Raw genomic sequence first — 60,948 nt, forward strand, 5'->3', positions numbered from 1 at the left:
TTCATTTAGGCCAAAAGGGTAATTTTAGCAATAGTGTAACATATTGGCTTCTTACCCAGGAAAGTTGGTGAGACAAAAGAACATGGGTAAGTTGGAGTGAAATTTACCTAGGTAAGTTTCAACTAAAAGAACATGGGTAAATAAACTTTCCTGGGTAAATTTTACACAGGAAACACTTACTTGGGTAAGTGAATTTACCCAGGTAAGTTTGATAGTGCTAAACGAACGAGGCCTAAGAGTTACTTTTGATGGGTAGAAATGTCATTTTATTATTTACCTGAGAATCGTAAAAATCAAAAGAACATGGGTAAGTGCACTTACCCAGGTAAATGTTTCCTGGGTAACTGTTACAAACGAACGGGGCCTTAAGGTGACTTCATCTGGGATTTGTTCCAGAAACACCAAAAGGAATCAGGAAATTAGATTTTTTTTGGTGCATCAGAAGTTTATATGGCCATAGGTCCTGCAACTAGGGCTGCTGACCTTATCAATTTGTCCAAATTCATGTGTATTAGTATTCAATTTACCACAATAATGAGGACATCAACTATGGAATCACACCTTGTTCCAATTATATAGGAATGCTACATTTATCATATTTTGCCATTCTGTTCTGTTCAGTGACAAAGGTTCAAAGTATTGTTACGTATCAGCCTGTATCGACTGATACGTATTGTTCCGGGACCCTTCCGATACGCCCCTACAGTGGGTGTATCGGGAGTTTGACTGGTTCAGGGGATGGAGGGGTCCTAGACCGGCTCCATTGAACCAGTTTTGAAAAAAAAATAAAAAAAGGTAAAAAAACAAGTATTGAAACACCCGATACGCCCCTACCGACGTATTGATATTTTGAACCTCAAAGTGTCATAACCCTACTTAAGTCATTTCTTATTACTTCCACTCAAAGTCCTTTTTAATTCACTCCCAGCTCTTCTAGTCCCTTCAACTTGCAATAGATCACTTTTTTCCAACAGGTGTTGTAGTCTTGTAGATGGCCTTCAATGCACGAGACCAAACCATTTCAATCTGCTTTTTCTCCTTTTGTCACCTATTGGAGCCTCTCCTAGGTACCTTCATCTGATTTCATTTCTAACCCTGCCATTTCTAGTTTTTCCACTCATTGAAGCATTTGTATTTCTGCCATACTGATTTCTTGGAGATACTGTTTCTTAATTGCCCAACACTCTCTGTACAATATAGGTCTTATATGATGATTATACATTAAATTATTTATCACCTGATAGCCATCATGTTTGTCCCAAAATAAGAGGTTGAACCTAGGGTACCTTTGTCATTTTCTAGTGTCTTTGGGGTTGAGTATCTTATGTTTAAAATTTGAAAGGCATAGGATAAGTTGTTAATGAGCCAGAGTGGTTTACAGTGGCAACTCTATCTATAGCTGTGTTCTCTTAATTTAGGTAGGTATGGATGACTTAAGAGTATTCTTTGAACAATGCAAATCTCTCTCTCTCTCTCTCTCTCTCTCTCTCTCCACCCAACCTAGTAGCCTCTAAAAATCCAATAATCTTTCCTGTTATATCGAAGGCATTGATCCATTCTAGAAATCCCTCCAGAGTCATCCAAGGAAGCTTTCCATTTCTCTCCCCCTTCAGGCAATGGCGAAACTAAGGTTTGATTCTGACAGTCCCCTTAGTTTAGGTATACCAACATTCTTTTTTTTTTTTTATAAGTATAGGCATACCAACATTCCCCTGAAAGAGTTTTCTCAAACTTGATTTCTAAGCCTAATTTCTGGGATTCTCAAGGTTTTTCACCCACCAAGGGGAACTTTATTGTCATTTTGTGATAAACTTCCTCAGAGTTCTATAAACTCAATTGCCCCATATAGCTCAACATTCTAAGATATCCCACCTCATCGATAATTTCACCTCTTAACCTTTTTTTTTTTTTCCTTTTTCCTAGAATGGCTATATGGAACCATTTCCTCCCTTCTTTCAGAGCTTCATGGGCATTACCTTCTGATATCATGGATTTATTCAAATCTAACATACTCCTTATCCAAAAACCAAAATTTGATAAATTATGCGAAGATGTACAAGAGCAGCTGTTTTCTGGAGTGTTTGGATTGAGACAATGCAAGAGTTATCAACATGAAACAGGATGTAAATACCACCACTGATCTTATAGCTTAAAGAGTAGTCCACTAGATTTCTATCAGAGAAATAAATGAATTTAAGAGTGTATCAATAGATTCCATCTTTTGGGACTGGCTGGTGGTAGAAGGCCATGCTCATCATATACATTATATCATCCAATACCAGTCTGCACTGGAAAAGGGAGGGATTAAATTTAACTTTGATGGTTGTGCCTTGGGTAACCCCAGATCATTTGAGGTGGGGTGGGGCAGAGTTATTAGATGTCATGGTGGGACAATTCTCATGAACTTCTCCAGACCAATTGGAGAAGGCAATTTCTCCAACTTGTTAAGAGCAAAATTGATTGTACTATTACAAGGTTTGAAGTTTGGCTTCTCTTCAGGTTGGATGCATTGATGATTGAAGGGAACTACAAGGTGGTGAAAGACTAAATGTTGTCAGCTGAGGAAGGTCCTTGGCCTCTTAGATTTAACCTTGGAGAAGCAAAAGCTTCTGCCCCCTTGAGTAGCTCGTTCAAGTGAGCCCCCAGATCAGCTAATACTTTAACAGACTCTTTCTTGAAGGGGAGTTGGGAGATGAAACTTTGGATGGAGGCTCCAGGCCCAAGGGTAGACCAGCAAACCTGATTGTCTCTCTTGTAATTTTTTTTGTTGGTCCAGATTTAAGCTTCCTTTTGTTTCCTCTCTTTCAGCCATCCCACCACCAATTAGTTTTTTGGGTGATAATGGTATGGAGAGTGTAAACTATCAATTTCAGGATGGGAGGCTTCGTGGAGAAAGTGGAGGGAGGTTTCGTGGAGAAAGTAAAAATGGAGGTCAGCTCTGAGGATAGAGGCCAAAGAGTTCCTCTTCGAAGAGATACGGATCAAAGGAAGGATGGGTTTGAAAGTAAGAGAACAGAAGAGAGCCACGATCCTTGTGGAAGGCTCAGAAATGATTGAATGGGTGAAAGAGTTTGTCTCTGATGCAGCTGCTAAAGGGAAGCAGAAATATCGGAAAGAAAATTTCTCAGGATCGGGTAGGAGGTATGTGCTGGAGAACAAGAAGAATGCAAAAGGTGCATTTATTTCTTTAGCTGAATATTTCTCTAAAGGAAGGAAACAAATGATATGTCTTCCTCAAGGGAAGAATGATCAAGGGTGGAGAAGGATTGCTGGGACACTAACAGATTTTCTAAATAGAAGGAGAATGGAGAATAAAGAGAATATGAAAGTTGATGAAAGGGGACAACGACCAGAAACCGGAAGCCAGTTTTTTGTGTAAAAAAGAGGATACAGACAAATAGTTTGTTGCCATGGCAAATAGTAGGAGGGACCCTTCATTGGTAGCAGAGGGGACAAAAGGAAAATGGGATAGAATGCTAGTGGTTGAAGCTGGAGGGGTGGTGACAGACTGGTGGAAAATTGCAGAAATGTTGAAGAGCAAGATGGAGCTAGGAAGCACCTTTATTGTGACCCCGTTCGATCCTGCTAAGGCAGTGTTGGACCCTCTTGAAAACCAGGTAAATGTTAGAGCCCTAAGTATCCAAGATGATCTGGGAACCTTCTCGGTTTTTAAATGGTCGTTTTCATCAAATTCAAAAGTGTTCTCAGTGGAAGATAATGTAATTGTTCGAGTGCTTGGGTTGCCATTCCATCTCTGGAATCAAAAAACAGCAAACTCAATTGCTTTGTTGTGTGGAGCTCACCTTGATGGTGTTTTCTGGGGAGACCTGCGAAGTGCAGCCATTCTACTAGGTGGTGTAAAACCAGAAGATATACCGAGGAAGGTGAATGTAGCTGTGGAGGGTTTGTTCTTCCCAGTGTGGTTACTGTCCTCCATTGAAGCTACCCTGTGGAGAGAAGCAAGGCAGGAGGAAGACGAAGTGGTGGAGGAGCTGCAGCTACGTGGCAGTCTGAAAGTGGCTGTAAAAAAGAAACAAGGAGTTTTCACAAGAATGGAAGCACAGCCTTTAGGCAGGCCAAAAGACTCAGATCAGGAATTAGAAGTGTTAGACGTGTTACACAAGGCAACGGTGGGAAAACCAAAGTTTCTTTTGCTCAGGCAGTTGCTTGTGGACCTAAGCAATTTACTCCAGTGGAGAGGAATGGTCCGAGTGCAATACGGGAGGAGGGAGGTGATTCATTGGGTCGGGCAGAGGTATTGGTAGCCTCAGGAATATGCACGGGGGTCCAACCAGCAGGCCCATCTCTAAATTGTAATTCTGGGCCCAGTAGGCCCGAAAAGTTAAGTGGGCTATGCTTAAAAGACCCAAGAGTGAGGGGGGCGCATGACAACTTAAAGGAGCACGTGACAAGGTTGGCTCCTTAGGTAGACAGTAAAATCCGTATACCATCGTCTTCCTCAAGCCCTTTCTCTCGTTCGAACAGTTCAGCAAAGGTCTCTAGCTCGTTACAATGGAGACCCTCGAAGAAGATGCCACATAAGGAACAGGAACGCCGTAACCCCAAAAGTGTGAAGAGCAGTGAGGTTTTCGACTCTGATTCGAAAAGATTGACAAACGATGAAGAACTTTCTGATTCCGATTCAGGTTTGGAAGAAACCATTAACTTGGGAAGTATCGACCTCCAAAAACCAAGAGATATACTGGAAGAGGGTAGCCTAAACACTGAACTGTTATTCCTAGAGGAAGAGACGGATTCGCAAGATTCTGGTAATATCAAAACACAAAGAAGAGTGAGCTTAGCAGTGGAGAACAGATCTTTCCCAAACTGGGTATGCTATACAAAAGACAGGTGGAGTTGGGAACACTTAAAGAGGTAAGGCAGAGTGCATCCCAGCCAATAAACGAGTCCATTCCATATGTGCAGCCTAGTTAGGACATCAGGCCAAAGAGACATGAATCAGACTTGGAGCCTTACCTAAGGATTCACGTAGAGGAAAAGAGAAGTGAAGTTTCTATGATTGTAGAGGGTGAGGAAGTATTGGTTGTACCTAGTCCGCTTCCACGGCTGAGTCCGAAAAAGGGGAAGGGCCTAGTCCTGACTTCAAGAATTTATACCTAGCAGCCGGTCCACATGCAACCATCTATGTTAATTCCAGGTAAGCCTGTCTATTTGGTTTTAGATACTAACTTGGGTTCTCTGCCTGTAACAGATGTCCTGGAATCCCAACCAGACCAACCAACTGGTAGCAGGGAAGTGGCAATTGATAATGATGGAGTCCGATCAGAGAAGGGAGTTGGGTCCAACTTCCAAGAAAACCCAACCTGCTCAAAGCTTGATAGATTCCTATTTAATGAGGGTTGGGAGAGCCACCGGAGAGGTTTGGTGGCTAAGGCCCTACTTAGGATAACCTCTGATCACTACCCTATAGAAGTAGGACAAGAACCTCTTGGTAATGGACCTAGACCATTCAGGTTTGAAAATATGTGGTTGACACACCCGGACTTCTTGCCTAAGGTTAAGGAATGGTGGATTAAAGAGATGAGAGAAGTGAAATGGGATGGGGTTAGATTCCACAAAAAATTAAAAAGGTTGAGAGGCAAAATAAAAGAATGGAATAAGGATCAATTTGGAAGAGTGGAGGAGGTAAAAGCTAGATTATTGGTTCAGATTGAGGAGTTAGATGCAAAAGAATCCCAAGGGATGATGGATGAGCAAGATAGATAAATGAGGAGGAATCTGAAAAAGAAGTTAGAGGAGACTTTGTTGAAGGAGGAGATCTCTTGGAGACAAAAATCCAGACATAAGTGGATCAAGGAAGGGGATGGGAATACCAAATTCTTTCATGCTTTGGCTAATGGGAGAAGGAGGAAAAATTTGATACTAAAGCTTGAAGTTGATGGTGTGGAGATAACCTCTCAAGAGGAGATTGCCAGTAGGATTGTGGATCACTTCAAATCCATCTTTCAAAGACCCTTAGAGAATCGGTTAATAGTAGGGGAGGAGAATTGGCCAACTTTGAACTAAACAGATAAGGGATGGTTAGAAAGAATGATTGAGGAAGAGGAAATTAAACAAGTTGTTTTTTCTATGGATAGGGCTAAGGCATTGGGTCCTGACGGATTTACGATGGCATTTTATCAGGACTGTTGGGACATAGTCAAAGAAGACTTAATTGGAGTATTTAGAGAATTTGAGGATAAACATTTTGTGAATCCTGGAATCAATGCCACCTTTATAGCATTAATTCCCAAAAAGAATGATGCCAGACACCCCAAAGATTTTCGGTCAATTAGCCTGGTGACAAGTGCTCTCTAGAAGGATTAAAACAGTTCTCCCCTCTCTCGTTAGCCAAGCACAAGGAGCCTTTATATAGGATAGACAAATTACAGATCAGATCCTTATTGTAAACGAGAGTGTGGAAGAGATAAGGAGATCGAGCAGGAAAGGATTTGTTTGCAAACTGAACTTGGAGAAAGCCTATGACTTAGTGGATTGGAGTTTCCTGCTGGAGATGTCAAGAAGACGTGGATTTGGGGATAAATGGTGTAATTGGATAAGATGATGCTTAAACTCTTGCCGTTATTCAGTGTTGGTGAATGGGGTGGTTAAGGACTTTTTTCCAGTCAATAGAGGCTTAAGACAAGGGGATCCACTCTCCCCTTCCCTCTTTACACTTGTTGCTGATGTCTTTAGTAGGATGATCTCCAAAGCAGATGAGGAGGGCCAAATAAAGGGATGGAGAATAGGGAGCAGAGGCATTCCAGTAGCTCACCTTCAGTTTGCTGATGATATTGTTATTTTCTGTGAAGGGAATGAGTTGAGCAAAGTGGAGAACCTTAAGATTTTAATAAGTACTTTTGAGAGGATCTCCAACTTGAAGGTAAATTTTGATAAAAGTAGTGTGGCTGGAGTAAACTTGGAGAATAGGGAGATGGAATCCATTGCAGAATGCTTAGGTTGCAATATTTCTTCTTGGCCTTTGACATACTTAGGGCTACCCTTAGGAGCCAATCCTAAAGAAAGTAGTTTTTGGGCTCCTATTGTGGAAAAATTTGATAAGTGCTTGGCGGCTTGGAAAAAGAATTACATTTCAATTGGGGGTAGGCTGACTTTAATTAAGGCTACACTTGCCAACCTTCCAACCTACTTCCTTTCAGTGTTCAAGATTCCTCCAAGGGAGGTTAAGAAACTGGAGAAGAGAATGAGGGACTTTCTATGGGAACCTGGAGAGGTGAAAAAGGATCACTTGATCAGATGGGAGATAGTTAACAAACCAAAGAAAGAAGGGAGTTTAGGGATAGGGAACATAGTGTTGAAGAATGTAGCCCTTCTAGGGAAGTGGCTATGGAGATGACCCCGAGAGAGAGAGAGATTATGGCATGAGGTGGTGGCAAGCTTCATGGTTGTGTAGGAAATGGTTGGGATTCCGGGATATCTCGCCGAGCTACCCTTACCACTCCTTGGAAGGCTATACATGGTATTCTCCCTCGCTTCCTCAGATTCATCAGGTATGATGCTTGTTCTGGTAATGCTATTCTGTTCTGGGAGGATATTTGGGTGGGTACTCAACCCCTCAAAGATTGTTTCCCCTCGCTCTATTCCCTTTCCCTTCACAAACATGAGCCAATTGCAACTTTTCTCCCGAGGCTGTTAAACCCCTTATCTTTAAATTAGGACTTTGGGTTTTGTAGAGGGTTAAGGGATGGTGAGTCGAGTTGTGTTATTGAGCTAATTCATTTACTAGAATCCGTTTGCTTGGACCCCACTTCTTCTGATCAAAGGGTTTGGACTCCTCTTCCAAAAGATACTTTTACTTGCTCTTCTTTTCTAAAATCCCTCAGTTCTAACCCCATTTCCCAAGGATTCCCTGTTAAAGAAGTTTGGGCGCGACCTATTCCCCCAAAAATTGTTGTATTCTGCTGGGAATTCTTCTATGGGAAAATCAATACTTTGGAAAACTTATAGAAAAAGAGACCCTCACTTTGTCTTTCCCCAAATTGGTGTTCCTTGTGTAAGGCCGAGAGAGAGGACTGTTTCCATTTGCTGATCTCCTATTCCTTTGCTACAGCTATATGGAGGTGGAGCCTTTGTTTATTTGGAGGTAGGTGGTCTATGCCTTATGATTTAAGCTTGTTATTCAACCCATTTGTCTTTGTTTGACACACTAGAAGAGGTAAGGTCATGTGGAAATGTGTCAAGGTAGCCACTCTGTGGACTCTTTGGGAGGAAAGGAATGCAATAATTTTCTTAGAGAAGGAAAGAGGGTTAGATGAAATGAATGATTGTATCCTAACAATAGCAATCCATTGGCTGAAAACTGTGGATATCTTTGATGACTTGTGGAGGAATTCGCTAGTAATAGCTAACACTTCAACAAAGAATGATAGAATTCTGTCAGAATGGGTTCCGCCTTTGGAAGGTGTCATCAAGCTGAACTTTGATGGAAGCAGCCAAGGTCCCTATTCTCAGGACCGGTGAGAGTGGGGGATTCCACAAGGGCAGAAATCCTTGCTGCAGTACAAGGAATTCAGATCGCCAACCAACTTGGGGTGGAGCATCTCCTAGTTGAAGGGGATTCTCAGGTGGTAACAAGGTGGCTCCTAAACTTGGATACCACCATTTGGGGCTACAAAGATCTCATAAAAAAAGTAAAGTGGTTAACCATCAATATGAGAGTTGAGGTAAAATGGGTTAGTAGGTCTGCTAATTCTTTGGCTGGAGCTTTAGCCAAACAGGGGGTTTCTAGGGAAGATCTTTTTTGTGCTTCTTTGTAAGTTGTTATTAATTTGGAAATCTGTACTTAACTAGCCCGGAGAGGTTGCAATTCGTGCCTTTCCTTGGGGACTTTGTACTATTGTCTATTGCTGATTAATAAAATTATTTCAATTATCAAAAAAAAAAAAAAAAAAACTATGAGATCAATTTCATTACTCTATTTAGATTATCAACTTACAAAGATCTCATAATCATCTAAGCCTCGTCCCAACTACAATCAGGTTGGTTACATGAATTCTGTTTCACCATTCCGTTCTCTTCAATATCATATCCATCATTAAATTATGGGTGCTTAAATCATTTCTTATTACTTCCACCCTAGTCCTTTTAGGTCTGTACCTAGCTATGTTAGTCCCTTGACTCCCTTCAACATGTAACAGATCATTTTTTTTCTTACAGGTGTTGTAGATGGTCTCAACTGTTAATAGTTTACCCTTTCATTTTACTCTATGATCGATGTGTTAAATAAATAGATTGGTGTGCAGAGGAGACTTGGTGGGTTTGCTGAAAGGTTTTAGGGTGTATAGAGAGGAGGTAGTAGTTTTCTACCTGCAATTTGCTGATAAGAGTATCATTTTTTGTGAAGAGGATGGAGTGAAGCCTGAAGGGCTTTCAAAGGCTAAAGGTGATTATCAACTATTTGAAAGAACTTCAGACCTTAAAGTCAATTGGAATGAAAGTAGGTTTGTTGAAAGGTTTTAGGGTGTTAAATAGATTGGTCTGCAAAGCAGATTAGGTGGCTTTGCTGAAAGGTATTTGGGTGGATAGAGAGGAGGTTATTGCTTCCCACCTGCAATTGCAGACGATAGTATCATTTTTTATGAAGAAGATGGAGTAAAGGGTATTCGAGGGCTAAAGGTGATTATCAATTATTTAAAAGAATTTTCAGAGACTAGGCCGTGAAATTTCTCTTCTTCCCATGAGTTACCTTGGCTTGCTCATGGTCCCAGTGGAATTCTAATATCCAGTTTGTAATGGATATGGTAGGAAATTTTTAGTTTGGAGAAAGAATTGCATTTCTTCGAGAATGAGATCACATTGATTAAATCTTTTTTTTTTTCAATTTATCTAATCTATTTCTTTTTGATGACTAGGGTTGCCATAAGGTGGTGAAAAGATTAAAAAAAAAAACAAAAAGATACTATTTGGGAGTCAGGTGAACCAAAGATACTATTTGCATGTTTAAATAACAAGGCTGGAGGATTAGGATGCTGATAAGAAAAAAAAAGGGGGGGGGGGGGGGGGGGGGTGGAGGATTAGGATAGGGAAGTTGAGTGATAAAATTTTGTATTATAGGGAAAGTTGTTATAGAGATATCCCTTGGAAGAGGACAAGCTGTGCCATTTTGCCGACAAACATTGACGGAATCAGGGGTAATGGGTGGGATGCAGGTGTGAGTAGGGGTGGCTATGTTATCTTTTTCTAAGAAATATATTCGTTCTCTTTCATCCTTCTTGATATCTATCGGATATGATCTTGTAAGTGGCTCTTATTTAAGGTTCTGAGAAGAATTTTGATGGGGTAAATTCCTTTTAGCATCTCCTTTTCCTAATTTTTATGTTCTATTTTAGTTTAAATTAGGTCCAATCCAGTTGTTTCCTGTATTACTTAGTCAGATGAAGGTTTTAATTAGAGATTTGGGTTTTAGAGAGGCTTAAGAGATAACAGAATGCAAGATATTAACAATATTTTGGATTATCATCTAGTGTTTTTCTTCTCCCATTAGGTAGGGACAAAAAAGGTATGATCTGTTGATTCACGTAAGACTTTTTTCTTGTGCATCTTTTCTCTCCTCTCTTGCCACTCCATTGCATTTGGAACATCTTGTTTGAACTTGGATTCAGTCCTCACAAAATGTGCTCACGCCGTACTCAGTCACTTGCAACCATGTATTGGGAATATCTCCAGTACTTTGTTTTTATTCATGGGAGGTATTCTCAATGCACATCTGCAAGTGGCTGTGAGTACGGTGTGAGCACCGTTTTGTGAGGAGTGAGGACTGAATCAGATCTCATCTTGTTCAAGCTCTATGGCTATGTTCTACCTATAAGATTAGAGCTTTCTGTTGATAGTGGCATAACAAAATTATGACCAATGACGACTGCAAATGCAGATGGCTCCATGTAAGGAAAGTCCATTTATCAAACTTTCACTTCTTGCTCCTATGTTACTAAGATTTGGGAGTTTTTTTCACTCTGATTTTCAATGGTAGGCTCTAGCTCATACTCAGACGGTTTTTCATCTCAACATGCTTCTCTCCTACAACAGAAAGCGGAAAGATCATGTGGAGATGCACTAGAGCAGCTGTTCTTGCCTCTTGGAATGCTTTGGGAGGAAAAGGATGCTGTAGTTTTCAAAGAAAAGAACCAGCCTGAAACCTTAACAAGTATTGTGCATGTGAAAGTGGCACTAGGATTTTAGCAAAAGAGGTTTTGCAGATTTCTCAATCAATGATGTTATGGGGACTAGGCTTGAGGTTTCTAGAACTTATCAAAGGAAAGCTTTCATTAATAAAAAATGAGTACAAGGAAAGTAAGGGAGAGGTAAACTCTCTTAACCCTCCCCCAGGGAAAACAAAAAACAATTTACAACATAGCCTAGAACTTTTGTTCCTTTCCCACTCCTTGCTTAGCAAGGGTATCCACAAAGGAGTTGGCACTTCTCTTAGGCCTGTCTACCCCCTGAAATAAGTCAAAATCCCAAAAGCACACATATTTTGGGTATTGGCAGATACAGGCCAATACGGGACGGAATTTTGAACCTTGACTATATGGTCCTATTTACTCAAAAAAGGCATGTGCATAGAGTTCCTAATGTATGTTGGTGGGTTTTGAGAAAGAATTGAGTTGTACGTGTAGAGATTCACACAATCAAGTATTCACAAAGTGAATGGTATGGAAAAGGAGCACTAGTTACATGAGAAATTGGTGAAGAGACAAGTAAAGTTTCTGTTTGAAAGATGTCTATACCAGCATTTGAATCAAAACCATATTATTTAGGAATCAGTTAACCAAGCTTATTCAAGAGAAGATCCTAAAAATGAACCGATAACAAGAAAACATATACAGAGCACGAAAAAAGCATATACATGCATCGATAGCAAGAAAAAATATCGATAGCACAAAATGTACAGAGCATGAAAATGGAAAAATGAATGTATAATGTGTCTTATAGTGACCCAACTCTAACTAGCAAGAGTATTTGCTAGTGCATTAGCCGACCTGACCCAGGTGAATGAGCTATTCACTTCAGCTGAGAGGGGTTTAGCTTCTCTAATATGACGCTGCCTCCACCAAGGCCCTTCCTTCTCTCTTCTCATCCCACTAATTACCAATTGTGAATCTCCTGTTTCAAACCTCTGTAACTTCAATGCAAACATTGCCTCAATCTCTGGAGTAAGGCTAGTATCTAATCCATGGTAACAGTCCCATGGGAAACTGGACCTGTGTACCTGTGGAGGATCTTTCCTAATGCATTTTGTTCATAAAACTTAAGGATTAATCTTTCATGGAGCTGAGTGTCAGGCAATCAAGAAACAAAACATCCATCAAATAGGCATAATGGAGATAAGGATGTTGAGATGGACGACTATTAATACCAGAAAGGTTAAAATTAGAAATGAATATATATTGAAAGAACTTGGGCTCATACTAATTAGTGTCAAGATAAGACAAAGTAGATTGAGATGGTTTGGTCATGTAAAATAAAAACCAACTAGTGCAACACTGAGAATAAGTTATCAGGTGCTAGTTGAAAAATCTAATAGGAAAAGAAGGCTAAAAAAGAACATCGACCAGGTAATGAAAAAAATTACAACTCGTTTTATACCTTAAATTAAGAAGATGTAATGGCAATGACATATCAACACATATTTATTGGTGGTCCATGTATTGGCGACACAAATACTATATGGTATATGATATGATAGTCACTGCTGGAAAAACTGGTTTAAATCAAATGGATAACCATATTGTCAAGAATTTCTTTTTCTATCATTGAAGAAGCATTTAATTGTCTAATTTTCAACTCTGGTTCTAGAGAAACACGTTAAAATCCCAATGTTATACTGACATCAGCAATACAAAACTAGATAGTCAGAGAAAATAATAACCAGATACTTAGAGAAGCATAATGATTACCAATCAAGATCTGGAAAATCAAACCTATGGCCTATATCAATTAATATATTTTAGGGTATGCCAGTTAGCTCTATAATCTATCGATACCAATCTCAGCCAATTAGTATCCCATCACCATAACTGTTAACTTTCTTGTCAGATGAAGCACTATGAACCATTGTCTTATTCGTCCTCAGACTCCACTTCGGTGTCTGATGTATCCTCGTCATATAATTCATCACCCGTCTCAACCTCTTCCTCATCTGATTCTTGTTGTTCCATCCCATTCTCTCCATCATTAATCATGCCATCTTTTTCTGGTAACAGTGCCACGCCTTTACCTCGATAAAGAACACCCGTCTTCATGACGTAGTAATACTTTTCTCTGATTTGGGCAAGGGGATGGGGATCCACCAACTTCCCTCGCCGGTACCCTTCCTTGAGTGCCACAGTTGTCGTTTTACATTTCAAAGAGAGGTAGAAAATCCCTGGGTACCTCGTAAAAATCCTAGTAAACTTGTGAGGCAGATTCAATTCTTCTCTCAAGCTCCTCAAATAGTTTCTCTTAGTCTTCTTGTGGATGGTTAAGCTCAAGAACTCGTGTAAAACCCCAACAACCCGCTTCTCCATTAGGTCACTATTGGGATCGATCTGAGTAGAGTCCTCATAGGGGGATATGTAAGGCAGTTTGTGAAAATCCTCCATCCAAGCCTTAACCTTCTTCTGTGCACCATAACCCCTTGGAAAATTCATCGGGAACGTCAGTGCTGCTCTTCCCCTCTTAAATTGCTGGTACCCATCACCGAGTTCGGAATTCTCGTTGCTTTTCTGCAATGCAGAGACGGCGAATTCTTCCCTCCATTGAGCAAGGCTCAAACACGAAAGCCCGCTCTGCGACTTAACAACCCGAAAATGATCTGGGTATTTGGGAATTAGTATATTACCAAAATTGTCAGGTAAACCCAGATCCCATTTCAAATGATAGAGCGATTGGAAGGGGATCGCTTTGCATTTCAACATCATTAGAACTCGACAGAGCCGTTCAACGGTATCAGCCTCTCGGGCTTGGTGTATACCTTGTTCTTGGGAGTCCAAGAGAAGGGCGGTATCGGTGAGGCGAAAACAAGGAAGGTTAGCATAACGAGAGTGAGGGAATTCATGGAAGAGAGTCGGGTACCTGCGTATGAAGCGGAGGACAGGAATGGTGAGGCCAAGATGCTTTTGCCAGTCGGAGATCGTCTTGGAGGTAATGAAGCCGGTGGGCGATCGTTTGATGGCGTCTTTGAGTAGACAAACAGCTTTGAGATCGGTCTCTGTATCGATGATGTAGTCGAGGCCTCTGTTCTTCACCCATTTCAGTCTCACCTTCACTAGTCCTCGCCATTGGAGGTGCTGGTAAAGCTTGGTGGTCTGGCGTGGAGTGTGAAGTTTCAGCAGAAGGAAGAGAGCAGTTGGGTTCATGTGGGCACGCTCTGCGGTCGCCACCAGATGCGTGTTTTGATGCTATTTTCGTTCGTTTCCCTTTTCTTCCTTGTTTGAGTTTTTCCTTCGCTGATGATTTTGGGCGCATTCCATCGGAAATGGGTTCGCTACTCGGGTCGTTTTTATTGTTTTGGATATGTATTGGAAATTTTAGATATGGATATGGATATATTTTATAAATATATGGATATGAATAAAAAACATGAAAGCACTTTGATAGACTAAGAAAATGAATATTTATTTCATAAATATATTAGTAATAATAAACTTCATAAATAATGTATAAATACATAAGAATTGTATATTTTAACAGTATATATGAAAGAAATATATTATAATTAATATAACAGAATGCATAGATATTATACAATTTTATTGATATGCATTAATTAAGATTCCAAGACATGTATTATATAGATTTCTATAAATTAATACATGCACAAAGCCATTATTATCTTATTTTATATTAAAGTCCAAGGCATATATGTAACTATTATATTTCAATTATTATATCATTTTTTTCTATTTTATTACTTATAATTTTTAAGATTAACAAAAATGTCAACTGAAAATTAATTCTCAAAATTTTGGTAAATAATATTTTTATTTTTGTAAACAATAAATATGTTATTAAAATTTAAATCAAAATATTAATTGATAATTTATAAAAATAAATAATCCTAACTTAAAATATATCAAATCTATTTAAAATTTGAAGATACATATTATATGAAAATTCATAGACTTTAATTACTACAATAATTATCATTATTAATACTTTTATTTTTTATAAATGTATAAAATAAAAAAATAATTTTTTAATATAACTATAGATTAGTGGTTTGATAGATTCAATTTATATTACATTTTTAAATATTATTTTTTGTAAATAATAAATACATGGTTATTTAATGCAAATTAAAATATTGATTAATAATTTATAAAAAATTGAGATATATATCATGTACAAACTTATAAATTTTAAGTATTAAAATAACTATTCTATTATTAATATTTTTAAATTTCTTTAAATTAAAAAATCAACTTTTTGATATAAATGTGGATTTGATAGATTATTTGTTTCATTGGTTTATAAAATATTAATTTTAAATATTATTATTTTTAATTTATAATTGGAGTTGTTGAAGATAAATGTGTATGTTGGTTGTTGGAATTTTATGTAGATATTATATTATAAAACTTAATTCATTTCATTTATTGACATCAAATAAAAGTTGGTTTGGTGATTAAAGATGCAATGGCGTATCATACTGAAACCATATTACAATATAATAGTGTAGGTCGCAGCATCCCTCATGGGAAATGGAATTGCAAGATGGATTGGATTTAATCGGATTCTATTTCCAATCACATAATGGGCTTCTCATAACCGTTTAACCATAACGCTTGAAACTACGTTAAAAATAGTGTTGGACTAAGATACCGAAAAAACTTGTAAGAAATGAATTGGTATCATATAGGGCCTTTAAAAATATGATTTGTTTATTAATCGAGTACAAGAGATGTTCCCAATATGGGACTGGATGAATGTCCCTACCAATGTGTTGTGGTCAGCATATCTGAACTCATACTCATGAATTTGGTGATAAAGTCTGCCCTGAACTTTTGTATTCTATCACTTTGCCACATTTCTAGCATGTCATCAATTAACTTCATGGAATACAGTTTGGAACATTTTTAAAACTCCAATTAAACTATTATTTTGGGGGCGTTCTTTTTCTGGATTTGAAGAGGGGAGAAAGTTGGTCAATGGGATTTTGATTCCCATTGACCAAGAATCTTATGTTCTTTTTTTCAGATTTATGTGGGGATTAGGGAAAGTTTATTTTCCTGGGTATCACTTACCCGCCCGTCTCTTAGGTGGATAAATAACTTTTCCACCTTGGGGGAAAGTTGCCAATACTTGAATGGGACAAAAATATCCCTTATAATAATGGATTTTTATGACTAAAATAGTCTTTGCCTTATTTAAATGGAAAATAAAAGAATATGGGTAAATGCACTTAGATAAGTCTTTCTTGAGAAGCACTTACCTGAATAAGTGCATTTACCCAAATAAATAACTTACCGAAAAGTGAATGAGGCCTTTATATTATTTAATGAGATTATTTTAGCCTTTTAACTTCATTTTTTCAAAATCCTATTTTTCATTGGTTTCTCTCAACTTTCTTTCAACAAAGTTTGTGTTAGAGACACTTTGAGAATGATTTGTTCATCAACGCATTGAGAAGGATTAATGTTTTAGAATGGGTATTTTCATCATTTTAATATTAGTTGCCATAAGTCCATAAAATTTGAAATGCACGATTTAATAATTTTACTATCACCGTCAACCCCCATTAGTGGAATGGGTAGAGGGCGAAATGCTGGAATCTATAAGTTTGAGGGGTCTTTGTTGCAAAAAGAAAGTCTTGGGGGCTAAGTGTACCACCCCTAATAATTTACACTATATTTTTGGATTTGATTAAAATATAGCAGAATACATAGGTTATTATTTATAAAAATGTCTAAAAAATAAATATCTCACGGGTCCGTTTGGTTTTGCAGTTGGAATTGAAATCAGAATCGGAATTAGAATAGTATATTCCCATAGTCTATTTGGGTTAGACAGGAATGGAGATGGGAATTGAAATCAGCAAGAATGAGATTTTATTCCCAAGGCAGGGGCAGGGAATGCCATTCCTTCAAATGAGGGAATGCCACTCCAACAGGAATGTGAATGAGATCTCGATTCTGCCCAACCAAATAGTTGGAATCGAAATACTATTCCGATTCTAATTCCAAATCCCTATTCCTGCAAACCAAACGGGGCCTAAAATGATTTGGACCGTGGATGTTTGTCTCCAGTTATGAACTATAAATTCATAAATCACACACACACACACACATTGCAATAGGTTTGCCATTCATGTGTAAGTATATTATTTAATTTCTATAAACTATGTATATTAGGCCCTGTTTGGGTCACAGGAATAGGGGTTTGTAATCGGAATTGGAATGGGCTATTCCGATTCCAACTGTTTGGTTGGGTGGAATCGGAATCCCATTCCCATTCTTGCTGGAATGGCCATTCCCTGCCCCTTCTTTGAGAATGAAATCTCATTCTTGCTTATTCCAATTCTCATTCCCATTTCTGTCTGAACCAAACTGATTATAGGAATAGACCATTCTGATTCCGATTCTAAAAGATTTTGATTCCAATTCCGACTGCAAATCAAACGGACCCTTAATTTATAATTGTGGGTTCATCTATGTTTTGCATTAGACAAGCAGTAGCATGTTTCTCTTAGTTTATGCTTTATTTGTAGCCCATTTAATTGTAGAATTTGTTTTTTCCTATCATATATGTTTTTTAAGTATATTAAAATACATCTCTTACAATTGCCATTCCAAATAAATAAAAATAAAAATTGAATATTTTCCGAAAATGGTAACGGTTATTTGCAAAACCACGATAGGATTATACACATTGATGATTAGGGGTGCAACTTGAATTAGCCTAAATTAATATTTTACACTGTTTCAGATTTGGGCCTTGGATCTGGGCCCATTCAAATTTTGACAAAGCCCAATCCTAATCTGCTCAAATTGCACCCGTATTGATGATCTATACGATCGAGATTCGAGAGGGTTACTATTGGATGGTCACTTTGGATTTGCTACAGAAGTAGAAGCAGGTCAAAAGGATGTTGGGGATTTATTTTTTCAAACAAAAAGGACATGGGTTGAAGTACTGATATGATTTAAGGGCCCATTATCTAAGTAATGGATACAGCATTGAACATAGTGGAAGGTGGAATAGAATAGGATTAATGTAGCCCACCCCCAATAGTTGGGACAAGGCTTAGTTGAGTGACTCCCAATTCCATCAAGAACTACAATCACTTGTGGGTTCTATCTATCTGCCTGTCTATTGCATAAACTACCCTTTATTCAAGCATGATGTGTCTATACATCACATTTCTTCCTTACCTTTGAAGCCAAAGATTTCTTTGGGATAAGCATCCATAAAAAGGGGGTTGGAGTCAATTTGTCTCAGTTTAGATGAGTGGGTTAGTTGAGGGGGATCCCTAGATGTCAGAGAGGAAGTTGACATAGAGCAACACATACTCAAAATCATGATTCATGAAATTGGCTTTATTATGAGAAGAAAACAACAAGTTTAAGACCCTCAGACTATTCAAATCCGAATTCTGGTCATTCAGATTTAGTCAATCCAAATAAAAAAACAAAGGGTGCTGAATTTTTGGATACATAATCAGAGTATTATTGGCATTACAGAAATAATGTATTTATCAACCAATAGAACATAGATTTTTTCCTTTACGCAAACCAAAATCTATTCAGGCTCAGCTCAATTAAATAATAAAGAAGGTAGATTTTGATTTTGTTTCTTTCTGGGCTCTCCATAAACAATTGAAAGGTCCAAGCTTAGGCCTCTTCTACTTGCATTATAAGGTTAATGTATTCTTTATATTTTAATGTTTTACTCCAACACCTACTAACAGATGCATAGAAAATCAAAAGAGCAAGTAGAGAAACTAGAGATATAATTTCACTAGGTCCAAAGTTCTTCATTATAAAGTGCATATTCCAAATGTCTCAGTTGCCCTAAACCTTTTGATTTATTAGGGCATTGGAGTTACTAATTCAGATACATTATTTTGGAGCCAACTTTGAAATTATTTGTACATGATCAACCACTAGTGTAGTCAGGACAAGCCCACCCCAGCTTAGACGTAACAATGGAAACAAAATAATTTTTCTTCATTAGATTGTTTAATTAAGTCAATTGCTCTAAGTCTAACTATGTTTTTCTTGGCAGACTTATCTATAAATTTGGGGCTCTTTGCAGTTACGTGTATAAACATGTATTATATTATTTAAATACATTTATATATGTGTGCTTTATGTTGGGTTTAATTTATATTTTTATTTTAGTTTTTAATTTTTACTTATAAAAATGCTAAAAATTGAGATTTGAGGCAAAAAAAGATTTTTTTTTGACAAAAGTAGCGGGATAAGGTGTGTTTGGTGCCTTCGAATGTATAAATATCGATAATTGTGTTATCTTGAAGATTTGTGTATACACATACCATATAAGAGTCCGAATATGCTCCTCAAATTTGAGTGCACCTCACACTAACTTTATAGCATGTCCTGGCCATACATCCGGAATATCTCCTACAGGGCAGGATGTAACTGTAAGATTGGTGTGAGGCGCACACTGTGAGGAGCAATTCAACATATATAACATGAATTAGTAACAAAGTCGAATGGATCAACAGTTAAACCACTTAGTTCAGATGGGTTTTGATCAGAGTTTAAATATTTTGGTCAAATTCCAGATTTTAAGAAAATCGGACCTAGAATTGTAACTCATGTGACGATTGACCGCCCAGAGGTTGAAAGCACTGCATCATTATTGGTATGAGAATCCAATGGTGGAATGAATGAGAGCTGGTAGGTAAAATCCATCAAAGGATGGTAGACCCTGGATAGTGGATACATATCAGCCACTATTTCCAATTTTCTTTTTTTTTTTTGTGTGTGTGATTTATTTATCAAGGGTAAAGGTCATAAAGGGTTGACTGGCAAAACAGTATCTGGGGACTCTGATCTGACGGGCTTGTTTGTCTTATGGCGAGAATAGAAATGAAATCAACGAATAAATTAAGTAATAAATGAAATTTTAAGCATTTTATTATTGGGAAGTTGGTAAAAGCAATGGGTCCAGCAGTAATCTTCAGTTAGAGGGGGGAGAAGAATCGCATTGCCCTCACGTTTGATGCTCTGATGTTGTAGTTGTTGCTGTTCTTCTTCAACTCTCACTGTTGTTTGTTGTTTCTATTTGCAGAGATAAGACAAGCTTTCTATTTCTGGCGATTTTCTTTTGGCAGATTCATTCGATTGAAGCTTGAGAAGCTCGATCCGAGTCTCTTGGGCTTCTTTTCTCCCACTTTCTGCTCCTGGGTTCGACCAAAAGTTGCATGAGATAATTTATAGATGAAGTCCTCGTTCTGAGATGGAGCCGTCTCAGACTTCTTCGAATGCTGAAAGAGGCGTTCGAATTCAAGCTCCATTGGTAAGTTCTATCTTTTTATATGAGGTCCTTCGACTTTTATTTTTTTCAATCCATGTGCTTTTTGTATACCCAGATCGAATTATCGATGAATTTCCCGTGTTTGATTGAAGCTCTGGAATCTGATGAACGCGCGTTGTCCCTTGTTGGTTTTACTTGATTAGAACTAAATTTCTACTTGATTGAAACTAAGTTTTTTTTTTTTTTCGTGGTTTTGAGTTCAATCATGGAGATAAAGTAGCATTGCTGCATTTCGCTGTGGTAGCCTTGTAACTTCGGATTTAGAGAATAGGGTATGTGATCTAGTTCAAGTTCAGAGATGGGTAAGTTGAATATTAGATCTGTTGGTTCCTGAATATTCAAGTCTCTAGCTCTGGAGAAGAAATAAAGCGGCCATCTCATTTAATTGTGGAATGATGGGGCTAGTGTGGGGGTAGATCATTTCAACTTTCGTTTTGCTCAGAGGCCACTACGTTTTAAATTCTTTATTTTATTAGGTAGGAGATCGGTTTTTAGGTAAAGGTTCGATCTTCCAAAGTGTTTTAATCACAAGGAGAGTGCTAACCAGCTTGGAGAATTGTTATCCTGCTCTTGTGCTTTTGACATAGATCTTCTTTATACGTTTCTAGCCGCTTCTTGTCTTATCCTTTTGTACATTGGGTTTTAGAGTTCCATTCACATGAGTTTGTTTCTTGGTACGAACCTTGGAGTGTTTAGTCAAGTAATTTCATGCATCGAATTTTTACCTTTCTAAAAAAAAAACAAGAAAGAAAGAAAGAAACATGTATCTTTATTGAGAGAAGCCTCTAGTTGTCATCCCTCGGATTTTTCAGAGGTTCTTGTAACAATTTAGTATTAACAATCAGATTCCAATTTCTGGTTGAGGATGAAAAGCAACTACTCTACTAGTTCTCGTTGTTTACCACTTTTGTCTCTTGTTTCCCTTCATCTTTGTTCTATCTCTTGTTCTTAGTTTCTTGGAGAATGTAAATACTTTAACTATCTAACATAGCATTTTTATTTTTAATTTTTTTATATACTTTCACATTTATACAGTTTGCTATCTTTTCCGTATGGTTTTCACCATCTAGGGTCATCGTCCAATGTTACTCTCAGCCATTTGGGGTCTTGGGAAGGGTGGATTGGATATGTACCTAACCTTTTTGCATTTTCTCACATGAAGCGACCACTCTTAGACTCAAACCTATACTCTCACAGTCGTAACCCAATTACACCAAGATGGCCCCTAGCCCTTTATGATCTAATAAATATATTGTTTATTTTAAATTATTTAGTTGAAGTTAGCTACTAAATTCACTTGATAAGGAAATCAGGTCATTGAATCTGATTAATCCTTCATTTTGCACTGGGTGTAACCTAGTTTGGTCAATCCCCAGTTTATACTACTCGTTGTACAGCTTTCAGCCACAAATGTCACTGTAACCTGTGAAGTTGAGATATTTTTCTTTGTTAATTCTTCTTATAATTGACTGATCCAAAAAAAAATTTCTTCTTATAATTGACATGGAGTTTGGACAAGAAGTTGATGGAATTGCTATTACCTTTTTTGACTAATTTAGAATAACTATTTTATTTTTTTTATTTTATTTTCTGTTGATGCCATAAAAAGGGCTATGCCAAAAAGTAACTAGTTGTTTCATTGATGATAGTGCCTCAACTAGCAAAATGGAAAACAGTTTTGAAGTTCTTGAAGGCAGTTAAAAGGCCCATAAAGCAGTAAAACCTTGACTCTATACAACCACCTGAATAGGATCCTTCTTGTCACTGGAAACCCAACCTTTCCTATATTTCAAGTAACAGTTAGGCATGCAAAACTTGCACAGAAAACAAAATATAGCTGTACTAACACAATGTTTCATTGAAGGCTGATGTCTCTAACTGCAAACTGCTATTGACATTTAGGCTGATGACCATCTGCATAAAATTAATTTTATGTTACTTGTAATGCTTAGTTCTTATACTTGCATGCTTCTTAGAGTCCACATAAATCTATTTATCTAATGCATTTGATGGGCTTTCTAGAATTTTGGGTAATGCTATACATGAGATTGTATTCATAACTTGTTTCAAATACTACATATCAAGTTTCATAAACTTGAAACTTGAAAGAAATTCTTTATTTCAATCATCTTTAAAGAGTTTTTCAAAAGCTATTTGCATTTTTTGTCAATGGTCCCATAATATTGGTGTTAGCAAAAGTGATGCCTTTTGAATTTTGGCTAGAAAAAGTTGATTGTAAACCATACATTTTTCTTCTGGCTAAGCCATGTCTTTAGGAGCATGTTGTTGATTTTGAACCAAAATTTTCCATAAAATTTGACTGCAATTCAGACCTTTATTGCCTTTTCACCTTCTATTGATCAACTCACCATTTGGTGGACATAAAAATTTTGTTTCTCCATGGTGATCTTCATGTAGATGTCACATCACACCCTATGGTTGCTTAAAAATGTACATATAACTATTTCAATGTCAATCATGTCCGCATAAGGCTCACCATTTCAACAAACTTTGCTTTGGGAATCTCATAAATTTTAAGGCATCAATAATGGTAGCCCTGCTCTCTATTCCACTTGTAGACTGTATGCAATCCTTTATAAATTGTTGTTGTTGATAATCCGAAAAAAAAAGGTTTCTGCTTCTACTCCTGTTGTTTTTGTTGTTGGTGGTGGTGCTCCTGCTGTTTTTGTGGATTATTATTATTTCATTTTTTTGGTAGATAATTGTTATTATTTCATTACACCTAAATCTTCTATCTGCACCCTAACATGAAATTGTTTAATACAGGTAGGATCTGTATCATGCTACTGCAGGGTAGATGCAGGCTTAAAAACTGTTGTTGGGGCAAGGAAATTTGTTCCAGGATCAAAGCTTTGCATACAACCTGATATCAACCCTCATGCACACAAGAGTAAAAACTCCCGCAGGGAGAGGACCAGGATCCAGCCCCCCCTTATACCCGGCCTTCCTGATGATCTTGCCATTGCTTGCCTTATCCGGGTTCCTAGGTTTGAGCATAGAAAGCTCCGACTAGTCTGCAAGAGATGGTATCGGCTTCTTGCTGGTAATTTCTTTTACTCACTAAGAAAGAATCTGGGAATGGCAGAGGAATGGATCTATGTCATCAAAAGAGATCGTGATGGAAGGATCTCATGGCATGCTTTTGACCCTATCTATCAGCTCTGGCAGCCACTTCCTCCTGTTCCTGTTGAGTATTCTGCAGCCCTTGGGTTTGGTTGTGCTGTTTTAAGTGGTTGCCACCTCTATTTATTTGGGGGCAAAGATCCACTCAGAGGATCCATGAGACGGGTCATCTTCTACAGTGCCAGGACAAATAAATGGCACCGTGCACCAGATATGTTGCGGAAACGCCATTTCTTCGGTTCTTGTGTAATTAATAACTGCCTCTATGTGGCTGGTGGTGAGTGCGAAGGGATCCAAAGGACTCTTAGATCAGCTGAGGTTTACGATCCCAACAAGAACAGATGGAGTTTTATTGCAGACATGAGCACAGCCATGGTGCCCTTCATTGGAGTTGTTTATAATGGAAAGTGGTTCCTGAAAGGGCTTGGGTCGCATCGTCAGGTGATGAGTGAAGCCTATATCCCCGAAACCAACAGCTGGACCCCAATTCATGATGGAATGGTTTCAGGATGGCGTAACCCCAGTATCTCTCTGAACGGGAAGCTCTATGCCTTGGATTGTAAGGATGGGTGCAAACTGAGAGTCTACGATGAAGCCTCAGATTCATGGAACAAGTTTATGGACAGCAAACTCCACCTGGGGAGCTCACAGGCCCTGGAAGCTGCAGCAATCGTTCCCCTCAATGGAAAGCTTTGCATCATTCGTAACAATATGAGTATCAGTATGGTTAATGTTTCTAGCACAGATAAAAATGTGGAGAGTAACCCTCATCTTTGGGAGACTATTGGATCAAAAGGTCACTTTAGGACCCTAGTCACAAACATATTGTCCAGCATTGCAGGTCGAGGTGGTTTAAAGAGTCACATTGTGCACTGTCAAGTACTCCAGGCATAATTGCAGAGGGTTTTTAAAGATTCCAAACTTGTGTCCGCCCAACTCAGAAGTACCTGCGGATCCATTTGTCTTGATGAGTTTCTGACAAGCAAGGAATGTCTTCATTGGTTGGGTTGGGTTCTCAGTCTCCTCAATGGAGCAGCATGCTGTCTTTGTTCTTCACATGTGCTTTCTGCTGGTTCAATCAACAGTCATCTGAAGGATGACAGTGGGAAAAGACATACTCAGTTTAACATCATGTTAATTGACCAGTTTATGTGCAAGTTCAGAAGGCAAACAGTGAATGCAGCGGCTGGATGTAAAAAGCAGAAGTGGACACACTGGTATGGAGGAATCTTGATTTTATACACCAATTTGCGTGTTCCAAACTGGAAGTTTGGAGTAGTATCGACTTTAAGTTTGTAAACAGGAACTGTTGAAAAAACCAAGTTTAGCAGACTTGGTCGCGGGGTTGTAGAAGCCATTTTGAACATCTAGGAGGAGAGAGAGTATTACAGCAAGCAAGGCCTTTGCACCTTGTTTAGTCTTGTCAGGTAGCTTTGCTCTGTGCGTGTGTGTATGTTTTCTGTCGTCAATTATTCCATGAAAAGAGAAAAATATGTAGTCCTAGTCCCTAGAGCTGATTTGTGAATATGTATGGAATCACTGTGTCAAATCACCACACTGTTGTTGTTTGAAATGTATAGTTCCCTTTCGTTTCCAGTCTTGACAGATGTGGAGGACACAGCCCTGGTTCTTTGGCTTTTCGTGCTTCTGTATTGTTTCTTGAGGTAAGATCTACAATTGTTTTCTTTGTTGATGATGGTGGTGGTGGTGGTGTTTAGACCTGTTCATGGGCCGGGTAGTCCGATGGGCCAGCCCGACCCCCAGACGGGCTTGGGCAATGCATAGCTGAAACGTGCTATGCACAGATGCAAAGCTGCCACGTGGTATTGAGTTGGCGGGCAGAATGATAAATTTATCCCATATCGGAGTACGTGGTTTATACAAGCTTACAAGTTACAACACACTGAGGCTGCCATGTGCGCATAACGTGTCCATCATAAGATGAACTGAAAGATTGGGTTACTGGTCCTATAAATAGGCGAGCACCTTGTAAGTAAAGCTCTCTTTCTCTCTCTCTCATTTGAATTGGTGTTTTCTCCTCATTGAACAGTCCTCACACACACACACCTCACAGTCACATCCCACTGTGTATTGGGAACATCTCCCATGAATAATAATATATAAGTAGGAGAGCTGTGAGGAGCAGATCCGGACTCCTCTCATTCTCCATTCCTAACTCTCCCCACATCTCAGCACACCTTCTCATCCTTGTTTCTAGTTCAACTGACTTGAGCGTTGAAGGTCCACCTTGGAGCAGCACTCTAGGGCTTTGGATGTCTTTTGTGATTGCGAATCGCTAAGCCGAGGACTGCACTAGTATTCATTCCTATTCCGAATATTTTCAGTATTTATCCTTGCTGCAGATTTTGGCAACAACAGTTTCTGCTAAATAATAGGCCTGTTGGATCTTGGATGGATCTCAAGTTAACCTAACAAGCAGACTACTAGTGCGATGGCTGTTTGTACCTCTCCTAGAGTGGGGTTTCCTTGGCCCGAAACACTAAGAAGGTATACTTTTCCTTTTGTTTGGACTGCCCACCAGAGTAAAATCAGCCTTGTCCAATCCTGCATTCTGCAGCAAAAACGGTCCTTGCAGTGCCCGGTAAACAAAGCGTTGACTGCTTGTTTTATTTGGAGTATGTTAGGGAAACCAAAAAAAAAAAAAAGAAATACTTGCAGCAAGAGCAATAAGGTGCTTTGTCTAATAAAACATCTCTGGATTTGGATTTCATGTATGCTTCAATCAATTAGGGTGTAAGTGGCTGAAGTCTTTATCTTCTGTTGAAGGTTGCTTTATTTCAGATTCCGCTTCAAAAAAGCTGAAAATGCTTCTGTCCTGGTTACAGAGCTGAAAATTCCAGTTATTATATTCTGTATGAGAATGAATCAACGTATTTTGCCAGCAATATTGAGGTCATATCCAAATACTCTATTTGATGTGTGTGTGAGAGTGAGAGAGAAAGGGAGGATGCACATTGAAGAAAAGCCTCTTTACTCTTCAAAAAGCTGAAAATGCTTAATGTCCTTGGTTAACCAGTACTGGAAGTTCCAGTAATTATACTCTGCTCTGAACATCAAGTAATGCATCATCTTTGCTGGATCTCTGAGACAGCAAGTCTGGATAGTATATGTATCTATCTCAACACATTTTCTCTGGAGTTCCACTTAAAAAAAAAAAAAAAAATTCCTCTGGTGGCAATGCGTATCATTGCCAAGGGAGTGTTTTTTTTTTTTTTTAAGCCTTTTTTGTGATTTAGTCATTTAGAGGACCATCGCTGGCAATGCGTATCATTGCCACGTGTCAACTCTGCTCGGGCCACAGACAACTTTGCATCCCTAATTCCTAAAAACAAAAAAAACACTTTGCATCCTTATAAAGTAGAAGATGCCAATGAGTGTCGGTCCAAAAATTCCAAATCGTTGGGAATCCAAAGTACAAAAGACACTAGTGAGAAACAGCAATTTTCATATTTAGAGTTGTTAAATGGACATCATAGTCTGGATCAACTGCCAACAAAATACATGGCGGGTCCCAGTTCCATGTCCGATCATGTTGAAAGAGTGTTGGAACGTATTTTGTTGGAAAACCTTGGGCTGTCAAGTGGGATAAGGCTGTTTTGACTTAGTCTGAGGTTGGTTACTTTGTGCACAAAAATGGCAGTGTAGGCCAGTATCAGTCCACAACTCCCAAGACCCCCTCATAGCTGGGACTAACATTGGATAGTGACCTTTTTTTTTTAACTAAAAATTACCCACTCGAATTTCAAATTTCTAATATCATGTACACTATTAATCATTCATTATGATTCCATTACATATAAGTGGTCATATATAAACGAAAATGTCAAAGATATCTAATCTTGTACATAGCCAAGTAGTTTAACTTTAACCTGCCTTGAAATATTACATTTCTTCTTCCTCTTGAGCAATGACCTTCTCTAATGCTGTTTGTAACAGCTTGAAAGCAAATTCGGTGTTGTGTATAGGATACTTCCAAATAGGAGCCTCGCTTATATCTGATACTTGTTATTTTTTTTTTATCTAAAATACAAATTGTTGTACCCCGGTTGTATCCTTGTTCCTGGATCTCCGCCAAGAAAACCAATAGGGCCTTTTTCAATATTATGCCAAGAGGGGCTCCAACAGAGGTTTTGAATCGGGTGTATGAAGGTTCATGGTGTATGTGACTACCAGTCCAAGAAGCGCGCAAGATGCAGGGACCAAGCCCAATCCATACCTTGTAACAGAAAAGCAGCCCATGATTGAATGGCAACCCTTCAGAATTGAGGCAGTATCTGCATAAAAAGGGTAGGATGGTAAGTAGAAATTTCAAGCCACATATCTGTCAATCCTTTTGTTGAAACATCACGGTGGAATGAAGAATGTAACCGACTCCATATTGTTGTGACAAGGCTTTGTTGGCATTGTTGAATTGAGTTTCAATCACAGTAAAAGGGTACTTAAAACTGCTATTGGCTGGTAGAGTGGTAGATATACTGTTGTTTACATCATTACTTGCTGTATGAAAAAACAAACCCAAATTCTGTGCTTTACACTCCCAGCTTCTTATTCCTATCCTCTTTCAGATGATAGGCTACAATCTATTTGGGGGATGGAAGTGAAAATGCAGAGTGGAGGTAGATCCAAAATGGATTTAGCCCCTGAGGCAAAAAATCTGCTGCCTTTGGATTGCACTCCATTAATTTTTAAAGAGTAAAAACATTGATATTTCATATTTGGGAATGGGTGGCTCTCAAATCCTTTCCAACCCTCTATTAACTTTTTTTTTTTTTTTATGTGTTAGGAATTATATATAACGTGCAAATTATGGAGACAAAGTCTAAATCCTCTGTGATGTGATGCAATGCTAGAATGAGTGTAATCATCATGTACCCAAAGTTGTTAAATTTAGGTTCTCAGGATCATGGAAAAATTCATGAGAAATTATAAAATAGCACAAACTTTTGGATTCATCATCATCATCATCATCGATGACAACTATTTTCTTTTCTTCTTTTCTAAACCTGTCAACATGATGTATTTCTATGACTGTTATAACACATTTAGAGTATAATACCAATTTTTTTTTTTAATCTTAGTATGGTATGCACACATCTTATTAATTATATGTAAGTATATAATATATGTACTATATACGTATTTACTAACATTGGGGGATCATGAGAAGAGTCATATGGAGGAAGATGATATGATCCTAACAGGTTCCTTTTGAGATCATTTGGAAAAGTGCTAGAAAACCCCTCTGAGGCTAGGATCTATGTGCAAATGATGGACTGAATGTTGCCACTTGCAGTCTCAACATAAAGTTCTTATTTTCTTTTTCTTTCTTTCCGCATGTCCCACACCACTTTATCAATAATAGAGGTCAAATCTCCTGTCCACCAGAACTCTGCCCACGCCTACCCACAATACACCATCCCCATGAATTGGAAACATCTCCCCCTGCATAATACTATACAGATGATGAGGTATTCTCCATATGTGACTGCGATAAACATGGACAAAATTCTTGTGGGGAGAAGATCCGGACTCAAATTATGTTGCCCCTAGTACCAAGACTTGGACTTTTGTATTGACAAAAATATATTTTAGATGTCCTTTGGGGCCACCAACTCCTGCAACATCTCCCCAAATACTGATGCTTAAGATTTACTTGAGCTGTACTCAACCCAAAAGGCATTAGTCCAACTATTTGGGGCCAAAAATTGATGTTAAGATATAAAAACCAAGAGACTAATGTAGTGTAAAAGTTTCTGTTTGGAATCTGCAAGAATCTGGGTGAATGAAATCACTCGGTTTGCTCAAGATTTGCTTGATTGGTGTAGATTTGTTTGAACATGCTGACAATAGACTTTTCTATTTCTTTTTACGAAAATGAAAAGTAGTTACTTTTTAATCCAAATACTTTTACTTGGACTCTATTTTTTATCCATTGTAAACCCAATAGTAAGAAAAAATTGGGAAGGAGAACCACATTGAGCACTGATTCATCTATATGTAATTTTTTGAAGGGCAAATTTCTTAAACTACCCCTATTGTTTAGCTAATTATCAAGTTATACCCTTACTGTTTATAAATTGTCTTGGAACACCTTTATTGTTTTTGACAATTGTCACTACCATTAAATCATAACGATTTTATTGAAATTTTGTTTATGCCCTTTTGTTAAGTTGGACCAGAATTTGCTCGAAAAGAAAATTAATGTATTAACCCTCAATGGTTAACGATTAGGCGAGTGGGCAATCCTATTAGCTTCATTCATGAATGCTAAACCCTTCGTTGTTCGTTCCAAGCACTCCATTACCGCTGCAACTTTCAGCCAGTGACTGTAAACTTTTGTCTATAGGTAAGATAGAATAAAACGATGTTTAACATGACATATACGATTTTTATGGTTTTTAAACCTCAAACCTGTAGAAGAAAAGTCGTTGTTTTTAAACCCTAACCCTTTTATCTTACATGGTTGTCTTACTATCAATATTTTGTGTTGAGTTCAGATTTTTAGACATTTTACTGTGAAAGTTATGCTTCTGGGGACCATTTACAGAGATTTGAGGTCCAAAGTCAATCTTGGTCAAGGATTTACAGAGATGGGAGGTTCAATAGTGCCTTGAATGGTTGTGTCATGTTAGGGACCCATGTGGGCGTGTTATGTGTCGTGTTAGGGACCCATGTGGGCATGCAAGCGGGCGAGGCAAGTGGGCGAGGCAAGCGGGCTGTAGGGGTGGGCATGCAAGATGGCAAGGCGGGTGGGCGGGGGGCTGGGTGTGCAAGCAGGCGAGGCGGAAGGGCTAGGGGCTAGCCGTGTGAGTATGCGAACAGGTAGAGGGCTGGGTGTGTGAAGGGAGATTTTTAGGAATTTCTTCAAACAAATGGCATAAAAAATCTGTATTTTTTCACAATTGTTGTGAAATGCTCCATTCACAATGAAATGATGCGTTTACATCATCCCTAAGGCTGTGGTTGGAATCAATGCAAAATGTCATCGGTATAAAAATACACCAATAACGTTTTACACTGAACCGTGAAAGTGACTGTTGCTTTTTGAAAAATGCAATGGGTGGAAGAGTGTACAGTTTTACATCGATAAAATCGATGTAGTTTTTACATCGATTATCGATGTAAAACTTTATGCTTGATGAGGTTTTACATTGATTAGTGACGTAAAACTCCAATCCATCCAAACGCACACAAAAGTGAACTAGAGTGGAGTTTTATGTTGATCATAATTACGTACTCCTTCCAAACGCCTACATTGCTTCCAAATGCAGCCTAAGCTTCCACCACTGCATCACTCTTTCATCTGTTGATGGTTTTATCTACTCACAGTCGGTTGACAGAGCTCGCCTTCCACCAGATCAGTTGTACTTGAAGCTATGCCGGTTATTACCAATGACACCAGAACCGTCTCGTGGCTGTAATATAACACTGGTGATGATTGTGACTCCAAACAAACTGAAGACGATACCTTGCTCCACTCATAGAGAATGATCATATTACCCAAACAAACCGAAGACAATACCTTCGTCATTGTCGTGTTGATATCTGTGGGATGCAGTGGCTCAAAGAGGATGATCGTGACCAAAGCGAAATGGGTCAAACCAAAAAGGTGCATTTTAGACTAGTGAAGGGTAATCCAGGAATTTTTTGACAATATACCCATCACATGATGTCACATGTCAACGGCCCATGACGGGGAAGTTTGTGACAATTGTCAGAAACAATAAGGATGCCCCAAGACAATTTATAAACAGTAAGGGCACATCTTGACAATTAGCTAAAGAGTAGGGGTAGTTTAAGAAATTTGCCCTTTTTTTGAAATATATTTGTTGAGAAAAGAGAGACTTGACAGATTACTCACCTTGATTGGATTCAAGAATGTACAAAGCAAGCCCGCATGAGATTTTGTCCAAGAAGCTCAATGACCCATAAACAAATGCACAACCATTTAAATCTTCTCCAACTAAAACACTTTGCATGCTCACTCCTGTCACCTGTATAATCCAATAAAAGTTAGTAGAAGATTTAAAGATGAAAGGTCAAATATTGCAGAAAAATCATGAAATTCAAGAGAGAACAAGTACTATTTTGATTATGTGGTTTTTTATGTCCAGAAAACATGTTAACCTTAGTAGTACTAAAATAACTTGGCTATCTCAAGATCACTAACTGGCTCCTTTTCCATTATACCAATGGCTTGTTCCAGATTTGCTCCTTTAAATTATAGTCTAGTTGGATACAACTAGTCACTTGATTATGGTAATGCATATGATATGGCTGCTGTAATCTGGGGTCTGGAGTCACAATGTGACTGGTTTCCACCTTCAAGATCACCCAAACTAAAACCTGGTACATATGATGATTCTAACCATGATCTATTTGTAGACTGTTTCTGGTTGTTGACCATTTCTTTTCCTAACCATTCCATTACAAATGCACCAGTTCCCATATATTATTCTTTGCCATTTGGATCTACAAATTGATTTCTGGATGTGATCCCCTGGTAATAAGTGAAATGAAAGTCATCATTTAAGATAGCTGTGCTAAGCAATCAAAATAAACAAGAAGAGAATAAGTGCATTTTTGGTATTCTTTGCAAGTGATGTCAGATCCAGAATATAGTGGTCTGATCTGTATCTACTAACATTACATAGCACAAGGATAACACTAGAGAGCCTTTTGGGCTCAGATGTAATTTTATTGTTTCTCCTTTTTCTTTTCTTGGGGGCTCAAGTTGTAATTGGAAGATAAGAAAGTTTGTCTTCCTTTTTGTAATTATTCTTATGTCGAATTAATGAAATTATCATTTATAAAAAAAATAACACTAGAGAGCCTTGGAATTACCAACATACCGTCATTAATGCATTGGCAACACCAATAGCCACTGATAAAAGGTACATAAGATTTTGCATGGTACTGGGAAGAAAAAGGATCCCCGCACCAGAAAATATCCAAAGAACACCTCCAGCAGTAAAGAAGGCCTTGAGACGTTGGCCAGTCCAAGTAATCTCCTGCAATGTGGACATATAATGGTTTAGTATCAAAAAAGAAAATGATGAACTAAAAAGGTATGCATTCTGCTACCAATGAATTCTAAAAATACATTCAATTAGACCATTGATAATTGAGTAACCTGTAAAATGACAGATACCACAATGCTGCATATGTAGATGATAGCAGGTACCTGTCCACATTAGTTAGAAATCAAAATCATCCCACCAATGTGTCCAAATGAAACAGATATGAAATGAATGTGATGAGATCTCATAAGGTTTTTGCATTTACCAATGCCTTAGATGATTGAGCCATTTGCAGATCATTAATGACGTAAAATGCAAGGAATGCCTGGTCAAAGAAACAGTTTTAATGTGAAAACAACAAGGCTGCAAAAACAATTCTTGCAAATATTATCCATAAAGAATCTTGAAGACCTCTTTTAATAATTATTATAGTAATTTGAGAGAAACACCATTAAGAACTGAAAGAAAATTTCACCATGGCCATATCAGAAGATTCATTTCAAACAAAGGAAAGAAAAAACAGTTGTGACCTGTGAAACATTCGTTACTAGTCGAGTGAGTACATAAACAATAGCAACTTGATAGTATAATACTTTCTTGAACCAATGTGCCCATGATATTCTATGGTTACTTGTTCCGTGTATTCCTTGCTTCAATCTTCACATGAAATGAAAGGTAATTGTTTGGTCAAATATTATTAGAATGTGAAACTATTTGAAGAAATGACATGGATTAATAGCTTATGTAGGAGAATTTAAAAACATAAAAAATAATAATAGCCAACACACCTTGGCTCTTTGGTTCCAATAAGGAATATGCTCACGAAACAGCATCCAATGAAAATTGACAAATATGCAATCCAGCGGTACTGTTCATTTAAAGGGAATTTAAAAGTCAAACCAAAGAGAAGATGCATGAGAATTATCAATAAACTTTCATGAGCCCTGTTAAATTCCTATCCTTGCTGGAGGTGTTCATTATAAAGTGAATAATCTTATTTAATCAAGATACCTGATTTTCAATATCAATAGGTGTTCTTGGTTTGCTAACATTAAACACTGTCAGAGCAACTGCATATAGGCTGAGGTTGGCCACCTTAAACAATTAGAACAAAAAATAAAAGATCATAACCTTCACAATAATGTGAACAGATATAACAGTGACTGAGACAAAATGTCAAGAAAGACACTAACCATTGTAAAGGCATTACGACAACTAGCTAGCACAACTCTGGTTGTTGGATTCAGTGTGATGCAATTCACCATAGACCTTCAACATAGGCCCATTTTCCATAAGTTTTTCTTGGGAAAAAGAAGATGACTAAAGGAAATAAAAGATGATGAAATCACATAAACTTGAAAATTCAAGCCAGGAAAGGTTGTTACATGTGTGAAACTTGGGTAGCCGCCCAACCCACATTGAAAATTGCAGCAAAAGTACTATAACTAATTGTCAGAATTGCAGATGAATTTGTCCTAAAGATTTTACATGGAAGGCAAATGCCAAAAACAGAAGAGAAAGAAACTGCAACCAGAACTGATCCAGCACCATGCCATATTTTGAAATGTCCAAACCTGTCGATCTAGTATGCAAAACAAAGGAAGACATTTATTTTCAGCATATACTTTTAATACAAACATAGCAATTCTAATGCACCAAATATTTATTTTAAGTAGCTATTGAAAGTGAAATTTACAATAAGATACATCCATCTTTTCTTTATGAAAAAGAATGGGCTTGACTGTAAGCCTGTGAAATCCAATTACTTAAGGTCCATTTAAAACTCAATTAAGTGGGTTGGGACCATGTCTGTGAAAGAAAGCTAATGGGCCACCTAAAATATCTATTTAGGCCACTAAAGTAGTGTCCACACTTGGATCTCCCTCTCTTTAAGTGGAATCCAGGTATCATTTACTTATAGAGGGGTGCTTACATAACCACTGCAATCCCTATTTAATCTCCTTAAAGTGAGTCATGAAAGGATATTAAACCTTTTGAAATAAAACTAGATTTCAGATAGAAATAAAAAGATTAAAAAAAAACATAGACAGAATAGATGCAGTGGAAAATACCAGCTCTCCAGCAAATATTGTTGTAAATCCATCAGCAATTTGACCAGAAAGCATAACGGTAGCTGTATTTCTGCACATGAAAGTGACCAACAGAAGGATTATAATGAATTTCCATGTAAGGACTATAAATAGTGCTAAGAATTCCATATAATAGTTCAAAGGATGTCTGTTAGGAGACCTCTGGAAGTGTATATCAAGGACAAACGGAAACATGGTTCTTGAGGATTTATAGGGTTTCAATAAGTATGGCATTCAGTTGCCAGGAATAAGTATTGGAGTCAATTGAGATGATGGGTTTCTGGAGCCAACCATGCCAACCTAAAAATATCAATAGATATCTATTAGCATTATCCTTCTTACTGATTTCTAAACACTAGGTCAGAGAAAGTACAAAGCTCAGATTGGCCTCAATCTTGTATCTCCAATCTCAATTTCCCTTGTTTATACCCAATTTCTGGTACAGAGATGAAAAATGAAAAACTATTGCTTCTTTTTTGAAAGGTAATTAAGAGCTTCTTGCACTTCTATTTCTCCTTAAGCAACATTTTCGTGTTCACTGAGGTTCCTGACTTAACTTGGTCCTTTGAAACCAAAAGTCTTTTCCAAGCATTCTTCTTGGTTACAGGTGATTGTCTTGAAGGCAGTGCATGAAAAGATTTATGCCTTCATCTTTCTTCTATAGAGGCATACATCTTCAAAGTTCAGCCAGCATGCTTGTATACTATGCTTGGATCATTTCATCATTCATTGTGTGTTTAGCTCTTTTGGAGGTCCTTGAATTAATTCACAGTTCTATGCTTACACAGAGATTGTGTTATTTCTTGTTAAGCAAAAAAAAAAAAAGGCAAAACTCTCTAAGGATACTTGCTTATTATCATCCTCTGGGTGTTATTTCTTGTTAAGCAAAAAAAGGCAAAACTCTCTAAGAATACTTGCTTGTTATCATCCTCTGGGACATTCAAGAGGAGAGGAATCCGAAGATATTTCACTATATACCTTCTGTTGCCCTTAAAATTATCTTCTTGTTTATGCCCCTTGGTGTATATTGTGGAATTTTCAACTGTGATGGTTGATAAGATTTCTAGATATTATCCTGGTACTGCTAGGTCCTGCCTCTCCTTTTTTATGGGTCATTCTTGGTCCCCTAAAAAACCAAAAAGTTCTAGACTCAATTTTGATGGGTCATCTTCAGTATCTGAAAAAGGAGGCCAGTTTTTAAAATTCAAATTGTACTTATAATACTCCCTCCCATTGCTATTATCATCCGATTTGTTATTTTATATTGCCCTTTGAACTTTGAAAAATCTAACAATAACATGCATTTTTTTAATCAATGAGAAGCCCTACATCATCCTTCTGTTAAGGAATTTTAGCTAAATCTGACATCTTATTCTTTTAAGGGGCTTCTAACTTCTCATGCACCTCCAACACTAAAAGAAGGAAAACTCAGTAATATGTGTTATAGGGCCCTTAGTGGCATGATAGAGTGAATCTCATGGATTTATTAGAAAACTGATTTGGGCACATGCTAATTTTCATAAATTGGACACAGCAATACATTAGGGGTGCTTTTTTCTTTCAAAATTGTGCTTTTTTACTAATAATTAGTTGTCTTCCAAAAAAATGGAATCTGCCCAAATAAGTCCCCTTTATTTTATTGGCTTTCTTTTTGTAAAGTTCCCTTTTTTAATCTGTTTTTCCCTGCCTACATGAGCAACTTTTGACATAATAACATATTTATCCAAATTGAAAACGGATATAAACCACTTCGAGTGTCTTTGCACAAACCAGGCCCAGTAAGATCTTCAAAATTTACGTAAAGAATATACTTAATTGATCAATCCATAGAAGTTGCACAGATCCTATAGGTGATTCAGGTTTCAGACATCAGACAAGCACAAGTGTTATTAAGAAAACAACATACCTTGGGGTCAGGCCAATATCTGTCAAGAACACTAAGAGATACGTAAACCAACAGGCAGATGTGATGTCATTAAGCATGTGGCCAACACCATAGTAAAACACAGATGCTCTCCCAAGGGGCTTACTCCATGATTCCTCATCACCCATACCAAAAACCATAACGATAGGATGGTTTATACTATAACTAATTATCCCTTGTCGTGGAAACTCCTGCATAGAAACAGATTGCAGTTTAAGGAAAGGTAGAACATATTCTCCATGAATCCCAAAAGACAAGCAGATAACATAATATGGAGAAGAGAAGCATTGCCACACATACAGAGAAGTTTAGAAAGCCAGTTTTCACAAAGTAAAATCATAATTTATGGATTCCAACTGAACCTGACAGAAAATTTCAGGTAATACAAACGGAAACATGAATCAATCATATCATCTTCACATGTAACTTGGGCAACTCCAGTTCAACCAATAACCCATAAAACAGAACACTTCATCGAAATTAGTCTACGCTCATGCCAACCCATATACCGAAATTGCCAAACCTGATCCACTAACAAGAAACTGTACTATGCAGAAAGAAAAAAGTAAAAAAAAGACAAGGAGAAATAGAAACAAAATGAACTAAAAGCGGAAGGAACACAAGGTGTTATATTCATTTTCAACAAACTAAGACCTTCTAATGGGCAGCGATAATTCCAGAGAAAAATAAAACTAAAATTCATTTGTTGAACACAGGTAGAAGGATATTAACCAATATAGAAAATTTTCCCAAGTATCTGAAACTGCAAAAACAACCCAAATGGAGAGAGAGAGAGAGAGAGAGAGAGAGGATACCCGCTAGGTTGCTCCCATTCTTTCTCCCTTGCTTGCAGTCTGGAGACTGAAAGATGCTCAGTGCAGGTTGTCTTTTGTACTTTTCAGAAATCAGAGCCTTCTTGGGACCTGAATGGTTACACGTTCATCAGTGAGTCATCAATAGCCGTGATAGGTGGCACTATTGGCAGTTAAGGTTGTTCGTTACGATTATCCATGCACCATCCAATCAAATGCATGCTCACCTCTATCGCTGTGCAAATTTGGGCCGTTCATCAGAGAGGAGTTACAAAAAGCTGATCGCTGACTTGCTCTGGTCTCCAGTACAGATCGATTTACCGATAGTGGGTCCCACAACTTACACTGATTCGAGTCTTTGACGGTAGATATTCTTATGGAATGTATAGTTGAGAATCATGGAGGAGGTATATATTAGAATTTCCCTTGAAAGGTAAAGTGCCTTTTCCTTTTTCGGGTCCCGCAAGTCAATAACAGAGCGGTCAAGTTCAGCTAATCCGTTCAGCTTTTGGAGCCTCCACCCACCCAATGACCCAAACAATGAGCCTCAGAGACGACGATAAAAAGTTGGTCGGGCCCCACAGCCCCAATAACCCATGGGCCAGGACGAGCCTGACAAGTGACAAGGTTGCGCCTATGGAGATAGATATTCAGAAGAGGAGTGATCCACTCATCCACCACTACTTTGAAAAGCCACTTGAGGAGGCATTAAACATCATGATTGTTGTTGCTTTCCGTCTCATGCAAGTATTGGTGCCAAGTGGCAACTGGGCTCAGCTCAGCCTCTGGCTGCTTTCAGTTGTAATGCAGTCTGCAGATGGGCCAAACCAAACAGTTAACAGGAATAGAATCATGGCTTATAATGGGAGTTTTTAGTACAGTTTCGTCTGTGTCACAACGCTTTTTTCATAGAGATGGGAACTAGAGTTTTTCATACAAATAAGTTTCCTACTGTTGTTGACGAGTAAATGGGCACAGCCACCACGGCTGTATTGATATGAGAAGACCCTGCTACAGCATGATTGTTAATATGATATTTTCTGAAGCCAACTCTTTCCTCCACTTCTTGACCAGAGTCCTTGTGAGTTGAGACATTTTTGTAAATGAATAACGAAAGAGATCAGACAACTGTTGCCTAGGATAGAGCATCCACAAGGGAATCAGCCAGCCTTTAAATCCAATTGAACTATAATCTTTAACTTAAACAACTCTACTTGCTTCAACGCCTACTTATTGTACAAAGCTTCAAATAAAACTCCTTTATCGAAACAATCACCAAAAATAGAGCCTTCTCCGTCGCCGGTGCTCTCTTTGATGTACCAAAATGCCGAGTTGGGATCTTCTGCCAACAAAACACGTCCCAACCCCTACCATGAGATTGAGACCCACCATAAAAGTGAGACCCACTGTGTATGAGATGTTCGGTGTGAGATGACACTGATAGGTTGTTGGAATGTATTTTATTGGCAGGTGATCCGGACTCTAGATGTTTCAAATGAGGGGTTTCAACTTTCAAGGTTTATTGTGTATGTAAATACCACACTCCCAGAAGCGCAAAGTAACAAAGCTCAAACCATATCTGGGTAACTGATAGACTACCAATGCTTTCGGAATGCATAAAAGGCAATAAATATGTAAAATTTTCAGCAATATATGCCATGAACTCAGCTCAAAAATCAGATCTAGCTTGTTGTTGTTGACCCAAGATATAAACGTATATATTAAAAAGGCCATTATCCAATTTTCATCCCAGCTATATATGATCTTGGAAGGGTGGACAGGATATGGTTCTAAACTTTGGAATTTTTTTTATAACACAGATCATTGCTGAAAAAGAAAAATAATTGAGAACAGGTCCTTGATCCAAGAGATCCACTTGACACTCTTCCATACACCTAGGCTACTATGGCAGAGGAATCGGGATCCGCTCCTCACACCAACCTCACAGCACATTCCACTGTGTACTGGAAACATCTCCCCATGAATAGACACATAATGTGCGGCTGGGATATGTTATGAGGTTGGTGTGAGGAGCGCTCTGTGAAGAGCAGAGCAGATCTGGGCTCGAAACTAGTTGTATTTGGACTGGCAGCATTGCTTCCACGCCATATAGACTAAGAGAATGGTGTAGTCCCTATTTTCTTCCTTTTTGTTTAGGACATGTAGGTGATAATTGATCCATCCACCCGATTGATCATTCATCGTCTTCTCAAGCATCTTTTGCATGATTTTACTTGTGGCTTCAGCTTGGCCATTAACTTCATACAGTGATGCACAATAATTGAGTTTTTGTTTTTGTTTTTCAGTACTTAAATTGGGAACTCTTAATGCCCACAGCTTATATTACTCTTAAACCATATTGTTGGTCAATGACGACCGGAAAGTTCTTCACTTCTTTGCATTCTCAAAACTCGTACAAAACCATATTACACGCTATACATTCTACACAACCGAAAGGATAAGTAATGTTACCAAAATGCATGTAATACAAGTATACAACCAAGTCAAAGATAACGCACATACCCTTACGTGAAACACCAATTGGGGCCAACCTCCTCAAGCTTTTGAAGCATCTCTTCATGGCGAGAAAGTGCCATCTTGACACGATCCATCTCGGTTAGCCGTTCCGTCCGACTCTGCACTAGAACCTCCCGCTGCCGTAGCAGTTGTTGCAGAGCGTCGTCGGTCTTCTTTATCCTTTCGTCTAAGGAAAGAATCTCCCGGGTGCCACTCTCCAAGGTGTCACTCAGCTCTTTACTACGAGCAAAGAGTGCTACTGCGCCAATGCGCTGCAGGAGGCTGTCAACCTTAAAGCCAACACTGCTCACTGAAGCGCATGTCACGTACCATCGAACGCAATCCTCCCAAGTCACAGTTTCCGGCGAGTGCTTGCTCATGCTAGAGCACACAACGCTAAGGCTGCCCAACCCAGCGCTAAGCATCGACTTGGGAAGGGATACAGCGGGCATGACACCCTCGTCAAGCAGCTGCTGTGCAAATCCTTCAAGCCAATCGGGAACTGAAAACACCTTGCCACTCTCCCGACTCCGGACACAGACATAAAATCTAGATACTGCATCAATGGGTTCGAGGCCCATCTCCTCGCTATCTTTCTGCAAAATCTCCAGTACAGCGTTTATAGACAAGGCCCCTACTGTCTCTTCCCCAAGAATGGTGGGTTCTTCTTCTTCTTCACGTATGTCAACCCCCATGTTGTCTGTAGGCGGTTGAGCTTCGTCGTCAGTTTGAACAATGGGGCTCTCATGAACTATTTCGTAGTCCATCTCTTCTTCCACTCTATTCCCCGTATCATCATCAACAACCTCCACGTACACCCTCGCTTTTGTCAACCCAGCGACGTCCAACGCACGAGTCACAGTTATCTGTCACAAGAATTCATTAGTATGCATTGCAGCAAAAGGATGATCAATGATATGCACCATATTAAATCCAATTCTAGTTCGTGAAAAGCTACCTCGGTCGACGGGCTGGTGTTGGAGACTTCGTCATCTATCAAGGGAGAAACAACCTCATCAGGAGATCTGAACTCCCTCGATGTAGTAATAATGTCAACGCCCTCATCTACCTGCTGAACCTGTTGAGGGTCTTGCGACCCGCCTTGCTCAAGAACTACATCACAACCTTCCGGGGAAGCCCACCTAACCTCTCCTCCAGAATGCCCCCCTGACGCTATTTTCTGCTCTAGGGGGGCATCCAATGCTGTGCTTTCGCGTATGTTGTCGTCCGTGTCCTCCTTACCCATCTCCTACAATACAATTCTTTGAATAGCACAACAATTTCATTTGCACATAAAGGCTTATTTAAGAATTTCACACATGTCCTACAGTCCTAGTGCTTCCACTCCGATTCTCACTCTTGGAGGTGGAAAACCTGTAGGCGGTATCTCCTGTCTTGCTCCCCTCTACTATTTATTGCCTCCCTATTTTCACACTCTTGACCAATACAAATAGAGATACTAGTAATATTGAAAGCAACAACTTCAATAGTTGAATTTAGTGTAATGGTAGATTTATTTCCTTTCAATCTAAATTATTATTTGTTAAATATATAATATTATAACATTAATAAAAAAAATTTCTATTTTCACAATTATTTTGGTTTAATATGATGAAAATTTGAAAATTGACAAAAATAAGTATGATAAATGCATATTTTTATTTATTTTCTATTTGTTTCTTAAAAATTGCTTTTTATTTATCATACTTACTTTTGTTCAATATAATAAATATATACGATTAGAGATATATCCAATTCCCACGGCTTATTTACTTACCCATGCAAGCTAAAAATTGTTAATATGTGATGAGACAATATTGCCCCTACAATAATGTCATTTTTTAGATAAATCGATCATTGTACACCTTTACTTGAAAAATAGAACATCATTTACTTATTTGAATAATCATTTCCCAAAAAATAATTGCAAGATAAGTGCATTTACGTAGGTAAGTCATTTATCAAAACAAGAACAAGGCCAATAAGACAAATATTACCCCTTCAATATTTAGAAAACCAAGCTTTACTCTTTAATGGTAAAAAATTCCCTTATTGTTCTTCAAATTTTTAAACACATGTAAAATTGAATGTTTAAGGCTTCCAACAATTGGATGTCAAACCTTGAGACCTCATTTGCAGGGTTCTTGCGATTGCAAACAATGACTTTGGGAGTTTGAGCTGAAACAGATTTTGGGGTCTTGCATTTGCAAATAATGGTTCTAGAGAAAGCCATTTAGGCCCAGTTCGCTTTTCGATAAGTTATTTACTTGGGTAAATGCAGTTATCTGGGTAAGTTTTTCCTTGGAAACACTTACCCGTATAAGTGCATTTACCCATGTTCTTTTATTTCTTATGTAAACAAGGCAATGACCATTTTAGCCATAAAAAATCCATAGTTAAAAATGACATTTTTGTCCCATTCAAGTGTTAGACAACTTTCCTCCTTCCCCCTAGGTGGGAAAGTTATTTACCTACCTAGGATATGGGTATCACTTACCTGGATAAATAATATCCAGGAAAATAAACTTTCCTTGGTCTCTACATAAATCTGAAAAAAGAACATGGGATTCTTGGTTAATGGGAACCAAAATCCCATTGACCAACTTTCCCCCCTCGAAATGCGAAAAAAGAACACCCCCTTAATGTTAACAAATCAATATATTATGGAAAATATATGGTTTATGTATTCGTATAACAAATGAATGACATATGGCACAAATGGAGTGGTCCCCATTCCATTGAGCATTTAAAGGACCTAAAAACCTATGGTAGTGGTCACTGCCGATAAAAGCTTCTAACCATCGCTAGAAGTTTATGAATTATGACCAAGGGCAAGGGTCAATGAATTGCTATTAAATATTCGTCCAAAATCTTTTAACAGTTTGGATTGCTAACGTATATCCATTTACATTGGGCATTCCAAACTTTAGGTGTGCAATTTGGGCAGGTACACGTTGGGGAATTGTTAAAATTTCAATGAGCCCAACCTGATGCAATGTAAAAATATTCAAATCAGGTACCCAACTTACAGCCCTAGTCTTGTTAGATCTATGGATTTTCTAAAAAGAAAAGGTGAAAATCCAGCCTATTTATAGGGGTGCAACTCATTATTTGTCTCCAGATTGGTTTTAAATATTCAACTCTTTTTTAGCAGTTTTTATGGGTTGTCTTGACGATTTGGATTGTCAACATATAAAAAAGTAATTTTTTATATGATTTAAATGAATTTCTTTGTAGGAAAGAATGATAAGATGGATCTATCAATGTCTATTAAACTCATTGATCTAACAAATAATTAATGTCAAAATGAAGTTTTTCTTAATTTTTAGGAAGTAAGTCAAAAAATAGAAAATTAATTCATTTTAAATGTTCTAAATGATTTTCATGGTAAGGAAGAACTAAAGATGGATCTAGCAATTATCCATCGAATCCATTGATCTAACTACAATTTAACATGTCTTGTAATGAATTTTAACAGATTGGTAACTAAAACATTGTTTGATGTATTATTAGTAAAGTTAGTGTATGACATCTAGATATTTTGGACTCCAAATTGATTGTAATGCATCTCTTCATATAAACAATTCAAGTGTGCATTTCTTATGTATTTATACCTTATTAAGAGTTATTTTAACCTTACCTCAATATTACCAACACATATGTATCTTTCTACCATATCCATGAATATCCAAAGCACATAAAATACATATCCATATCCAAGCTTACCAATACAATACAGCATATCAATATTTTGAACCTTGATTACAAGGATCCTCATATTTCATAGTGCAGAAAGGCTTTGATATTTTCAGCCACTCCACCATGAGCTTTGTTGTAGGCATATAATTCACTAGGATCTAGAATGCCACTTTCAACAGCAACCCACCTATCCTTTGCAAGCTTTTGTTGTCATTTGTACAAGGGCATATCCTGCCAGTAATAGCATATTGATTTTGTTCGATTATCAATGCTATTATTGTATGCTTTTTATTTCTGGTTTTAGCATGCCTTAACTTTGGAGAGGCTCCAGCCCCTAGGTCTGTATACCCCTCAGTGGAAGCTAGATAGAAAAGAGATCATGGCTTCCCATTGATTTGATTTTCTCCAAATAAATTCTATAAATATCACCCAAACTTCCATTTACAACTTTAGTCACTCTGCAGTTTTGACTCTGCATCATATACAGAGTCCAAAGTTTTAATTTTACAATTCAAAAACTATCCCAAACAAACACACATTTTGGCTGTACTGCAGGGGTTTTTAAGTTGAATTTTACTCCATGAATAGAGGACACAATCATGTGGACCAGTTTGGCCCCAGATGGATTGGCTACATGGAAAAATAGTATGATTACAACCGATATATGAAAAAATGGTTACCTACATGAATCCACCTTACTTTAGCCATTTGGAGGGATCTTGTGACTGATCCAGACCATCCAATCAGATAGGGGGACTCACTGGATTGGCCACATGATCAATCCAAAAGTCCATAAAAGTGAGCTCATTTTGCACATATTGCAAGTTGTTTTAGGTCGGACCTTTTACCATGAACATAGGGTGGGTAAGGAACTTGATGAAATCTTCTAAGCTCCAAACTAGTTTGTCATGTGTAAAGATTCTTGGGTTGTTTAGAGAATCTCAGTAAGGGGGTGCTCGGCAATGTGAATGGTTTGTTTTCTAAAACAAAAACAACTGCTACATCAGCAGTTGTGTGAATGGTATTGCTTTTGCTGACATTCCAATCTTTGTTTTAGAAAACAAAGCCATTCATTATCAACACCCCCCCCCCCCCCACCCCCACAAACACACACACACACACAACAAGTGCACATATATCTTAAGCACATCTGAAACAACTAATAGTGGCTCAGTTGGTAAGTTCTCTGGTTGGTTGTAGAAGAGACTAGGGATCAAATCCCGTTGTGCAGGGGCTACCCTATATTGTGTAGCCCCATGAAGGAAAAAAGAAAAATCACGGTGCTTGCAGGAAATGAGGCTATTGAACTACATAATTCATTGTAGTAATTTGCATACCTCTTCTTGATGATTCTCATTCAGCTCCAATTGTTGCTCCAAATTAGCCTGTGTCTCAACTACTTTTGCTATTTCAATCTGATATAAAAATATGAACATTAAAATCATAACCTAGAGTATTGATAAAAAATTTAAGATAGGTCAGATAAAACGTGTAAGTATCAAAAACATTGATAAAGGTAAAGTGGAAGTATAGAACTATCAAGTGTTGCGACTTGTGAGCAAGAAAGAGGCTTTTAACGGGATTAGTAAAATGATCTAGAGATTTGTGGATGAGAGGAAAATAGTGATGTGTTGAAGCAAAGAAAGGAAAACAAGGAAATAGAGCATGAAAAAATCATTGGCTGATCTTTATATTTAGCCCCCCTTTACACCCAAATTTTGGTCCTCACATAGCCCACATGGCAAGTATTAAATGGATAGCCCCCAATACAATCATCTTGTTTAACCATTCCCTTGCAAAGGCATCTGCCAGGTAAGCTTACCTTGGATCCACTTGATCTGTACACGCAATGACACAAAGCCAAATAGCCTCTATGATATGGTGGATGGGCAGAGGACCTTCCCTGCACTCTCACATCCATCTAATTACCACCTGAGGTCTCCCTCCATCTCTAAAGATGTCCAATCCACTGTAGCTGCTAATCTGAGCCGAGTGTTATTAGTTCAGCCCTTTGATCTTGCTTTCTTGCTCATGGAGATTGACAGTCAGTTTAAATATAAATCATATATCATGTTCTTTTCTCCCTTGTAAAGCTTAGGGTGAATAAGAAGTCGTGCCTGGTCACTTTTTGGAGTGACATTCTTTGAACAATATAAATGGTAAGTAGGGCTAGGAATGCATAGATTCAGATCCAACCCAATTTTATATTGAACCCAGGGTTGCTTCAAGATACAAACATACAGATTATGTTACCTAGATATGGCAAGGAAACGGCTCGATATGGTATCAGATATGTAAATTTACACTAAAAATTGAAGTATCCAATATGATATGGCATCTTTGTACAGGTATCTGGGTATCACAGCATACAGGCACATGCATCTAGGGAGATGTTGGATTATCCAACTACAACTTTTCCATCAATCCGGTTAGAATTCATTGAAAAAAGTCAGGATAGAATAGATTTTGAAATGGACAAACAATTGTGAAATTATCCAATTACACCCCTTCTATCAATTAACCCATAGTTTGTGATGCATTAACACAGTGGAATGGACATAGAAATTGAGCCTTGACCAAGAAAACACAGGATCCAAGATGCCAAGCAACTACAACATGCACAAAAACAAATAACAAAATATACTAGATGAAGCCATTTGATAATCTGCAAAAAAATTAAACGGATAAAAAATAAACAAGTAGATCATAGAAGGCAAGAAGTAATAGAGGGTTGACAGAAAGTTTATAACCAACCACAAGAAAAGAACCAGGAAGTCTAAAAAAAATGCCAAGAGTAGCAAACTGTAATGAACGACAGACCACCAATGTCCTTTTCAAAGAAAAAAACACAATCCAGGTACATGTTCTCAAGGTTTAAAGTATCGATACACCTGATATGCAAGAACAGGCATATTGAGTGCTTTGATACAACAAAACATCCTTCCTTTAGTTTTTTTTTTTTTTTTCAAAATTGGTCAGGGGGTTCAGTCTTAGGCCTGCCTACCCCCACGAAAATACCAAAATTCCCAAATTCCCTTTTATGTCCTGTATCAGAGCCCCATAGATATGATACAATACACCCAATATATGGGGCATATTGTATCGAAATTTTGAACCTTGCATATTCTTCTGCAAAAGTACAGTTTCCCTACAATCATTATCTGCTTCCAGCAAGGTACAAAGTGGTTGTCAAACATGACTTTCAAAACAATCAAAGCAAGAAATATCTTTAAGCTCACTAAGTACAAAATAGAAGGATATACCTCGCCAACAGTTTTTCCAGTGGTCTCAGACGGTAATTTTGGTGCAGGAGATACTGTTGCACTGACAGTTGAACACGTGGTTCTACAGACAAGAAAAAGAAAACAAAATGGAAGACATTAAGTCCATAATTATGAACCGTACTACACATTTTACAGGATAGGATGGGAAATCTTCATTAGATTTTAAAACTAATTTGTTTTTTTTTTTGTAATAAGACTAATTTGTTTTTTTTTTTTTTTTGTAATAAGACTAATTTGTTTTATGGCTTTTATAATGAACATGAAATGAAACTTAAAAGATTAAATTAACAATCAAGAGAATAAAGAGAGCTTACGAAGATGTTACAGATACCAGATTATAACCTAGAAATGGAAATTATACTACTGGGACATTTCAGGACAGAAAAATCCTCATCATATTTTAAACACAAGATTGTTTTTTGATCTGAAGGTCATGAGAAATGTAAAATACCATACAAACAAATAAAATTGAATTTGCAGCATAAAATTACCCAATGTTGATCCTAACTATCTGGGGTATTGGACTGGATATGGACCTAACCAGCTAACCTTTGGCATTTTGTAGCACAAGGTGGCCACTCTCAGACTAGAACTAATGTTCACATGCTTGTCAGCCTGAGATTTTACCATAAACCAAGCAATGGACCCTAGGACGACAAAAAAAGGCACCCCAGTGCATGAGGCTCCTTAGGAAGATACCATAACTAAAATATAACTAAACTGTCAATAGCTGCCAAAATCTAAAATTCATACTAAGGGGGTCAAGTAATGGCTGAACTGAATGGCTTGTTGCTTCACCTTTTAGTGAATGATCCATTAAGTAGGTAGTAAGTTCCTTAATGGCTGAAAGACCCTGACATGCCATTCAGCCACTAAGGAGCGCACTCCCTACTTAATAAATATCTGCTAGACAACAAAGAAGTAAACAATTCAGTTCAGCTAATTCAGCCATTATCAAAAGGCCCCTAAGATATTATTAACACATAATTTGCAGTATCAAATTGTGAATATAAGAGCATTTTTGCTTAGTAGGATACCTAAGGGCCCGTTTGGCGTGTCTTTTCGTGCGGTCTTTTGGCTTTTTACAAGCCGGGAAGACCAATTTTCGGTCTATTCCCATTTGGCTCACAGAAGATCTATCCGCCAAAAGACGGTGTGCCAAAAAGATGCAAGAAGCCCATTTTGGGCTGATTTCGGGAAGCTTCATCCCGCGTCTTTCGCATTTTAATCTCGTGTGGAAAGACGCGGGCAGACACACGGAAAGACGCACATCTGCCAAACTGCCTCCGTCTGCCCAGATCTTATGTCAAAAGCTTAATGCGTCTTTTGACTGTCAGAGCTACAAGAAGATCTTCTCAAAAAAACATGCCAAACGGGCCCTAAGAAATCATCAGGAGGCTTGGGGATTTTGATCGCATTGGAGAGAAAATACTTATATCACAACCAAGGAAAGGTGCACCGACCCACTACTGGTAGTTATAGCAATAGTAGATGATGTCTGAGCTGCACCACTACTGGGACCACAAAAACTGAATTTTGGTGCTGAGTCAGTTGATGCAGCTGTAGAACTTGAAGCTGCAATACCTATAAAAAGAAGTTCCATGGTTACAATAAAATGAGATATACATGAAAGAAACATCTATTAGCCAGTACCTACCAGAGAAAGAGGAGGACCAAACATTGGTGGAATAAACCACTATAAACAGATGAACAGAGGAAGAGAAAGAGTCAGGAGGGAGGGGGAGGGGAAGGGGTTATAGAACTAAGATTAAACTAATCTAAACAAGTTAATCTGAATGGGTGTCATTGAGATCCTAGAAAAGCCATAAATTGATTAATTAAAAATAAAAGATGGGATATAGTCTTCATTGCATAAACAGAGATGGCAATAACTAAAGGTTAATCAGATAGTCCTGCACAACTACTAACAAAAAAATGTATAGACTATTGGGATTGGTTGGGTCAGATTTGATAAAGCATGACTTTCCTAGGTTTGGTTTCAGCTACATTACATGGTCCATTTGGGAAGAGTGCAAACCCCAGTTCAATACATATATGCATTCTGGTTCAATTTTAAAGACATTTGGTAAGAATACATTTGTGTACTAAAATTGACAGCTATAAAAAACTCCAAGGCATGTCTGTATTCAAAATGAGAGCAAAGTTTGCATCCAAAAATGGTGGATACAAACTTTGCACTCAAAGTTGGTCAATGTAAAAAAGATGGATTTCAGTCTTGAAATTCGTATTTATACCTGTGACAACCAAAAACTGTTTGGTAAGAAAACAAAATTTATCATTGCAAAACTAAACCAACTTTTAATTTTCATGGATTTCAGCCTTTGCATTCTGGTGTAGGGATTCATTTGTTCGATTAGTACAGCACCAACATCTGCTCGCGCCAGGTTGATACTTTTGGATTGAATTCTGTCATCAGTAGGTAAGGCACGGTTTATGAGCTTCCAAGCAAAGACAGCAATCTTGTTTGGGACCAGTACGTGTTTGGCCCAGAATTTCTCCCCAGCCTCATCCCTTATCATATCCCAACAGCTTTTGATGGAGAAACGACCATTATTTGAAAGTTTCCATATGATCATGTCTTTACTTTTGTATTAGGAGACGTGTAGAAACCACTTTGATGAATAGAATAGAGAATATTGGGAGGGAGCAGGTTCTCCATAGTTTAGGTTCCAATCTCCTTCTGAGTTGAGGACGTCCTCTTTCATTAACCTATGATTAGGTCTATCAATAAACAAATAATCTATCAATGAATGCGCATATTGATCAACCTTTGCCATGTCCACAACATGAAAGTATGGTCTGTTTACTCCTTGTTTAGCTAGAGTATGTGCTAAATAGTTTCCTTTTCTTGGTATCGATTGAAACTGAACTCCCAATTCCCACAGCAGTTTCCTAATCTATCTCAAAGAAAGAGATCCTTAATTGAATTCAAAAATCAAGATAAGATAATAACTATAGTGTGCTTTGGTTGGGGGCGGGAGAGCAAAAATAGTGAAGTGTACCTACATAAAGATTGTTGGTAAGCTTACCAAATACCGGTGCAGCAGTTGTTGACTGGAGTTGCAACGATGATGTGGGAGCAGAGCTGGCAATTGTGGTCGTAGCTGCTGATGTTGACACTGCAGTTGCTAATGAAGCACTAGTTCCGAAATCAGGAAATGATGGCGAAGAAGCAGAAGAGACAGAAGCTTGTGAAGAGAAGAAAGCAGGGGCGAATGGCGCAGGATTTGCACTCACTGCTGGAGTTGAAGCACTGGTAGCTGTGACAGTTGATGAAACAGATTGTGCTGAAGAAGACCCAGAACGTAAAGAAAGAGGTTTTGCAGAAGAGCTAGCAGCGCCAGAAGAAGCACTGCCAAATCCAAACGAAGTTGGGAATGCAGATGACGATGGAGTTCCAAAAGACAATTTTGATGGAGAATAGGAAGACGATGAGGTAGAGGAAACGGTCGTAGAGATAGAACTCCCAGAGGTTTTAGAAAATGATGGGGCTGAAGAGGCTGAAAAAGATGAAGCCGAACTTGAACTCGAAGAAAACAAGCTAGGGGAAGAAGGACCGCATGCAGCTGAAGATGATGACGATGAAGATACAGAGGAAGCTCCAAACAATGAAGGGGTAGAGAAGGGCGGAGGTGCAGTGGCAGCAGAAGCTGAAACTGAAGAAGTTCCAAACGATTTTGAAGCAGAGACAGCAGAAGTGCTCAAAATACTGATCGTAGGGGCCCAAGATAAGGAATCTGCAGACAAAGTCGAACTAGAAGCGGCATGAGTGGTAGGAGAAGTGGTCGTAGAAGCAGAAGCTGAGGCAGCTCCAAAGAATGTCGAATCAGAGAAAGGAGCAGCAGTGGTAACAGAAGATCCGAATATTGACGGACCAGAGAACACCGCGGCGGAACTAGCCGAAGCCGTAGATGCCAAAGGCGTCCCAAACAGCGGAGAACCAGTACTTGCGGACGATGCTGAACCTGTAGAGAATGCGAACGAGAACGAGGGAGCAGAAGCCGAAGAAGCACCGCAACTAAGGATTGAAGTTGAGAAATTTGAACTTGATGGGGACGAAGACGACGAAGAGGACCAAGTGAAACCACTTGGGAAGGAAGATTTCGGGGCCGAAGTGGTGGTACGTTTTGCCGAGGTGGCGAAACCAAACGACGACGTTCTGAATGAGAAACAACCAGTAGGTAGAGTAACAGGGTCAACGGATGAGGAGAATGGAGAGGAAGAAGTTGATGAAGACAAGGGTGACGATGACGAAAAAGAAGAAACGTTGAAGACCGGCATGTTTTCCCTTCTTGTCACGCTCTCGGTTCTCCTCCGATCGGGGATTTTGGGAGGGGTTTTTATCCCTTCCTTTTCGCCGCTGGAAAGTGGAAAGCCGGAAACGCTTGAAATGTCGTAACCACTACTTTCCCCGTTGCTGATCATTTTCCGGCCAGGCACGGCCCGTGAGCCCGTCCCGGAAATTTTCGAGTTTGGGCGCAGGTTTTATCTCTAGACCCGGCCCAAAAATTCAGGGCCAGGCTTGGCTTGAATACTTAGAAGCCCGGTTGCGGGCCTGGTCCAGCCAACAAGATACTGTTACGGACTTATGTAGCACGCGATGTCAGTTGAATTAACTTCCTTCATCCTTGTATTAAGAGTATAAATATACAATATAAATACATACAAAGTAATATAAAATCGGAAAACTTTCCAATAGGTATCTTTAAAATGCGCGACAATATAGTACCGAACCTTCATTTTATAACAATCTAGCATCTGTACTATGGAAAAAGACACAAATGTTCTTAAATTTCGTCTAATTTTTATTATTCACCGCCACTGTTCATCGTTCCCTTAGTTGAATAGCGGCGGCACTCCTCTTCTCCTAACAATATTCCTCAGATTCCTTCATCCCTCATCGTTTTCCTACTTTCTTCCATCGAGCAAGAATCTAAAACCCTATTTTAATTTGCTAAATCAAAACCGAATTCACTGATCACCTTCTTTGATTCGACACAGCGGCGGTTGCGGCTAACACTCGATCAACTCGCAACGGTGAAATCCAACTACTTTTTTTAGCTACATTCTAGTGGCTCCTAATCATTTATTGGGGGTAAATCTTCATACAAAATGCTTCATCGGTCTCCCCCATTATCCTTGACTCCTCAAATACATCGAAAGCCATTATCTAAAGACAAAAAATCAAAACAGAGCTAATAGAATCGCCTCTTGCCGCATCGTCTCAGTTCAGGTTAAGACATAACTCAGATGCATTTTAATTCAACCTGCTGAAAATGGTGCACCAAAGACCAACCGCAGACCGAGCTAATGAAGCAAGCAACCATCGGAAGGGCTTAAATGCAGTAAGTGGTGGCCAGCACGTACTGTTCATTAGACGGACGGTCTTAAACTCGTGATCTTCATCGTCGGTCTACTGCAAAATCAATCCATAGCTTTGTTTTCTATGAAAAGAAACAAAACGACTTGCATCAACACCGGGGAGGACTAAACTATCATCAAAGACACCTAATTAATTATTGATGATTGTCTTAAACAGGGGAATAGAAGCTTGCCTTTGCAATCTCTTTGCGAGGGTGGGAGAGGCTCTCGAAATTTTTGCACTGCTTCAATCTCGTCTCTCGGTACTTATCCCTCGTAAAGTTCATCCTCTCCCATGGAATTCCCTGAATATCCTTTCCACTTCGAGCCTCAAGAGCCGAAGTATCAGTCTTTGGCTTATTCTGAAACAAGATAAAAAACAGAGCCAAAGCCCAAATCAAATCAATTACTTTGTCTCTAAGGTCGAATAAATTTAGTAAAGAGCCAATTACAATCCTCTAAACACACCACATCAAAGTCGTCTTCAAAATCCGAATCTTCTCCATTTCTATTTTGCTGAGTTTCTTCAAAAGGATCATCCTCGAAATCAGTCAAGCCATAGTAATCATCAACAATGTATTCAAGCTCGTCGTTCTGGTACTGAGCCATTAGCCTATAATTTAAATAGACTTTAGTGAGCAATATTAGAATAACCTTTACGTGAACCGTTGAGTCCAAATGAAAGAGAAACAGGGAAAAAAACTAATGAGACGAAGAGAAAATAAGAAAAACAATAAGCGAAAAAATCAGCATTTCTCAAACACATAAGGTCAAGAAAGGAAAGAAGAAAAACAAAGACAAGGGAAAAGGCAAGCCTGTAAACAGAGGATTCAACCTGAATCGTAACAACATAACCAAAGCAGGAAAATGGGAAAAAAATCGAACAAAGAACTCCACGGCACCGCTTTCTCAAAATAAAAAAGCACCGACGAGAAAATAAGCAAGACCATAACTCAAACAACGAAAGGACGACCACTTGATTAGTAACTAGGTGAGTAACAGACAAAGAGTAATAGAGCAACAGAGACAAGGAAAGCAAGAGCGACCGACGATGAAGATCACGAGAACAACACACGCGTGTTGTCTATTAGATGGACGGTTTTAATCTCTTTATCCTCCTTTGGATTCATACATGAGGTCACATGAACAGTCTATTTTATTTCTAAGGGTAATTTTGATATTTTCAAAAGTCTTAAATGTCACATGAGATCACATGATATACATAATTGATGGTTCATTAACAGTAGGTTTTATATTGTCACAAAATGAAAAATTGGGTATTAGATTGTTGCATTTTAAGGTTTGGGTATTAAATTGGTACAGGATACCTATGGGAATTTTCCTTATAAAATATAAAGTTTTGAACTCTACATATCAGTATTGACACTCTTTTCAAACCGAGGCTAATGAATAAAGCAAGCAATGAAATCACAAATGCACACCAATTAGATAAAAGAACACTTTGTATTGCATTAATATAAAAAAAAAATTATATAAAATTCACTAGAACTTTTCATAATTTCTCTTAAACTCATTATTAACTTTTCAAAACCTCGAGAGAACCCTATATCATTGACTTTTTGTTTTCCAAAACTCACCATTTATTAAAGCTGCCCTATATCAATAGTGTTCATTGATGGAAGTTGTCCATATCATCATAAATGTAATTTTTATGACCAAGCTGCCCTTGAATGGCATGTCAGCCTTATTAAACATATTTTTATGTCAGCCTAATTTTTATATACATCTTTGTTCTAATTGACATATGATAGAAGTGGATGTTGGGTCCTATAAAGCCATGTGTCATCTTCTTGATCATAGATCTTTTCTTGATCTTGGTTCTTGTTGCATTTGAAATTAAAAGAGATAAAGTGATAGTTGTGTTGTGCAAGTAGATATGAAGCATATGATGAGTTTGATTTAAATCAAAAGCATTCTTTTTTTATTTTAGCTCCCTTTTTACTTTTTTTTTTTTGGTAATTAAAACTCCCTTTTTTACTTAAATATGTAAAAAGGGCAGAAGTTATTTTTAGACTGAAATATTGAAGATATACTTTTGTTATTTTTTATCAAAGTTTTGTTTTATCTACCAACATCCATTGGTCTATTTAACATCAACTTACTGACTTGAGGTTCCCTTGACATTTTGAAAAGTTATGGTGAATTTGAATGAAATGCTGAAAGGTGATGATGAGTTTTATACAATTTCCCATATATATATATATATATACTGATGTGTCAGAGGTTCTCACACTAACCAGTTGATTCAATTGGATTTTGATTTGGAGATTTTAAAAAACCAATAGTACTGATTCAGTTCAAAATATTAAATACCCCATGGTTCAATTAACTGGACCGTGAGCACCCCTTAATCTTGTATTGAGTACTCTTATTGAATGAAATTGATTTTGTTAACCCTATAAACAATAATAAAAACAACAATTATATTTTTGTGCAAACTAAATCAAAGCATTTGCTCTTACACTAATTTATATTGAGAATGAAACTTAGGTTGTATTTTGATCAATTTCAAATTTTCAAGTTTTGTGTTTTTAAAGACTTAAAATGCACAAAAGCCAAATTTAGGCTTTGTGCTTTGGGGCTTAAAAAGTGTTTGCCTTCTTAGTGTCCATAGCTTTATCAAAGAATTTCAACTTTGTCATCTTTCTTCTGTACGTCAAGAAGCCTAATTCCTTAGTGGTTAAGTTCTTCTTTCGTTAAATCGTTCTGCTGCCTCTGTGATTGATTGAAAGGCCCAACCCTCGAACCATAAAGATCAAAACATTGACCACAAGTGCCCTGATTACTGGCCCAAACCCATAAAATTGGCAGTTCTGATCTTACGAACGTTAAATATGTAATATATATTTTTTGTATTGAATCACTCGCCTTTACCGTATAGGGACAATATTTCAATTTTCTTTACATAGTACAATACTTTTTCTAACAACATTAATAACTCTTTTCAAAGGTGATGAGAACCAATCGTGGGGCTCCAAAACGCATCTCGCCTGAGACTATCCAGTCTATGTGCTAACCGAACCACCACTCAATTGGCGTTGAACAGGTAATAAATTATAGGGGCTCAAACCAGTTTAGGGATCTCTTACGTCTGCGTTAGAAGTTCATACTTGTATCAGCAGTTCAATACTGTCAATCAATCACTTGCATATGCCAAAATTGTTGTATACTTGTATTCAATTTGTTCATTGTCAAAATGAAGGATAAAATCCAAATGTTTTATCAGTTCATGTTGATTTTCGGTGCAAGTAATGTCACAGGTAGGCCTAGGACTGCCGCCGGCTGGCTCAAGGACCCAATATGTCCATTACAAGTACATGTAATGACAGTTGCAGATGTTTCTGAGTATAATGGATATGGAGCTCAGACTATCCTTGATATTGCCCAAAGTCCAAACCCTAACCTGATTTCTTGGTTCTGACAATTCGACGGAAGGATTTTTTCTAGATTGATTCTGAGAAATAACAGAAAAAAATAAAAACAACTTTGATAGTTTGATGGCAAGCATCAATATTCTGGGTTGAATTCAGAATACCGGATATCTTAGGTGGGGCAGACATGGCTTATGCTTCCAAACTTTGTGAACAGTGTGTTCCCTTCTGCCCATAAATTGAGAACAACCCAGCTTTTGTGTAGGAACAACATCACAAGGTCATTCTAACACTTAGGGTCCGTTTGCTTTGCAGTCACAATCTAAACCGAAATCAGAATTAGAATCCCTTGGAATCAAAATCAGAATGGTATATTCTCATACCCTATTTGGTTCAAATGGGAGTCGGAATTGAAATCAGATGGAATGGAATCTCATTCCAAGGGAGGGGAGGGAATGACCATTCCCTTAAATGGAGGAATGCCATTCCACCAGGAATGGGAATAAAATTCCAATTCTGCCGAATCAAACAGTTGGAATTGAAATGGGTGGATTCCAAACACCTATTCCCATAAGCCAAATGGGCCCAGTCTCAGCTTATCAGCTGCATACACAAACATGATGGTTGCTTGCAAAAAAAAAAGAAAAATTTATTTGTGCTGTTAATATTCATAGTTTCTTCTTGGAAACACGTAGTATTTTACATATGGAATTCATATTCTCATAATTTCTTAACACGAATGCATTGAAATTCTCACCCATTTCAACAGATTCAAGCTTAGATGGTGGCACAACCTAACCAGAAGAGCTATATGCTGACGGTTACACCTGCAACAGAAATTACAATTCTTAATTCAAACTTAGACGGTTAAATACCCTCTTAAAAAGTGTTTAAGTTTAAACATTGTAATGGGCTGAAAAGGTTGAAAAGACAGAAAACCAAACAATGATATTGATGAATGAGTTTACTCAAAAATACATTACACAGTATGAACCATGATGTACTGAGTACTGACACCTAAAGTGAAACAGAAAGGAAAATTTGCTATGGTCATTAGACCTCCGGATAAAAACAAGTTATTACAGAGTATGATGCAATGACAGTGAAACCTACAGTGAAACAGAAAAGGAAAAACTGCTATCAATCATTACTAATCCTATGGATGAAAATAAGTGTCAATCTTCTGAGTTCTGAACAGGCCTGACTATGCTTCAAAGTTCAAACTCAGAGATGAAGGATTCACAAAAAGCTAAGTAAACCAAGTTTATAGTTATAGACTTATAGTTATGGCAAACCACTGTCAGCTATAGAGAGATATAGCGAGTATAGAAAGTGATGATAACAGAATTTTCATTCCATAAATTGAATTATATATACAGACTGGTTTTCCTTTACATACCTCAGAAATTTTGAGATAGATAAGAAGGAAGATATAAATAACGATCACCTTTCTCTGCATTCCTCCAGAAAACTCTTAACCTATTCGTTCATAGTTCCGAAAATATAGGCATGGTTCAACTTGGACAAAATAATAAAAAAACCAATCTTACTAAGAGAATAAATCAATGATGTCAACTGTGGCACAGTTTAAATTCCCTCCTGAACCAAGAAGAGTTGGCATACTTAAAATAAAGGCCATTACCCAATGTTGGTCCCAGCTATCTGGGATCTTTGGAGGGGTATATTGGATACAGTCCCAACCTTTGGCATTTTTTATACAAAGTGGCCACTCTCGGACTTGAACCCACGTTCTCATGCTTGCCAGCCCGAGATTTTACCACTACACCAAGTTGGCATACTTAAAAACATTTGAGCCAATTAGTGAGTTTGAACAATGATGAATATTTTCTTTTTGGTGGATTAGCAGGATTCAACCTGCATCAAGGTTTCAGTATTAATTACAACTAGAAAATCCAAAAGAAGTTACATTTGCAGATTCAGTATCACTGAATCGTGAGGCAGAACACCAAAATACCATCCTTATCAATGAAATAATTAAAATCTGTTATAACAATATGATAATAGAACATCACAACTAGTAGAGGAACTATGAAACTAAAAAAACTGACAGAAACTGCTCCAGCATAATATATCTTTTCATAATATTTCCATACAAAACATTCTGCCACTTTGGCTTCTCATTCACGATTTTTTATCTGACATCATGCTGCTGTAAAACCTTCTGATGAAGTATATACACTCCAACTACAACAGCTTTGCTACTTTTATAGAAAATTTGTAAAAATTCTTAATGGAAATCCAAATGGACAGTATACAATCTTATGTCAAGCAACCCCCTTTCATCATTTTCATGTTCTCTGAGAACTTATTATGTTGGTAAAGTTAGTGGTTGTTACCAGAGACTTCTATCCAAAATTCAATTTTCCCATGTTGTGACAATGATAATAATCTTGCAACTAATGATACTAATAAGCAGGTCCTATAGTTTCTAATTCATTCCTTAAATGATTAAATCCAATTACAAATACATAATTAGCATAAAGCTAATTCTAATGTCAAGGGTTTGGCTGTCACAATGCCCTTGAATCACAAAAGGAGATATATTGTCAAACCATGCAACTCTCTGTTTTAGCACGAATAATGGTGTTCACATTTTATCATCACAGAGAAGGACCATGATAGCATAGATTTCTTAGCATAATATAATCACCACCCAGTAATATATGTCGATGCATACATGCAGATGATATAAAAGAAAAAGTTCTTGCACGTATTGAATGATAACACGTTATAAAAATAACAGAACAGCATCCGTAGTTCTTCAGTATGTCGGGACACACAGAGCTTCAAAATTCTAATTGCCTAGGCAACAAGCCGAAAACCTAGGTTATTGACATCAGATCCCAATTGGAATATTCACCAAAAAGGAACTAGAGAGAATTTTGGTCTTGTTGCCTTGTCATTATAACCTGTAGAGACCTCAATCTCCTATCTTTTAGTATACAACAGCTTGGCACTTGACAGCTCTTCTATGCAGGGTGGTTAAGGTGGGTAGCTGCACCAACTCATTTGTCCACTAGAGGGAAGCATGAAGTATATATAGGTGCTTAGTTGACTTAAAAAGAATAGTTTTTCTTAATAATTTACAAAAACAGTGTGAGTTAGTTGGCCTCTTACATCAACCAAGAGGCCGTTTCTCAGCTGATGAAAGTTAGAAACTTTTTTATAACATGTACTTGAATATTTTAAGAAAAAAAAAAGCAAAAAATAAAAATAAAACATTTTTTCAGGGAGCAGATGTCTTCACTTGTTCAACGTTTCCATGCTAGCAAAGTAAGTCACCATGCTGATTTCCTATAGATTTTCCCAAGAATTATGATCAAGATTCTCAACACCCAGAACATTTTGCATTATGGTTTAAGTCAAATAGGGTTTGAATTATTAATTTGGGAAATCCAGGAGATGCAGATTAAAAAGCATCAAAATGGCAATGAAGGCAAAGGATAAATCACTGATCACACTGGTGAAGAGAACCATGGTGATTCAGGTTTCATGTTTCTAATAGGATGGAATAAATGAAAGTAATAGGAATCCCTGTGATTTCTTAGTTTCACTATTGAAGAGTAAATGCATCTAATTTTGAGCTAACTCTGCTTTCATCCAACACATACAACAAGAGGTGCATCTATTTTAGACTTCATCACTGGGATTTTCACCTTCAAGTCTAAGGCATTCTCTCATTGGAGAAGAGAGAAATAACCTTCAGATCAAATTTATGTTACCCAGACACCCGAAACCTTTAAATTCCGGCAAATGTCCACCACATCACCTGCCATTCCTCACAGAATCTCAGAACAGTTCCCGAAATCAAACCCAGAATGTAAAATCAGTACTTTTTAAACTTGAATTCCCAATTTCTAGCAAAAATGGTCTTTATTTTTTACCGTAAGCATTTAAAGGCAATAACTGAGAATCAAGAACGTACACAGCAAACAGAGAAAAGCAAGCAGATGTAAATGCTGAGATCGTAAATAATAGAACGGTAGATTATATGTTACCTCTGAAATCAAAGAAGACAGATATTTTCTCCCTTGACACGCTTTGCTCTTACATTCTGGAATGGTCTCAAACTGCTTAGCCGGCAACTTTTCCGAGAGAGCCCCAACATAAAATGTAATCATATCCGAGGCTTCATCAGCTTGAATTCCGGTGACAGACACCCACAAGAAGAGCTTCTTTGCTTGAATCCCCGACACGTCCCGAACTTTTCCGTAGCTAAGTTTTCCGGTGATCTTCTTATCGTACCAGACGAGCTCGTCGAAGTGAACGTAACACGGGTGTTGAAGCTCAACATGGAAGTCCCCGTTTTCAGATAGCAAGTATGACTTGACGGCGTTGGGGAGAAGACCCTTTGGGAGGCCGAACGCAGGGAGGAGGTCGTGAACGCCGGTGACGGGCGGCTCCACCGTGTAAATTTCCTGAACTTCCACTACATCATCGTCTGGAGTGGCGATTGTAAGACGGGTTGCTGTGGAACACAGGAGAGAGAAAAAACACAGAATGGTTGCAGAGACGAGCTTCGCCATTGACGGTTGTTTGGAGAGAGAAAATCTGCGGAAGGGAGAAGGAAGAACCGAAGAAGGCGACGACCGACTACTCTAGAGTTCAATACTCCTGACGTAAAGAAAAAGACTCGGCACGTGGAGAAATCAGCTACTCCATCTTGGAGCGGAGTAGGCGAGCAGCGCTGGGTTAAAACCGTGAAATCACGACATTTGGTGCATAGTTTATTTTCATTTTTCTCATTAAGATTTTTTGGAGAATTGATGTCAGAAGCTTAAGATACTCTTTGAGGAGGGGTGGTCGACCTCTTTGCGTGCCTAACCTTGGCACTCCTAAACCATCATCCCTTGCGGGGCGGTCTTGGTTAATGGCTAACATGGCTACCAAGGTTCCTCATGGGTGCACACATGCTCATGGGGACAGTGCATGGATCGGCATTGCACTACCAACACTCAAAGGAGGCTTGGCATGCAGGCCTGGCTCAAGTATGACCCTTCACCACGCCAGTCCCTTGCCTAAGCTGAATGAGCTATCCCGTTGCCAATAGCACACGGGTGTGTTCCGGCTCAACGGTTGCCTATCATCATTGGCATACAGGTGCCATCATCATCGATATACAGGAGTCCCTTCACATTGG

General features: G+C 38.1%; 5 protein-coding genes across 18 annotated transcripts; 1 reads left to right on the forward strand and 4 right to left on the reverse strand.

The window, feature by feature from the left end:
* Window positions 1-12,748: 12,748 nt before the first annotated feature.
* On the reverse strand, window positions 12,749-14,430 carry LOC104597629 (Ubiquitin carboxyl-terminal hydrolase family protein). The gene has a single exon (XM_010259283.3). It carries the CDS (start codon window positions 14,355-14,357, stop codon window positions 13,080-13,082), a length of 1,278 nt encoding a protein of 425 aa, XP_010257585.1. The 5' UTR covers window positions 14,358-14,430; the 3' UTR covers window positions 12,749-13,079.
* A 5,569-nt stretch (window positions 14,431-19,999) lies between these two features.
* LOC104597627 (F-box/kelch-repeat protein At1g55270-like) lies at window positions 20,000-26,316 on the forward strand. Its single transcript, XM_010259282.3, has 2 exons — window positions 20,000-20,484; window positions 23,290-26,316. Exons 1-2 carry the CDS (start codon window positions 20,425-20,427, stop codon window positions 24,538-24,540), a joined length of 1,311 nt encoding a protein of 436 aa, XP_010257584.1. The 5' UTR covers window positions 20,000-20,424; the 3' UTR covers window positions 24,541-26,316.
* A 1,091-nt stretch (window positions 26,317-27,407) lies between these two features.
* Window positions 27,408-38,260, reverse strand: LOC104597626 (uncharacterized). 13 transcript variants are annotated; one of them, XR_016078552.1, is made up of 15 exons: window positions 37,741-38,260; window positions 37,517-37,624; window positions 36,684-36,892; window positions 34,760-34,829; window positions 34,073-34,269; window positions 33,881-33,956; window positions 33,699-33,782; window positions 33,476-33,555; window positions 33,218-33,344; window positions 32,953-33,012; window positions 32,801-32,851; window positions 32,520-32,678; window positions 31,529-31,661; window positions 30,905-31,212; window positions 27,818-27,941 (listed from the first exon to the last, which is right to left on the reverse strand). XR_016078552.1 is itself a non-coding variant. In XM_088891326.1 (13 exons), exons 2-13 carry the CDS (start codon window positions 36,839-36,841, stop codon window positions 27,769-27,771), a joined length of 1,368 nt encoding a protein of 455 aa, XP_088747452.1. In that variant the 5' UTR covers window positions 36,842-36,892; window positions 37,356-37,422; the 3' UTR covers window positions 27,408-27,768. The 13 variants fall into 13 exon arrangements, 8 of the variants coding, with proteins under 8 accessions (XP_088747452.1, XP_010257582.1, XP_010257578.1 ...); XR_016078555.1 differs by lacking the exons at window positions 37,517-37,624; window positions 37,741-38,260 and adding an exon at window positions 37,434-37,456; XR_016078554.1 differs by lacking the exons at window positions 37,517-37,624; window positions 37,741-38,260 and adding an exon at window positions 37,356-37,377.
* A 1,612-nt stretch (window positions 38,261-39,872) lies between these two features.
* On the reverse strand, window positions 39,873-53,388 carry LOC104597625 (uncharacterized). Of its 2 annotated transcripts, XM_010259273.2 has the most exons (9): window positions 53,231-53,387; window positions 52,864-53,008; window positions 52,590-52,757; window positions 50,064-52,478; window positions 48,477-48,597; window positions 46,993-47,074; window positions 45,067-45,144; window positions 40,989-41,279; window positions 39,873-40,896 (listed from the first exon to the last, which is right to left on the reverse strand). In XM_010259273.2, exons 4-9 carry the CDS (start codon window positions 51,457-51,459, stop codon window positions 40,039-40,041), a joined length of 2,826 nt encoding a protein of 941 aa, XP_010257575.1. In that variant the 5' UTR covers window positions 51,460-52,478; window positions 52,590-52,757; window positions 52,864-53,008; window positions 53,231-53,387; the 3' UTR covers window positions 39,873-40,038. The 2 variants fall into 2 exon arrangements, with proteins under 2 accessions (XP_010257575.1, XP_088747450.1); XM_088891324.1 differs by lacking the exon at window positions 40,989-41,279 and having other exon boundaries at window positions 53,231-53,388.
* Window positions 53,389-56,423: 3,035 nt separating this feature from the next.
* On the reverse strand, window positions 56,424-60,456 carry LOC104597623 (DUF538 family protein, putative (Protein of unknown function, DUF538)). The gene is made up of 2 exons (XM_010259271.3): window positions 59,807-60,456; window positions 56,424-56,614 (listed from the first exon to the last, which is right to left on the reverse strand). Exons 1-2 carry the CDS (start codon window positions 60,332-60,334, stop codon window positions 56,609-56,611), a joined length of 534 nt encoding a protein of 177 aa, XP_010257573.1. The 5' UTR covers window positions 60,335-60,456; the 3' UTR covers window positions 56,424-56,608.
* Between the last annotated feature and the right edge of the window lie 492 nt (window positions 60,457-60,948).

The sequence above is a fragment of the Nelumbo nucifera genome, chromosome 7 (assembly GCF_055504915.1).
Source record: "Nelumbo nucifera cultivar China Antique chromosome 7, China Antique-T2T, whole genome shotgun sequence".
Classification (NCBI taxonomy): domain Eukaryota; kingdom Viridiplantae; phylum Streptophyta; class Magnoliopsida; order Proteales; family Nelumbonaceae; genus Nelumbo; species Nelumbo nucifera.

Coding starts and splice junctions, on each gene's coding strand:
- LOC104597627 (XM_010259282.3), top strand. CDS start 20,425: ATGGAGCCGTCTCAGACTTCTTCGAATGCTGAAAGAGGCGTTCGAATT. Junction 20,485..23,289: donor TTCGAATTCAAGCTCCATTG/GTAAGTTCTATC, acceptor TGTTTAATACAG/GTAGGATCTGTATCATGCTA.
- LOC104597629 (XM_010259283.3), bottom strand. CDS start 14,357: ATGAACCCAACTGCTCTCTTCCTTCTGCTGAAACTTCACACTCCACGC.
- LOC104597623 (XM_010259271.3), bottom strand. CDS start 60,334: ATGGCGAAGCTCGTCTCTGCAACCATTCTGTGTTTTTTCTCTCTCCTG.
- LOC104597626 (XM_010259276.3), bottom strand. CDS start 37,099: ATGTTTCCGTTTGTATTACCTGAAATTTTCTGTCAG. Junction 33,345..33,475: donor ATTGGAACCAAAGAGCCAAG/GTGTGTTGGCTA, acceptor TTTCATGTGAAG/ATTGAAGCAAGGAATACACG. Junction 27,942..31,528: donor CATTCTTGAATCCAATCAAG/GTGAGTAATCTG, acceptor CTTTTTATGCAG/ATACTGCCTCAATTCTGAAG.
- LOC104597625 (XM_010259273.2), bottom strand. CDS start 51,459: ATGATCAGCAACGGGGAAAGTAGTGGTTACGACATTTCAAGCGTTTCC. Junction 48,598..50,063: donor AACTGCTGCACCGGTATTTG/GTAAGCTTACCA, acceptor TTCTTTTTATAG/GTATTGCAGCTTCAAGTTCT. Junction 47,075..48,476: donor GCTATAACTACCAGTAGTGG/GTCGGTGCACCT, acceptor TCTTGTCTGTAG/AACCACGTGTTCAACTGTCA.